The sequence below is a fragment of the Ixodes scapularis genome, unplaced genomic scaffold, assembly GCF_016920785.2.
Source record: "Ixodes scapularis isolate PalLabHiFi unplaced genomic scaffold, ASM1692078v2 PGA_scaffold0__279_contigs__length_252992795, whole genome shotgun sequence".
NCBI lineage: Eukaryota > Metazoa > Arthropoda > Arachnida > Ixodida > Ixodidae > Ixodes > Ixodes scapularis.
In genome coordinates, this window is record NW_024609835.1 from 242720246 (window position 1) to 242791632 (window position 71387).

Here is a 71387-nt window from a genome sequence, read left to right on the forward strand (position 1 = left end):
ATTTTAACTTGTATTAACAACTAATTGAACCCAATTCAAGTACTGAGCGTACAAGGCTACAGAACAGACACACTACAGATATTGGTGAAGTGAAAGAACTTGATAACCAAAGTGATCATTTCCAACTTCTTATCTCTAATCCAAGGATCTTAGAAACGTGTGCAGTGAATTTGTCAATATAGACGCCAAGGTCTCTTACTAGAGATACAGCATCTACCACATTTCCCTCAAGCACATAAGGGTAAAAGAAAACTTCCCACTTTCTCTATAAAGAAATCAATTTAGCTTTTAAGATTGAACGACAAGGCTTTTTTTCTACACCACTCTGAAATTGCACCAATATCAGTTTGCAATAAAGTACAATCAATATGGTCTTTAACATTTAAAAAGAGTTTCATGTCATCAGCAAAAAGAAGTACATTTGAGTGCTTGACGCATGATACTGTATTGTTTACAAACAAAATAAACAACAGTGGTCCCAGGTTTGAACCTTGGTGTACGCCAGAAGTTGATCTACAACACTTCCAAAAAGTTGCCAACATAAACAGTATTACTATGTAAACTCAGGTAGCTCCTGAACCATTCACAAAGCTTTGGGCACATGACATAAAAAGAAAGTTTGCAAAGGAGTAAAGTATGATCTACACAGTCAAAAGCCTTTGACATGTCAAAATATACAGCATCAATTTCGCCTCTGTGACTATCGGCACAAAGAAATCTAGAAAAGAGCACAAATCTCTTTCAACGGACTTTCCCTTTTAAAAACCATGCTGAAAAAGACTAAATTTTTTTACTGAGGTAATTTGAGATCCAGTTATGCATAACCATTTCGAAAACCTTCGGGAAACCACACAATAACAAAACGGGACGATAGTCACTAATAATGACAGATCACCAGCCTCGAATATGGGCACAACTATAGAAGACTTCCACAAATTAGAGAAAGTACCCCTCATGAGAGGTGCTTTGTATGTTTGAACAATGTTTGCTTCAATGATATAAAATGCCCTTCAAATTTGGAACAGAAATGCACTAGAAGGATATGTATGTTCTACCTAAGCTTCAAGAAAAGTACAAAAATGTTCTAACAAACCAAATACAGGGTTTAAAGGAAAGAAAAAATGAAAGCCAGTTTTTCGGCCCACATGATGAACAAACTGTGCATCGCAAAAAGCGGAAAGTCCACCAAAATGATGCTATCAGTAAGATAGGATGTGATGAGCACTTTCAACGTTAAAGGGATGCAGAAGCGAAATTTTGATTTCAGAAAACAATGCAGAAGCACTAGGCGGGAAGCTACAAACCCGAAAGCGTCACCCATAAATCATTATCTGCAATGGATGGTCGTATTTTTGCGAAAGAAGAGCTCGCTTGAACAAGGCCAAAAATGCCCACGACGTTGCGATTCTTGTTACCTCCTCTCTTCGGTTTGACTCCACGAGGACACAAAGAGGGAAGGAAGCGAGGCCGTTTCCCCTCCTCCTTAACTGTTCTGCAGGAAACAAGATGTCGCAATTCTCACTCAATCGCATCCTTATTTTACAAAAATATGGCCATCCGTTTCGGATATCTCTTTATGAGTGCTGTTTTGGGGTTTGCGGCGCCCCGTCGAACACTCCTGCTACATTATTTTGTGATATCCAAATTTCGCTTCAGCATCCCTTTAAAGGGATACTTCAACGAAATTTGAAATGTATCCGTCGTGTTCAAAAATAGGTTGAATATGATCCACAATATCCGTAAATGACAATCGCACGTTTGTATTTTGAGCCTGGTGGCTGTACTGCCCACTCTGGCAAGCGCTCGGAGAAGGCCCAGCGGAGACTAGTGACATCTAATGCAATCGTGACGTAGGTCGTCTCGGGACGAGCAAGGCTGATGTCGAGAGGATGGCCTAGTCGTTCCAGCAACCAAAGCAGCTGCTTTTGTATGAATTTTGAGTGACGGGTTAATCTTCTACAATCTTGTAGGGAGACAATAGCTACTTCTTGAACGTACAAAAGGGATTCTCGGGAAGAGGGGAGTTCCTCCGTACCCCCTTCTCTCATCGTGGCCGGAGGCGAGACACTGACCGTCACTAGCTGTCAAGGTTCCTAGACGTGCATTACAAACGAGGTGTTAGCGACTCCACCAGGTGCCTTTTGCTAATCATTTAATTTGTTTTAAAATTCCATTTCGTAACTTTTTTAACAAGATATTGGTGTGTTCGATGTGATACTGCTCCTTTGAACACATATAGACCTTAAAATAAGCACCGAAATTTCCTTGTAGTATCCCTTTAAAATCGTAGCACAGCTCCTTTAAATTTGAGCAGTCTTCACGACCACCAACAAAGAATTCGCACAGATTCCCAGCTTTCCGCATTGCCCAGCCCGTCTATGCAAAACACAAAAAAACTGGCATTCATTTTCTCTCACAGACCCTCTAGAGTCAAGGCTAATCACGCTCTATTGTGTTCGGCAAGTCGCAAATGAATGACTTGCTGTCTGTAGGAAAATCAACATAAACGCAACTGCTCTTGAGGTTAGCAGGTTCAATACAGCTCACAGTGTCAACTTCAGAAAGGAAACACTCCTTAATATGTTCTGGTAGATACTGTGATTGCCTCAGCACAACACTCCTGCAAAGAAGGATGCAGTGAGTGCCACTTGAGGACTTTAGTTCCAAGATTTTTAAAATCCTAAAGTAACTATGGTCGTACGTGCACACAAAAGTTGTGTCACTTTTAGTTGCCCTCGTGTAAGCAGTGCTGTGGTAAACTTGGTGGTTCACAACACACCTCTCATACTCCGTCATACAGTTAATCGAAGCTCTACAGTGCTGCTCCAGAGCAACCTTTTCGTCAGTGGTGACACTTGCTGCACGCCCACAGCCAAGCATGGTTGCTTCCTCCACGTGGGAGGCGTTCTGAATGGGCATATAGCCCAGAAAGCCGTGGCAGATTTTTTCTACCCTGTTGGGTAGATGATGGCTGGCAAGCAAGAGCTCCAGCTCCTGCGCCATCACGACCCGCTCCACGACCTGCTGGGGCAGTCCTTTAGCAGCAGATACCAGGTTCACCAGTGTGCCATTGCCACCCTCAAAAACGAAGGCCGAATGGGCCCAGAGTGGTCCAAGGTGGCGCACACAGCCGGCCAGATGGAGCAGCAGGTGCATATTGAAGGTCATGGCCCCTATCCCATAGAGGGCCTCGACGCGACACACGAACGCGTTTAGTAGTTCTTCTGTAAGAGCGGTTTAGACGAAAGGTCAGTGCCAAGCATACCTGGTTCAGATTGCCAATGTCATTTTAATAAGCTATAATGTGAATTCGCAGGTGGATTATCATACCTCTTCTACACATTCCATTAGAAGGCTGCACTAAACAAACACCTGCAGTTTACTGTTCGCAATTTTAAGTGCGCAACAAGGCAGTGGCGCTGCTGCGTGGCTCATAATGATATCTTCTTGCGTGATGCAGCAGCCGCCATCGTCGAGCCGAGCACACGTTGTAGGCAAAGTCCCAAATTATCAGGTCATCACCAGAGTGCCCACCATGAGTACTTCGCTGTGGTACTGCAGCCACAAAACCATGATGAAGCAGATTTGTTCAGTGAAAATTCAGAGAGTGCATGTTTAGAACAGCTGCACAATGCCGAGGGTACTCACTAAAGGCTCGTTCACATTCTTGCAACCGAGTACGACCGAGAGAGACCAGACCGGTTTTTAAGCCTCTTGAGACTTCTTAAGACCGGATGCACTGCAGCGGAGCTCGTCCTAAGAGATCGCAAGAGGCTTAAAAACCGGTCTGGTCTTTCTCGGTCGCAAGTGTGAATAGGCCTTAAGGCTCTCGTGCAGCTAGGAAAGAGGTCATTGTCGCTATGTACTCAGCAAAATACAGGCAAAAAATGGCAAGAAAATCTCAAGCTGAAGCAGTTCAAACCTTGCATGTGAATTTTTGATCCAGCTGTGCCGACCATTCAATTATACCACTTTTTCATCATGCATGTCTGACATTCAATTCACAACAATCAAAATTGGAATGTTATTTAAGCATACTAACAATCTGTATCAAGAGTCCTATAAAATTTGTGTTGCTCATGGCATGCTTGGAGATGGTGTGAGGAGGTTGTCTTACATAGTTTCAAATACTGTGAACGTAATAATTTTTGAGGAAACCTAATGTTCTGAAATCTCAAGATTTGAAAAGTATGACAAAAAAATTTATTGCATGTATACATACATCACCCCCCTCCCTTTCCCCATCAATACAAAATTTTCTGCCTGCACAATTTTTCCAGAAACCTACACTTTGCAAAATTTGTGAAACAAAGCCCTCGAAAATAAAGCTGTTTAGAAGTGTTGGCTAGATGGCAAGGCTTCAACTAAATGCTTGTTTTTGGGAGCTCACCTGCACGCTTGATGTCACGGAGCGTAAGGCTGTCATGCAGCAAAATGTGTACAGCCTCACAGAGCTTGGAGAGGTGCTTCCAGTAGAGTTGGGGAAGGACATCCAGCAAGCATGGCAGTGCATAAAAAAGGAGCCACTGCTTCCACTCTGACGCCTTCCAGAAGCCACGCTCCTCAATGGAACGAGGCAGCCTTGTTATACAGTGGGGAGGCTTGATGCTTCGTAGTCGCTTGTCTACCTTGACAACAGACGCACGTGTACCTGCAAACCACATTTAAACTCTTCAGTGATTAGAACACCTAGCTTCATAAAGGAGTTCTTAGAAAAATTGATTTCTTAGATCTAGACAGTAAATTTGAATAAAATATATTACGAAAGCACGTTTATGACAAATTTTGCAGCGTTCTATTGAAAATGAAATTCAGCATATCATTGTAGTGCAACAGGTACTGTAGTTCCTCCAGTATTTTATGCTGGGCAATCTAAGGAATTCTATGGTTTTTTACGGGCCTGAAAAAACCTCACAGGCAGCCACCGAACAAGGTAGGTTCTATGAGGAGCAAGTACGTCTGCTCCACAAACGGGGTACAGTGATGCCCTGGCGCCGAGCTCCGATTAAATGACAGGGGTACACATAAACGCTGCGTCGTCTCCTAATCGTACGAATGACTGTCATGTCCTTTTAGCAGCCGTCGAAACTCCATTGGTTCTTTGTGAACAAGGGCTCGTCCTTTGAAGGAGGGGGAGGAGATAGTTCGAAGGGTATACTCATTTTGTCGACTAAGAATGACCAGGTGCACCACAAGGACCACAAAACCCACGGATCAGATGTTTCTTTACCAACCAGATAGAATGCTGTCTAGTGGGCAGAGTTTCGTTGCAATTGTGATCACTCCCTCTTACTTTTTCGTGGCTTTGTAATGTTGAGAGAAGACTCCTTTAGGCTCGTTCACACACTTGTAACCAAGTATGACCGAGAGAGACGAGACCGGTTTTTAAGTCTCTTGCGACATCTTAGGACCGGATGCGCTGCTGCGGAGCTGGTCCAAAGACGTCAGAAAAGGCTTAGAAACCGGTCTGTCTTTCTCAGTCATACTCGGTTGCAAGTGTATGAACGATGTTTTACTATTCCATGCCTTCCCTCTCGCACGCAACGTGACACATTTTCGTTGAATTGCTTACTACACAGCAGATAAACACACTGGTGCTGCAGCAAAAATATTGGGTGAGATTGATGTTGCAACGATTCTCAAAGCCCTGTGTCGTTTAAAGGGATGCTGAACCGATATTTGAAATCTTATAATTAGTGCCCGAGCGGGCTTCACGGAATGGTACTGTACCTAAAAACGATATTGAATCCGACGGATGGGGCCCGAATTATTGTATTTCTTTGAATTAAGAGCGAATCCTCGGCCGGAAGCCGCCGGCGCGAGCGAGTCCTTCTGAGAGCAGGCGTAGCGGAACTGACGTGCGCATTCTCGGCGCCCCCAGCGCCCCTGGCGCCTCCGCGCATTCTCCTCGTTCGTTGGTGCTCGCCTTGATTCTTCGCTCGGCGGCTGTTCTCAAAGCGGCTGGGACTAGTACCACGCGGGCAGAGCAGACAGAGAGAGAGAGGAGGAGTTTGGAAAGGAAGAGATAGTCCTGTAGACTCACTCGAATGGGAGTCGTGCTAACTATCTTTGGGGGGAGGGGGAATGGGAGTGAAAGATGAGCAGAAAGAAATGAGATTAGATAGAGGTCGGGAAGCGGTCTTCCGGATGCGAGAGGGGGGGGGAGGGGGGGCCGAGGACACAGAATTCACGGGCACACGCGGGCGGGCACGCGGATGGGGCTCCGGCGCGGGGTGCGCGGCGGAGGCACGCGGTCACTGCAGAGTCGGGGCAGAGACATCCGAGTCATTCTCAGGCTCGGCGGACGTCAGGGAGGGCGGCGGAGGTACGCGATCATTCCGGGAGTGGGAAGAGTCAGCCGAGTCGCTCACAGGCACAGCGCATGTCAAGGGGGTGCGGCGGAGGCACATGATCACTCCAGGAGCCCGCGTGGTACTAACAATAACAAACGCCACCCGACTTAGCGCCTGGCTTGGCTTGGCTCAGTCTGTCTTTTGAGGCGAATGAGAATGCGCACGTCACGAAGCGAGTTTTCCACGACGCTCACCAGGGGTCGCGTAAAATTGTATTTTTCGTGTTTATTCAATTTTATACGCCTCCTCGCTCAAAACAACACCATTTAGAAGTAAAGGACATGCTATGTATGCCATTGCGACCAAGAATTTCCACCCAAAATTTCGGTTCAGCATCCCTTTAACAAAATTAAACATAAAAAAAAAAAGCCGCCTGGTAGCATTGTTTTCTCGGTTACCAAGCGGCGTCGGCAATGAGCAGTAGATCGACGGAAACCTTTCTTAAAGACCGCATTCATGTCTAGGGACACAAATGGACTGCTGATACTGCTAGATGACAGGTTAAATGGGAGTAAGCACGAATGACATTTGAGAAATCTTGAAATCAGCTCGCGATCCCAGTTTGGGGTGTCATGCTTGGCAGCGGCAGGCACTGGTTTGTCTATTATAAACTGTCATTCGGCACAATATTGCCGCGCTGAGGGCCGAGCAAACAACACTCTGTCACATAGTTCTAAAAGATTCCCGTGTATTCTACTCGAGGCGTAACTTTTACCGTTTCATCTTTGTTTCTCGTTCTAGAAAGTGCCTGTTCATTCTCGCCCTGAGCCCGCGACGCTCGAAGCGGCCCACAACCTTGTTGAATCAGTCTTACTTGGCATGTGAGTGGTACGAGGACCTCCACCAGAAATGCCACGAATGAAGGTGACGAGAGGACTAACAGAAACGTTCTCAGGGCAAAGAATGCTCTGCCGGGGTGCATCTACTGCTCAACTTTCTCTACAAGTGCGCTCGTTGCCGCGGACGTCATTGCTCAGAATTGAGCGATTGCTTCCAACTTTTCAAACACTCGGCGACCGTGCAAACTACACATCTCTACAAGTGCGCATTGCGCAGTTGCCGAGCGTTTGGAAAATTTCAAGCAATCACTCGATTCTCGGCAATGACGTCCGTGGCAACAAGCGCGCTTGGAGAGGAAGTTCGGCCATTCATTCATTGTGACAATATCATTTGGAATTCCCATGTGAATGAGCTAATAGATGAGGCAAGAATTAAATACCCGGGCATTAACAACCTTGCAAAAGGCTTGCACATCATCTATCAATTTTCCTAGCTGCCAGATGGTGACACATGATTGAATGCTGTTTGACAATGACAAACTCTAAGGTTTTTGTTTCGTGCATGCTATGGCATTGTAACAGACACGTTAAAACGGTTACCGATGTAGTATGCCTGTCGTGAGCTTGTCGATGAAAAGAGGAGCTCCGTGACTTGTCGCACCACCCCTTGCAGAACACAATGCATGTATTCCACGCTCATGCCAGCAACCAAGTCGAAACCTGAGCAAAAACGATGTCAGGTAGGTTTTGACATGACACATTCCACACACACAAATTACCTTCAAGGTTCATGAGAGGTGATGGACCCTTGATACCATTTACAGGGCTCCCCAGCCTCTGGGCGAGCTCCATGTCTCGAACAACAAGCTCCGATGTCCTCGGAATTGGGGCTTCATCGGCGACATAGCGCACGCATCCTGCAAAAAGAAAGCAAAGTATTTAACTGATCAACCATTGCGACCTGATCAATGATATCTTCCTTGATTAGCAGGCAAAAGTGTATATCTGCAAAAGAATGAAAATTATATGTACCTTCCTCGTGCTCGCCTTTCATCAAGCAATATGGGCAGCCGAAGAACCCATTGAAAGAGACCATGTTTTGCACGGCAGCACGGGCAGGGGTATCAACGCTGCAGCACAGTACAAAGGCTTTTGAAGTGAGCTGCTGATCTCCATGGATCCATGTCACAGGGGCCATAGTGTTGACTTCCTCCACAAACTTGGTCAGAAAAACCGACATGTCTGGATGGCGCTTCCCAAACCAGAGTCCAGCCAATGTAGGGTGGTGCAAGCGCACTGCAGGGGGTAGTTCATTTACTGTAAATTGAATCGGCCACACTGACGTCTTCGAGGATTTGAAGATGGGGCTCCCATCAGTGTTGAACGTGATTGTTAGGTCACTCGGACCTAAGGCAAGCTCTTGGCGCAAGTGCTTGCAAGCTTCGGCTGTTGTAATGTCCGTAATCAAATCAGAGTCATTGAGTGCTAGCATTGACAGCGAATGATGAAGCTCGACACTTGTTTTTCCAATTAGGTGCTTGAGCTGCTTGTGGAGGTCGAGCATCAAGAAATATGACCCACCATGTCTTAGCTTCTCAGTGGACTCCTCAAAATTGCACACATCGCATCGTGCAATCGAATCGCTTGAGTTGAGGACCGTGTCACAGCATGGGCACAGATAATGGTACTTCACCAAGTTTTCCTTTTTTTTCGTCCACAGCTTCCTCAGCTTGTAGATACTTGTCGGCAGAACTGCGCTGCCAAACAAGGCATTCACAAGTGTCAATAGCTTGCCGAGCCCGGCCCACGTCGATCTCTCCGAAACGGCATACGATATAACCATCGCGATGGCGCCAGCTTTCGACGTTGGTGAATGCGGCAGCATACTAGCACCAAACTCTTCCACGCACAGGGTCAAGAGATCTTCGATGGACCCAGGTCCCATCTCCTCGTCGTCGTCGTCTTCAGAGATCACGGCTTCTTCGAGAGACTTCTCTCTCGACACCTCGCCGTCAGGGTGTTCATCATCAGTGCTGTCCCCTCCGTCATCAGCTTGGTCTTGCGATGCATGCTCACTGTCGGTGGAGACATCTCCGACGTCGACTCCATGGCAGTCTTGGGCGTCATCTTCGTCAGTATCTACAGGGTCATCACGGTAGGCTCCGTGGCAGTCTTCGGCGTCATCTTCGTCAGTATCTACAGGGTCATCACGGTAGGCTCCGTGGCAGTCTTGGATGTCGTCTTCGTCAGTACCTAGAGGGTCACTACGGTAACCTCCGTTCTCTCTACCTTCGTCGCCGTCAAGCGGTTCCGTAACTACAGAGGTGCCAGCGTTAGCCCCCTGACCCACAAGCGTCTTCTGGAAACGTAAGGTTGATACCGGGATGAGGTAAGGCTGGTCTGCGTCTAGGTACCGCTTTCGTCGTTTGCCAGGAGTAGCCATGTCATAAATATTTCGGTCGCCAAACGTAGAATACGAAGGATATCAGTCAAGAAGTCTGCCGGACTTACACACAAGCCCACAAGCACAAGGATTGGCTAGATGTTTGATGACCGCTAAATAAAAAAAAATCCCTCCGCCGCAAAGAACGTCGCGACTCGCGAACACCCAATGATTTGAAGTAGTCTTCCGGAGTTCCGGATTTCAGAGAAAAGAGTCAACTACAGTCACCTCCTTCGTTCAAAAAACGCCACCAAAAGATTTCTGTGAGTGCTGACACGTTTAGGAGAAGGGTGACTGGAGGTTACGGTCACGTGCCTTCCCGAAGAGCGCATTGCATTTGTTTTCTTCCTTCGCGACTCGAATGCGTCCCGTTTATTGTTGTCTTGTTCCGCCTTTCTGAAGCACTACGGCCGTCATTAGTAGAAATAAATATTATTTATTGCTATTACTGTCACACTGCTAACAACTTTTTTTTCCTCATTGCTTTTTTTTTATTTTTTTTTTTTTATGTGGGTTGTTTGGCTTTTACACCTGACGTCAGATTCGATTCGTAGCCTCGTCGGCATGGCCGTGTGCCGTGTTCCAAAATTTACTCGACCTTACTCCAGGCCCCAGGATAAGTGCTTGGTACCTTGGCGTTCCCAAACTTACCCGCATTCAGCGCTTTACAATCTGTGTTGTCACGTGACACGACCCGCCTAAGTAATGCGGATCCAAGACATTGAACGCAGCCCATGTTGGCGCGTCGTCTGCTACGCCGTGTATGCGCGGAGGCAGTGTTTCTCGAGCTCATTCGATTTAGGGTGCCTACATGTGCCCGCCGCACCGGAAACATGTAGGCACCCTTGTGACCCTGAGTTGCAGCCTCATAGAGGATAAGAGCGCAAAAGAAGAACAGGACAGGACAGAGCCTGTCCTGTCCTGTTCTTCTACTTGTCCGTATCTTTTTGCGTTCTTGCAGCCCAGCAGTTAATTCTGTTGCAGCCTTCCTGGCTTCGATCTGCCAGCTTTCGGCCAAGGCAGCGGCTACACCCGAATAACACTTAGGCGTTGGGCTCCGTGTAGCAGCGTCCGAGCAACGCCCGAGTCCACGACCGCTCAAACTCCGGCGCTTTACCAAGACAACGCCGCCACACCAAAACGAAAGCCGCAGGCGCAAGGTGCGTTCGAAAAGTACGTAGCGATGGCGGAACGGCGCTGTGTTGTGACGTCGGTGCAGGGACCCCACCCACTCCGTTCGGATAATGCCAATATCTTTTGTGAGTGTGAGTGGCGGTGCGGGCGGGCGTGACTCAGGAGGGGGTGACTGAGAGTTGCTTTCACGTGCCCTTACTGAGAACGATTACATATGTCTTTCGGCACAAACCGAACGCATCACGTTCGCTGGTTCTGCTTCTGTGTCGTGTATCGATCTCTGCTGCTCTGCTTGCTCTTTCTTCAACGTGTTTCGGTGGTTTGTGTTCTTTTTCTAAGATAGGAGGCTGTAGAGTAGATGCACGCATATGTAAAATTTACGGACGGTTGGCAGCTGATATTGCCAACGTCTTTGATCAGAAGCTTCTCGCCCCGAAATGACGAAGACTTCGACGCCACCCGGATATACGAGGCCTACTGGGTGTCGGACTGCGGCGATGAAGAGGATTATTACGATGCTCACGTGCTCCTTCTGGGCGGTAAGTTTTTTTGTTGTTTTTTTTTCCTAGGGAATGGAGGCATCTTTTGGGGTGCGAGCTTGGTCAGATATGCTTGATCCGCACAACTAAGAGACCCGTTTCGTCACTCGGCTAAGCTACGCCTGTCGGGCCGCGACTGCCAAAAAGAGAAAAAAAAAAAAAAGGCTTACCAGAGTTAGAATTTTTATTGTTTTTTTTTGTCCACTCGTATGACAAGTAAAGTTCTCGCGCTCGGTCCTGCCGCGCTCACGCACAGATCATAGCTTTCCTGGTATTTTGCGACATGTCAACTAAACTGATATTTACAAAATTCGGTTCATATTTATTTTATCTTTTTGGAAAAAAGCATGTTTAAAAAATCAGATTTATGTTTAATATATGTATATATATTCCGCAGAGTCTGTGGATGGCCTCCTGAAGAAAATGCAGACAAAACGGTACCCCATTCCAAGGATTGTCGGTGGAACAGCAAAGCTCGTAGGACCAGTAGGAAAGGCAAGTTTTGCCTTGCTGTGCCACTTTTCCTTGAACCAATTGTAAAGATTCATTATCCGATAGAGATAATCCAACACATCCACTCGAAAAACAGTTCAAGCCTTAAAAAAAAGCAATCGCATTTTTAGAGTGCTGTTTTACGGCGCTCCAACCAAGTGTTCAAGTGCTGCCCGACAAGTACTGCTATGGAGCGTTCAAGTGCCTTCGTTTAGCGATTAACATCATATTTTAGTGTAGTTCAGCCGAAATTAGCACGCTTACATGATCTCTTTCTTTCCTGATAAACTAACCATAGTTATTTCGGATTTTATTTTCGTGCATTGAAAATGATATCAGAAACCCCCAAAAATGACATATTTAGCTCGCTGTGGCGGTGCAGTGGTTAGCAGGCTGAGCAAGCAATGTGTTTTACTTTATGGAAGTCCAGGTTCAATATTGCATATCACAAGTAGATTTTTATTTTCAAAAGGATTTTTTTATTTTTGTCTCCAACTTCTGCGGCCCTGCATCGCAATACAAAGAATAATATACCTCACTACCGCAACATTGCTTGATCTGCACCTAATGGTAAGATAAAGCAGTGGTAAGCCTCTGATAGGTCATATATTGCAATAGAAGTGTGGTTTGTGTTGGAAAGCGTTCTGACCTTGCCCCTAAATTTCCGCTCATCAGAGCTCTCCGACTGCTAGTGCTTGGAATGTTGACAAAATTTGAATCAGCGAAGTTCAGTCTACAGAGGCAGTGGCCTCTGCAATTCGCAGAATGTGACGGCGCACTGCCCCTGTAAAGACTTTGGGTGCCACTTGAACTATCCTGTGGAGAGCCGTTAGACGGCACTCTAGGCACTGCAAAGAAAGGGGTCAAACTTAACAATTTTATTTATGAATAATTACTATTACACTTTTTTTTAATATTTGCTCATAGTAGCTTGTTGTAGTCAGCATTTTTTTTAACAGTAAAAAACAAATGGCACCTTTTTAATGAAATCAGCTCGGTTTATTATTTTTTGAAGTGGATTATCCTGCGGTCTGCCGGCATAATAACTAGGGGGAAAAAAATACCGGCAGCTGCCCCCTATTGGGTCTCGTATAAAACAAATTATGAAGACTATTTGAAGCTGTAGAGTAGCTCACTGATAAGGTGTCTGTCTCGTACGCAGCAGGACCCTGAGTCAATTGTCAATGAGGGATTATATGATGCTTTTTTTTAGGCATTTGACGATATCTGCAGCATTTCTTTTTTACAATTAACACTGAAAAATCTAATGTTGTCGACGAAACTTCGCTGAGTTAAATGGAATGGGACTGCCTTTCCTGGGGTGAATGGAGGACAGCGATACTTGTACTGCCGGTGGACAGGTGGGCCAATAGTGTTAATATTTTTCTAATGAGCAGCTGCAGACTGTGATACATGCGCCGTTCGAGTGATAAACACGCCGTCCGCTCCCCAGTGATACACGCGCCGTCCGAAACTGGCGGCATTTTTTTTTCCCCGGGCTGTTTTTCATTTACCCCCGGGAAGGGTGCAGTGCTATACCATTTAATTCAGCGAAGTTTCATTTGCAACATTACATTTTTCCTGTGTTAATAAAAAGAAAAGAAAAAAAATGCGGTAAATATTGCAAAAGCCCCCCCCCCCCCACCAAAAAAAAAAAGTTTGAGAAAAAGAAAAAATAAGCCCACACTGCAATTGAACCAGGGTCCCAATATGTGTGAGATAGACACCTTACCAGTAAGCTACTCCACAGCTTCAAATAGCCGTTTTCTCAATTAGTTTTATATGAGACCCAATAGGGGACAACTGCCGGCATTCTTTTCCCAGGTTATTGTGTCCCCTGCCGGCAGAATATCCACTTCCTTTTTTTTTAGCGATTACAAACCTTACTTCCTTACTGAGCGAGCCTTGATATTTTGTCTGGGGCTGTTAGCGGTTGAGTTGTATAAATTTTAGATTCCTTCTCTTTGCATTCAGAAAGTCCAAGACCTCGGTCACAAGGAGAAGAGAAAACAAAAGGAAATCGGAAAGAAAACAAGGCTGCATGACATTGCCGCTGATTTCAGGAAAAAGCAGAAGGTATGAAATTGCGCCAATATAAGTTGGAAGTGTCTAGAGTTCCTTCCAGATGGAACAATAGTCGCCACTGAAGTTCTGTCTGCACTGAAGGAATGATAGCAAACAGTGTAGAGTTCCGTCGAAGCGGAACTATAAACTGAGCAACGGGGGTACTGCTGCCGCAAAGCGGCGTGTAAGGTGGGTCAGGGGAGTTACATTTTTGTAATGAGCCGCCACATACTGTTGCTGCGAAGCAGCGTAAAGAGGTGGACCGGTTAGGTTGACACGCACGTTTCATCGACACTGAATAAAAAGCCCTACGAAGATCACTTCGGAGACTGGACATTGGCAGTTTAGACGGAACTCTAGCGGTGACTATCGTTTTGTCTGGACGGAATTCTAGCCACAGCCATACAGGTTTCATTATTTAGGCAGTTGATTAAAGTCAGCAAACACACACGTTTTTGCCCAGATCAAGCAGACGGAGACACCCAGCCGCTACCAGAGTGACATGGTACCCATCACTGTCCTCAGGGAAAAAGAGGAAGTTATAAAAGAACTAAAAAAAGAACTGGCCAAAGAAAGGAGCCACAGTCGGCAGCTGGCTCAGGCCCTGGCCACAAAAATTGGTGTGTATGTTTCCCCCTCTCATAGTTAACGAAAACTTTGAAAGGAATATAGTTTTTACTGCTTGCCTTCTGGTTCAATTCAAACTTCATTTTTCAGTAGTTGCCGCAGGAGAGAGTAGAGACACAGCCACTACCTCCGATGAGGGGCTTCCCTTTTATGAGTCACCATTCCTTGAGTGGGGTGAGTTGCTTGGTAATGTTGATAGGCCACTCCATTTTTTCTTACATCCATCTGTGCATCTCCTTCTATTTAGAGAATGCACCCTATCCAATGAAGGATGTTCACTGCGGCCCAGTTTCAGTGCCTTCAACTTCTGGCACAGGCAAGTTTTAACTGCTTTTCTTTATTTTGTTTTTGTTTGCCTTGTTCATTGCTAGCCATGGATGGCTCTGAGGAGTGAGAGAAAGAAATGCTCTGCAAAATGTCAGTCTACTGTAGGATAAGTGAAACACATAGATTGCATTCACGGCAGTTTGCAGCCGTGACAAGCTTTTAGCAAGATCAGAAGACTGATGTTGCTACTCAAATTACACCATATAAGCATCTCTGGGAAACGGAGGCTCCCAGAAAGGCTCCTGCAATCGGCACAATTCTCCCCAAATAAAAAAATGGCAGTTGCGTTCGCCAAGCAGGGTGCCTTTCCAGCAGGTCTCTACTTGAGCATAACCCTCCAGTATGCTCAAAGAAAATATACCATGGTTATTCACATAATTATCATCTTTATTTTGCCCGAAAATGAAGCTGCTTCCTGGGGTGCGTGACAGCTATGTGTGGCAACTTTGAAAGATAAACACAGAAATTAGGTATGGTTTGTGAAAGTTCCTGTTACTACCCTTTATGGTAAGGAAAATGAAGCTAAGATTTTTCTTACTGTGCTGGGTTCCTAAGTAGCGTCAAATCATTAACAAAGAAGATGTGGACTGAAAATGCAACCGAAACTGCATAAATTTGAAGAACCCCTTGCCTGATGTCATGGCTGTTTGCCGAGATCTTGGGTGTATCCAGAATATTATTTCTTTCCCTTTCTGACTCTGCTGATCACGTATCTGTAACATGACAGCCTGCTTCAGCTACCCTAATCACTTGGGCCGGCTCTGTGAAGCACGTGATTAAAAAGTATGCAGAATGTCTAAATACGGAACACGCCCAGTCACTTTCACGGCTTGGTTGTTCCGCGAGGCATGCCATTGAAGCACATGCTCTCATAGTTGTGCATCTCGGCAACGAGCGAACCTTTGCTCTGTGCATGCTTTCCCCTTCACCCGTGCGTCCTCTGCCTTGCATTGTCTGCTTGTTGTCGGCGACTCTGGGCTTTTGCGTGCCGTGTTCTTGGTAATTTTGAGTCAACGTCTTCTTGCCCAAGCCGACTGGGCACTTTGTCTCGTACTGCTTTCTCTCTAACTTCTTGTTGCTTCCTTTGCATATTCCGGATGCAATAAATGCACAGGGAAACAAAAATCAATTCTTTTATATACTCAATTTGAGAGTGCATTCAATACTTCGGTGCATTATAAAAAGGAAGTATTTTACAATATTTGCCTGGCCAGATTATTTCTTTTCAATCTTCTAAATTGAAAAGTGGGTCTCACGTCTCTCAAATACTACCCTACAAGGCAGCGATTGATCATTGTGCTCGCCTGTAACACATCTTTCTTTTATGTCTCCAGGATGCCCATCTACACAGCGTGCGTTGCCTGCTAAAGTACTAGTGGATCAAGCTCTGGTACCGCCAGTTGACCAAGTACTGGGTGAGTGCCACAAATACAGAAAATAAACTGACTTGCAGGGTAGGAGAGGGGCAGTGAAGGATTCTACAGTAAGCATCATTGGATATTGATGAATGGCAGGGAGGTTAAGCCTTTTTATTTGGTGCTGGCATTCTAAAATATGGTGCCTTGTCCCACATACTGTCATTGCAAGTTCCTTGTTTTGTCCATTGCCAGCAAACCAAGTGCCAACATGTCCTGCTGAGAGAGTGCAGACTGTGCCGACTCCTCCCGCAGCTCTCTTGCCAGTGGCTGACGTCCCGCCAGTCGGTCAACAACAAGGTGAGTGCACAAATGAAGAAAGGATGACCTGACTTCTAGGGGGGGGGGGGGGAGGAGGGTAAAGGGTATATCAAAATGCATTTGTGAATACTATAGGAAGACAGTTAACCATTGCACCAAACTACTCCAAGGGGCTAACCTTGCTCCATCCCGCTACATTTTGCCAAAATATGGGTAATCTACACTATGCTTGTACCAAGAAACCAATTTCGGTTGCCTCTCAATACCGAAACTAAACCGAGTACTGTAATTGAGCATGCATGTGTTATATGGCGCAAGCAGATGCCCGACACAAAGCCCCCTGCATCAATTGTCCATCCGGTCTTGCATGGTTTTCCTGCCGTCTCGCGCTCTCGTGGTCTTGTTGGTCTCGTCTCGCCTCTTTTTTTTATAAATATTTTCACGATAGACGCAGGTGTATGCGGACGCTCTGACACTAGCGTGCGTGCTGGGTAGCAGCCATGCCACATGCTGTAAAACAAAACATTTTATTTTTTTGCGGCGGGAGTTATTTTGTGAGCTGGAGCACTCGTTTATCAAAGCAAGGGTCGTGGGAAAACTATATTTTTCTAACTGCCTTTCAGTCACCGCGGCCGTGCGACGTCGGGTGTTGCCGTCCCCACCTCGCTGCAGATATGACAGCTTCTAAAATGAAATTAAGTGCCGACACATGTTCATCAACATTCCTGTCCTTGTATAAATATCCGTTACTACTGCTGTGTCAAAGTATTGATTACCTAGGTTTCTGTCGGTGGGCTTTCTTTCGTATAAAATGTACCGCAAAAGAAAGTGGGTGAAGAGAAGTGAGCTAAAGCAAAGAAGGCAAAGTGTGCACGCTGAACCCTCATAGCGCGCTTGTTTGTCGCGAGTTCAGTCGTTGCACAAAACGCTCCGTCTTGACCCTGGCTTGCGAAGTATTGCATCTATGCGCTCAGGTTCTTTTTTTCTGTGTGTGTGTGTGCTTAGCTTGTATTTTGTTTGCAGGCCTGGCAAGCGCGTGGCACCTCATTTGCCGGCTCGGCAAGCACGGGCTGCTGGACTGTTCTTTGTCGTATGCTCGACAATTAGATTTTGCATGCAATTTTTGGAATCAGTTGGCGACGGAGTGGAGTGGCATGGTTTCGGTTTCGGATCTTGAGCTCCAGGTGTTGGCAGCTGCGCGGTTCCGTAAACTTTTTGTGGGTAAACTTTGTAGATGCACTTTGTGGGTAAACTTTGTAGATGCACTTTGTCTCGTACTGCTTTCTCTCTAACTTCTTGTTGCTTCCTTTGCATATTCCGGATGCAATAAATACACAGGGAAACAAAAATCAATTCTTTTATATACTCAATTTGAGAGTGCATTCAATACTTCGGTGCATTATAAAAAGGAAGTATTTTACAATATTTGCCTGGCCAGATTATTTCTTTTCAATCTTCTAAATTGAAAAGTGGGTCTCACGTCTCTCAAATACTACCCTACAAGGCAGCGATTGATCATTGTGCTCGCCTGTAACACATCTTTCTTTTATGTCTCCAGGATGCCCATCTACACAGCGTGCGTTGCCTGCTAAAGTACTAGTGGATCAAGCTCTGGTACCGCCAGTTGACCAAGTACTGGGTGAGTGCCACAAATACAGAAAATAAACTGACTTGCAGGGTAGGAGAGGGGCAGTGAAGGATTCTACAGTAAGCATCATTGGATATTGATGAATGGCAGGGAGGTTAAGCCTTTTTATTTGGTGCTGGCATTCTAAAATATGGTGCCTTGTCCCACATACTGTCATTGCAAGTTCCTTGTTTTGTCCATTGCCAGCAAACCAAGTGCCAACATGTCCTGCTGAGAGAGTGCAGACTGTGCCGACTCCTCCCGCAGCTCTCTTGCCAGTGGCTGACGTCCCGCCAGTCGGTCAACAACAAGGTGAGTGCACAAATGAAGAAAGGATGACCTGACTTCTAGGGGGGGGGGGGAGGAGGGTAAAGGGTATATCAAAATGCATTTGTGAATACTATAGGAAGACAGTTAACCATTGCACCAAACTACTCCAAGGGGCTAACCTTGCTCCATCCCGCTACATTTTGCCAAAATATGGGTAATCTACACTATGCTTGTACCAAGAAACCAATTTCGGTTGCCTCTCAATACCGAAACTAAACCGAGTACTGTAATTGAGCATGCATGTGTTATATGGCGCAAGCAGATGCCCGACACAAAGCCCCCTGCATCAATTGTCCATCCGGTCTTGCATGGTTTTCCTGCCGTCTCGCGCTCTCGTGGTCTTGTTGGTCTCGTCTCGCCTCTTTTTTTTATAAATATTTTCACGATAGACGCAGGTGTATGCGGACGCTCTGACACTAGCGTGCGTGCTGGGTAGCAGCCATGCCACATGCTGTAAAACAAAACATTTTATTTTTTTGCGGCGGGAGTTATTTTGTGAGCTGGAGCACTCGTTTATCAAAGCAAGGGTCGTGGGAAAACTATATTTTTCTAACTGCCTTTCAGTCACCGCGGCCGTGCGACGTCGGGTGTTGCCGTCCCCACCTCGCTGCAGATATGACAGCTTCTAAAATGAAATTAAGTGCCGACACATGTTCATCAACATTCCTGTCCTTGTTTAAATATCCGTTACTACTGCTGTGTCAAAGTATTGATTACCTAGGTTTCTGTCGGTGGGCTTTCTTTCGTATAAAATGTACCGCAAAAGAAAGTGGGTGAAGAGAAGTGAGCTAAAGCAAAGAAGGCAAAGTGTGCACGCTGAACCCTCATAGCGCGCTTGTTTGTCGCGAGTTCAGTCGTTGCACAAAACGCTCCGTCTTGACCCTGGCTTGCGAAGTATTGCATCTATGCGCTCAGGTTCTTTTTTTGTGTGTGTGTGTGTGCTTAGCTTGTATTTTGTTTGCAGGCCTGGCAAGCACGTGGCACCTCATTTGCCGGCTCGGCAAGCACGGGCTGCTGGACTGTTCTTTGTCGTATGCTCGACAATTAGATTTTGCATGCAATTTTTGGAATCAGTTGGCGACGGAGTGGAGTGGCATGGTTTCGGTTTCGGATCTTGAGCTCCAGGTGTTGGCAGCTGCGCGGTTCCGTAAACTTTTTGTGGGTCACGGCACTCTTGAAGATCAGATTCCACCCTCTCCTCCACCAAATCACACCTGCTCTGTCCAGTTTGAAGTGTTCAGCAGTGTCATGATTTCCACTATCCTCCGCATAAGAAATAACCGTTTGCTTCAACTTCATCGTGTATAAAATTCTCTTCACACTGATGGTGGAGGATTTCCGCAAACCACAAATGCGCAGTGAACAGAGTATGATTGCGAGACGAACGCCGACAAACACTGCCATCCATTAAGTGATGTTGAAACCAAGCGCTAGCGACCGTTCGCGACTCCGGCGCTCGAGCTTAATGGATAACAAGATGATACCGGCATCGCCGCTCTCAAATTTCTTGCATGGGATGGGGGTGCTTACATTCGCATACAAACTTTTTTTCAGGCGTCTCGTTTGGAAAAGGTGGGGGGGGGGTGGGGGGGGGGTGCTTAGAATCGCGAAAATATGGTATTTGGTAAATATGGTAAACCTTCAGTTGAGAGTGCTTCATCTATGTCAAATTCGTCCTTATTTATTTTGTGCTTTCCTACTAACAGTATAGTTCAACCCATTTTTTGTCAAAAAAGGAATGGGCATTTCCTTGGTATATTACGATACATATAAAAGTAAGCGCTTGTTAATTATATATCTTATTACTTGAATGGGTGCTCTAATGCAATTGGGGACAATACATAGTGTACTCGGTTATCAAGTGTATCCCACGGTAATGCTGTTCCGTCTTACTTAAGATAACATCTGTGTTACAGGACTTCAGCTGCCAGTGCCTGTTTTGGACAGGGAAGATCCCACACCACCGGCTTTTTCTGAGGAAGATGGCATGGTAGGCAACCACATTGTTCTATTGTTAGCATTTTGTGTTGCATCATTGTAAACTTTTTTATGCCTTTAGAAGCTTCTTGCTGTTACAAAGTACTAAGTTAATGCTATAAAATATTCTCATTCACAGTCACGTTTGAAAGTAAACTGAATGCTCATCAATTGGAGTCGCTGCAAGTGGGTTCACTAGTCACACTGGTCGAGAGTGTTAAGAGCCGTTCACACATTTGCAACCGAGTACGACCGAGAGAGACCAGACCGGTCTTTAATCCTCTTGCGACATCTTAGGACCAGCTCCGCTGTAGCGTATCCTGTTCTAAGACGTCTTACTGGGTCTTACTCGGTCGCAAGAGTGTGAACGGGCCTTTAGGAGTCTCGGGAGGACTAGTGGCATCCGAGAAGAGTGTGTTTACTACGAAATCTGGATTTCGGCTATTCGAACCTGCTGTTGTGTGTACAGTGAAGTCTAGCGGTCTGGTTTGGTGCATATGTGACGTCGGTACGCTCGACTGAATGAGCCTGTTGTGGACCGACAACTCTCCGAAGACAAGCTTCATGGGGATTCACTCCTGCCATTGGCGTACCACTGTCAACATTGAGAAGGAATTTTTTTTTTTTTTTTAATTTTAGTTTGCCAATATTTTTTTTAAATATTGTGATTTTCGGGAAAATTTTGGTTTATCTTGGTTCCTATGTTTTGTGAGGTCAGTTTTAGTGAAACTTCAATCTTGATCAAGATTTATTGCAAGGCTCCATTAATGCATTCACAATATATATGGAGGAAACAATGAGAAGCTGCAGTGGATAGGTTAAGCATGCCGAAAAAGCTTAAATATAAAAAATATGCTGTACGCGGCAAAGTGCTCAGGTGGCTAAGTTGTCATTATCCAGAATCCCAGAATGACCGAACCGAGCGTGAGCAGATGATGTGCGGGCAAGGAGGGAAGCACGCACAAAACCTTTGAAAGTCGTTAGACTTTCATGACTAAGCGAATGATTTTTCATTGCAGGTACACCTCGGTGGCAAGATAAAGCTTTCGAAGCTAAAGATTGATGATTTAGTAGACAGACTCCCTCCCAAACGATATGTGAAAGATTTGTGCAGGTGTATTTATACTCACGAAGAGATGTGCGCGAGAAGTGTGACCGGTGCCCCCTGCCGGAGTCAATTGAAGGATGGGGCAAAGGGGAAGCTGCCGGTAACCCCAATGAAACTGCTGGCCCTTGCAAGTAAGTGAGAAAGCTTGTCCTTGAACAGCTCATGCAAAGGCGACTGAAGATGCTCCGCAAGATTTGAAATTTGTTTAAAATATTTTTTTGAAATAATTAAGTACAAGCATGACACTGCTAATGCAAGCAACAGATTACCATATTTTAATTTTTTTTCCTAGGAATTGGGGCTTTGCCCATCATTCTGCTAACGCAAAAAAAGAAAAAAGGATTGCCATAATTTTTTTTAATGAATTTGTGATTTGTGATTGTCATACTGGCATGGTAAAAGGAGCTAATTTGGAGAACTAACCTAAGTGGTAAAGTTTTCTGCCCATCATTCTGCTTTTAACTTAATGGAAAAAGCTGCTGATTCGGTGTTCTCGCTAACAGGGTCATGCAATGTAGTGCATGCACGGTAGTAGATGATTTACAGAAATGGAAGGATTATTTCCATGTCTTGATTATTACGGTATCTCTACTTCCTGGAGATTTCTTATAATTTTAATTTTATACCATTTTTGGTATCCTTTTGAGTTACTTTGCAATTTAAGCGAGTTCAATGAAATACAGTAGAATTGGTTGACGAGATTTTTTAGGGAAAAGTGACAGCCAATTAAGCGTTGGGAGGCTTATAAATGAGAGGAAGCAATTATGACTGCAGCTGGTTTCAGATAGAATTTCACAGCCTTGGTGAAGTTTATGGTTATTGCAATATTTGCCGAGTGTTTGTTTTTCAGAAATGTTATTTAAAGTTAGCAATTAATTTTCAGTTGCAACTTACACATGGCAGCTTTTAATAGTGAGCAAAACTTTAGAGACCATTGAGCTGACCCAGATGTTGACCCCCGTCAAGTACTGCTCCTGGCACATGAGTGCAGAGTAGTGAAGCTCCACATGCATGCTAGTATGAGGGGAACTGTACACTGTGCTTCTGCTTGGTTAAAAAGTTGGGATCACAAGAAAAGTTAAACCAGTAATAGGATGGGAAAGCAAGCAAAACTGAGCGCAGCAGTAAAAAGCTTGCATCGAGCGTCATGGCATAGTCAGTGCAAAGAGGTGAGAAAAGGGGCAGCAGAGCAGAATAAGGGGCAGCAATGATCCAACACATCAAATCGACCGCATAATATTGTACATTTTACTTTAGGGAAAGCAAACAGATTAAATAGAAATTGATACACCTATCACTACGGGAGTTTGGGATCAGTGTTAATTAACATAAAACTGAAACAATGTGTCAATCACTTCCACTATTGCACTTGTGCGATAGGGGAGGGAAGCAGGTAGTGTTTTGACATTGGCCTTTTCACCGACCTCTCTGAAATTTTATTATGTTATGACCTCACCCACAGCTCACTGTCCTTGCCCTTTTGTTTGTATAAGTTATATTTCTGTCGCTCTTGGATCATACTTCCTGAAAAGTAAAACACAAAGTTCTTAATAATTTTGGTAGTTTGAAACACTTGTATGCAGAAAAACTGTACGGTGAACGTGACATACGCACTGTCTTCAGAAACGTTTGATGAGCCAACAAGAGGAAATCTTGGAGCTTACTTTATTTGACTAAAGCACCTCAAAAAGCAGGTGAAAGGGATGGACAGGACCAAGCGCTAACTTATAACAACACAAACATGTTCAATTGTAAGGTAGCACTCCGTGCTGTCCATCCTTCTCTTGTGTCCACGCTTTTTAGGCGCTTTTCCATTCAAATCATGCACTAATTAACTAGCCCACCTAGCCATTTTATTGCTTGTTTTATTGCCCATCTAACACACATCTATTTAAAATTTCCCCAGATGGTCTCATGTACTACGAGGGAGCCAAACCCACCGAAGCTCGGCACACGGGCCCCGAACTTCAGAAGATTGTGCGGGAGGTTTTAAAGGAGTTCCTGCCCGACAACGCAAGACAAGGCACAAGAAGGAGGGAACCACCGGCACCCAAAGAATAAATGTGCATGCTTGGGTGAAACAGCACACAAGATTTACACCCAAGCCTCCATCCTCTCAATAAATGTTCCTCGAGGCATTTAGGCATAACTTGTTTACCTGTGTATTTATTTCAGCTGGTTGAATGGCTAAACTGGTTTGTTCAGCCAATTCCCTCAGCATGACAAATCATTGCACCATCTGGTCATGCTAGGTGATCTACCCAGTGTGACCAGATCACCCACCATGACCAGATCAACCAGCATGACCAGCATGCCAAGCTGGGACCAGCTTGCCAAGCTGGGACCAGCTTGCCAAGCTGGGACCAGCTTGCCAAGCTGGTCCCAGCATGACCAGATTAACCACCATGCCAAGCTGGGCATGCTGGGGCAATAACCCAGCTTGAAGCTGGGACCAGCTTAACCAGCTTAAGCTGGTTTTTTCAATAGGGGGCCGCATTAACAAATTTGCGCCTCTCCACAAAAGAACAATACGTAGGAAGAGTCCGCGGATAAGTAGAGAAATACTGCAGTTAAAACGTCAAGTTAAGCGTACGTGTAAAAAAAAAAAAGCAAAAGTGCCTGTTTTATCGCTTAAAAGACGGCTGCGGTCGATGATACAAAATGCCAGATACCGCCTTTTCAATGTGATGATAATCAACTTTTTACGAAGTGACCCTCAGGAATTTTGGCGCTATCTATATCATGGGAAACGTACCGTAAAAAAATATAAAGATAAACGACAGGGAAATTTCTGATAATTACTCTATCTCGAAGGCATTAAATGATTATTTTAGTTCGGTATTTACCAAACACGATAGTAGTATCAATGCACTTCAACCTAACCAGCTGACCGTCCCTGATGTTGCCTTGTCTGAGGCAGGCTTACTTGAGGCGCTCCTATCGTTAAATGCCAAGAAAGCGGGCGGGTTAGACGGTATACGAGAAATCATTTTATATCGCTATGCGGAGTGGTGCACAAACTTTCTACTAATACTATACGACCGTAGCCTAAACCAAGGAAGACTTCCCCAGAATGGAAGACAGCGAAAGTTGTTCCAGTTTACAAGTCCGGAGACATACTAAGTGTTACAAACTATCGCCCAATCTCCCTACTTTGGTAAAGTGGGAAGATACTGGAACATTTCCTTTTTAAACACCTATCTTTGCACCTCGAGGACAATGTTTTTTTTTGTGCTTTTTTTTTGTGTGAAGAACAGCACGGCTTTCGTCGAGGCCTATCGACAGTGACTTAGCTGTTTCGTACTGTAAATGAATTTGCAACGCTTATGGATAGAGGGAGACAAACTGGCGTCCTTTTTTTAGACTTTGCAAAAGCAGTTGATTGTGTCTCGCATCCAAAGCTGCTTTACAAATTAAGACAGTTGCTTAAGAATGAAAAGCTTCTACGATGGTTGGACTCTTACTTATCTCAAAGTCAACAATTTGCTTACATCGACGATGTTCCGTCCCCCAAAGTTCCAGTTTTATCAGGAGTGCCGCAAGGATCTGTACTTGGCCCATTGCTACTTTTGGTATTCATAAATGACCTGACAACATGTCTGCCTATTCAGTGCTGACTTTTCGCTGACGACTGTGTCCTGTTTTCAGAGATCGGTAGTGTTGAAAACCAAGAAATACTTAACAACTCTCTTGCTTCTATTTATGACTGGTGTTGCAACTGGCAAATGCCACTGAAATGCAAAAAGGGTGCGCAGATCACTATTGCCGAAAAAAAAACCTAGGCTTTTTTATATTCCTTGAATGGTGTTCCCTTTGAAGTACTTAGAGAATGCAGGTACTTTGGTATTGTCATTGCGTCAGATCTAACCTGGAACGCGCACGCAAACTACATAGCTGCCAGAGCGTCGCAGAAACTCTGGTTTATTAAGAAGAAAACTAACCTACTGTACACCCAAAACAAAGTTAACAGCATACACAACTTTAATTAGGTCAATACTAGAATACGCTGACTTGGTATGGGACCCACACACAGTAAAAACATACAGCAACTAGAACGAATTCAGACCAAAGCATTGCGTTTTGTTTATTACCGTTACGACAGGCTGACTTCCGTCTCTCAACTGTATGCACCGTCAAGCATACCCGAACTCAAAACACGCAGGAAATTTAATCGCCTTAAGTTTCATTATAACATAGTCAATAGCAATGTTGAACTTCCATTCGAAATATACATGGAATACAATACATCCAGACAGATACACAAGAAACACGAGAAAACCATTATAGTGCCAGAATCTAAAAAGAACTTTTTTAAATACTCCTTCGTACAGCGCATTGTTCATGGGTCCAATAAATTATATTTAGCCGTTATTAATCGGCTCACATCTCCTTGTTTTGTCACGGCAGTTACTAATCAGTTATTGCCATAGAATAAGTGTGCTTTTTGTGTCTCGAATATCCTCGAGTGTTGCTGGGGTTTTTCTTCATTATTTGTAGGCTCGTGTCACTTTGCGTTATATTGCCGATTGTTGTTATGTTATTTTTTGTGTCTACATTGTACAGTGCACTACATTGTACAGTGCACTACATTGTACAGTGTTATGTTATTCTTTGTATGTCTGCATTGTACAATGCACTTTTGAAATCCTGTCTCCCGGACGGTGTTCCACGGACTGAGACCCAGTGGCCAGACAAATCCCTTAAGTAAGGCACGCCCCCTAGCGGCGGTCCCTACCCGACCCACGGGAAATTGTGCGGTTGAGTCGGGAGGGACCGTCTGCTGGGTTGCAGTCCGTCGAAATCCAGCAAATCCAGGATTCTGTACTACACAAAAGCAAGGTAGCCACAAGGGCTTCGACAATAGAAAAGGAGCGACCGCGGCCGCGCGTCAGAGCTCGAACAACTGCTTGGTTGTCGCATCTGAGCAGTGTCCGGGTTGGAGCAACTAAAAGGGCACATAGGACAGCCCACAACTCTGGGCAATAAATGCTCCTGGGAGTGCTTGTGAGGATCGTCATGTTGCCTGCCGGGAGGCAAAGTCCTAGTCCGGTGTTGCTTGCGTCTGCGAAGACCTCTTGACGCACCGACAGGGGGACAAACGGCATGGTCGTCGGAAGATGTAGCAAAACGAAAGAAAAAAGTTGAGTCCACTCCATCGAAACTGGGCAGCCCGTAGCTCCGGCAAGGTGAAGCGGGTGTAGTACATCATAGTGGCACCCAAATAAAGAAAAGTAAAAAGTCCACAAACCAGCAAGACGCTGCTAAGCTTTCACACTTTGAGGCTGGCGCAGAACCTGGAGGTTCTTCAAAAGGTCCCGATAACGGGACGGCGTGTGGGCGATGGTGTGATCGGCGCCGTTGAGCAAAATCCCCAAAAAACAATGGAGTGGGTAGGTGAAAACTGGGAGTCCGTAGGGTTCACACGGAAGCCACAGCGATCAAGATCATCCAGGAAGCGGCACGTTTGCTCTTCAAGAAAAGAGGGGGAGGAATGCGCGCAAAACAGGTTATCTAAGTGGGCCCAGGCCCAAAGGCCGCGGGCACGGGCTTCCCGAGCCAGCGCCGTAGCCAAACCCTGCATAAAAAACGGCGCAAGCCGTATGCCGGAAGGGAGGACTTTATAGCGAAAGTATTGTCCATCCAGGCGTATGATGGTAAGGGTTCTCGTCTTGGGATGGAGGCCGAAGTGATAAAAAGCATCCCTCAAGTCTACTTTAGTAAAGTAGGGCCGCCCGGGTAAGGGGCAGATCTGGAGGGCCTTCGGGAGGGGTGGTAGTAGGAACTTCGGGCTCGGCAGGTGGGGGGTCAAGTGAGAACAATCCAGAACGAATCTGGAGGCCTTAGAAGACTTCGGCACGAGCTGCACAGGTGAAAGGTAGGGTCCCCTTTTTGTGGTTTCTAGAATGTCCGCTTAGAGCATCGACTGCACTGCTGCTCGGAGGTGGGGCAACTGGGACGTCGCTGGGGCCCGTGCCTTACAGACGGAAGAGGTTCGCACAAAAAAGTTAAACGCGGCTGGGTTGAACGGTGGTGCGTAGCCAAAGAGAATTTGAGTTATATCCCAGTTGACCGTGGGCGGTTTTTTACTGGGTCGGACCGGCATGTGCGGAGGTTCGGGGAGGAAGGCTGCCGGACGTCGGCTGTCGGTCGACTCATCATCGTTCTCGGAGTCGTCCGGCGGTGGAAAAGGTTGGTAGACAGCTAGCCAACGAAGGATGCGGGGAGCCGTGTCCGCAAGGCTGTCCTTCCCGCCATTAGAGTCCGAGTCCACGCCGGAGTCGGGGGAAGCCCCCGGGACCGGCGCATCCGAGGAATCCTCCGCCTCCTCCCCAGAGTCTGAAGGAGTATCAAGGGAGGAGGGGGAGGGCCCACGAGCCTCGGCCCCGGCGGACGGCCCCGAAACCGGCGCGAAAGGGGACGAGAAAGCGGGAAGGCCGGCCTCCCGGACCGCCTGCGCCAGGAGATCGTCCGGAAGGAGGAGATCCTGGAGAAGCACTAGGGTTGCCACACCGTCCACCGCAGTGCAGACCGGCCGGCCGGGCGGATCCGAGAACGATGTCAAGAGCACGAGGGATGTCCACGGGGGCCTCCAACGCGTGCAAAAGGGCAAGGCACTCTGGTGGACAAACAAAGTCCTGGGGCAAAAAGGAGAGCTCGCGGGATGGGCTGGCGCGGGGAACGCCCGGGGCAGCCGAAACCAGGAGGTCCATTGGTAGTTCTGGCGGAGCAGGTCGGTGGGTGATGATGATTAGGCGTTTATTGGCGCAGCAGCAACGAGGGCCATAATGCGCTAAACTTAATGTATTTAGAGCATATTATAACAAAAGTTTACTTTGAGGCTACATATTTACAAATGGTATAAATATCCACTTTGTTTTAAAAAGTCTAAGACACGGCTGAATGGAACTAAAGGTTTATCACCAAGCAAAAAAGAGGGATGAAATGGGAGATGATCCCTAAAAAGTTCGAGAAAACAAGATTGACGGAGTGGTTGATGGGACGAACAATGCCACAAAATGTGCAACACGGTCAGAAGCTCTCCACAATGTTCACATAGTGCAACATCCTCACCACGAAGCAGATACTGATGTGTCACGTGGGAGTAACCAATTCTTAGACGGCACAGAAGAACCTCCACACGACGTTCCCTGTTGTAGGAGCTCTCCCAAACGCCCAGAACGGGCTTGATAATGTGAAATTTGTTGTTGCTCTCTGTATCCCATTCCAGCTGCCATTTGAGAAAAATAGATTTCCTCAGAAGTGGTTTCAAATCTTGGTAAGGTAAGCAATTGAACAGTATAGACGAGCCTCGGGCAGACGCGGCCAATTTATCCGCCTCTTCATTGCCCAAAATCCCAACGTGGCTTGGCACCCAGCAGAACTTAATGTCCCGACTGCGTCGCAGGGCACTATTGATCTTACTATGTAGATGTTGTGCAAGGTGGTTCTTTGTGGGCATCAGGGAGGACACGGACAATAAAGCACTTTGTGAGTCGACAAAAATTACAGCTTTCATTATGCTATTGTCAAGTATATGTTCGACCGCTAGTAAAATAGCATAAAGCTCTGCGGTGAAAATGCTTGCCCTACAGTCAACTTGTGTGGCTTTCCTGTAGGAGGCGGAATAGAAAGCACACCCTACAAAAGACGACGATTTGGACCCATCTGTATAAAACTCCAGGTAGTCTGCATATTTTTGTTGCAAAGAGAGGAACTCCTGCCGGAGGATTGGTGGTGAAATGACCCTCTTACTGTATTTTGCAAGTCACCAGTCACAGAAAATCGGCAGAACATCCCATGGAGCAACCCTATGAGTGTTTTTAAGCAAGGGAATCTCATGGAGGGGGATATTAAGGGATTGACAAGTACTTTGCAAACGGAGGCTTAATGGTCTAACAATGCTCGGCTTGTTTTCGAAAAGCTGTGAACTTCTGCAAGCATGAAGGGCACTGTAGGAGGGATGCTTTGGATTTGAAAATACTTTGTAAGCATAAGAGACGCTGAGGTACTGCCTCCGTTTCTCAAGGGACATCTGATGCGTATCAGCATACAAACTCTTCACAGGAGATGTGCGAAATGCACCTGTAGAAAGTCGTAGTCCAAGGTGGTGTACTGGGTCAAGCATCTTAAGAGCGGATGGCCGCGCTGACCCATATACTACTGCACCATAGTCGAGGCGGGATCGAACTAAGGAGTTATACAGTCGTAGAAGACAGCGCCTATCAGCACCCCACGACATATGCGATAGCACTTTTAGGATGCTTGATGACATCAAGCATTTCCGTTTCAAATTCTTCAGATGGGGTACAAAGGTAAGTTTCTTGTCAAAAATAACACCCAAAAATTTGTGTTCTTGTTGGACTGATATCTCAATGCTATTAAGATGCAAGGAAGGATCAAGAGACAATCCCCGGCGTAATGAAAAAGGTACACAGACTGTTTTTTCAGGAGAAAATTTGAAGCCGTTTTCGTCTGCCCACTTACACATTCTATTGATTGTAAGCTGCAATTGTCGTTCACAACTGGAGAGGTTACAGGAAGACACAGAAATTTGCACATCATCCACATATAGAGAGTAAGTTACTGATGATGGCATAACCTTAGCTAGACTGTTAATCTTTACCGCAAAGAGGGTAACGCTCAACACTCCTCCTTGAGGAACACCATTTTCTTGAGAAAAAACATCTGAAAGTGTGGAGCCCAATCGGACTTGAAAGGTTCTTTCGCTGAGAAAGCTCTGTATGCACTGAAGCATGCGGCCCCGTACACCACAGTTGTACAAGTCACGAAGTATTCTATACCTCCATGTGGTATCATATGCTTTGTGTAAATCAAAAAACACCGAGACACAATGCTGCCGGTGTACAAATGCCTCACGTATAGCGGTCTCTAGGCGAACCAAATGATCGGTGGTCGCTCGTCCCTCCCGAAAGCCGCACTGGTTTACATCAAAAAAATTCTCAGTCTCTAAGAAATGAACAAGACGACGATTCACAAGCCGCTCATAAGTCTTCCCTAAGCAACTTGTGAGTGCGATGGGACGATAGCTCGTAGGAATGGAAGGGTCTTTCCCAGGTTTCAAAAAAGGGATTATGCGGGCATGTTTCCAGCAACGAGGAAAGGCAGCAGCTTGCCATAGATGATTAAAGAAAGTTAACAGACCGTTCATAGATTCAGGGGACAGTTTCCTCAACATTTCATAGTGGAGTCTGTCTGGCCCTGGTGCAGACTGCTTCTTTGCACCAAGAGCGACTTTGAGTTCACACATTGTGAATGGTCTATTGTAAAAAAATGAACCACCCTCCGACATCGAGATGGGCTGCTTTTCAACAGTCGACTGGAACTTCTTGAATTTTTCGCTAAAATTAGAGGAGCTACTAATAAGATGGAAATGCTCCCCAAGAACATTTGCTTGATCTTTCAGCGATACAGAGGGGGAAGAAAACAGAGGAGTTCGAAAAGATTGGTAATCTCCTCGGACTTTCCGCAGGCGATCCCAAACTTCTTTAGCTGGGACAAAGCTATTTAGAGAAGATATATATTTTTCCCATGATGTCCTCTTTGCCTGTTTCCGTGTCCAACGTACCTTGGCCCTACATTTTTTTAATTCAATCAGGTTCAAAGCAGTGGGATAACGGCGAAATATACCCCATGCCTTGTTCTGTTTCCTGCGAGTGACTGTGCAGTCCTCATTCCACCAGGGTTTGCATCTCCGGGGTAGGACGCCGGATGTTTGCGGAATAGAAGATGCAGCAGCATTATTACACATTCAGTGACAAACACCGTCGCCTCCTCGGGGGACATACTGCGAAAAAGCGATGGATCCAGTACGGCATTGAAACCAAAAAGAGCCCAGTCAGCCTTCTCTAATTTCCACTTTGGAAGGCGGGTCGAAAGCAAAGGAAGGGGTATTGAACTTTCTAAAATTATGGGGAAATGATCGCTGCCAAATGGATTATCTAAAACCTTCCATGAAAAGCATGGAAGTAAAGCTGATGATGATATGGAAAGGTCTATTGAAGTAAAGGTGTTATGAGCAGCACTAAAAAACGTTGGCTCCTTTTTATTCAGAAGACAGAGCCCGGAGGATAATAATAGTCGTTCTAAAACTCCACCACGGGAATCCTGACGAACACTACCCCACAGTGGGTGGTGGGCGTTAAAATCACCTAGAATTAAAAAAGGCTTAGGCAGCTGATCTATGAGTCCTTGTAGCTCGTGGAGCTGCAGTGGAACGTTGGGTGGCAGGTAGAGAGAGACCAGGGTGACGAGTCGGTCAAGGAGAACGCGAACTGCTACTGCCTCGAGTGGTGTTTGTAGAGGAACCTGAGCACACACAACCCCGCTCTGCACCACAACTGCGACACCACCAGAAGGGCTAGGAGAAAGGCGATCCTTCCTAAAAACCTGGTGCCGGCGTAAGACCTGTGTGTGTTTGTCGGTCAGATGGGTTTCCTGTAAACAGAGTGCCACAGGACGAAGCTCATCGAGAAAAAAATTAACGTCATCAATATTACGAAGAAGGCCGCGACAGTTCCACTGCATGATACTTAATTGTTTACTCATAGCAGTGCTAAAATTAAAATAAACTTTAACTTATAAACTGCAAGAATGGGTAAAAACGGGTTACTAAGGTTTAAAATCGATTTTTATGCGCGGAGCGTTTTTCTTTTTCGCGCAGTCATTCTGCTTCCCACTAGAGGTAGTGGGAGCAGCGAGGGAGGACTCCGATCCCGAGAGGATAGCCTCGTCGTCGGATCTGAGCCCACACTCTTCCATGGGCTCTTCCGGTGGTGTCGTCGGTTGACCCTTAGGGGCCAACTGCTTCGACGTCTCACCGGGCTTCCTCTGGGGAGCAGAGGAGCGAGGGGGTAGGCCTCGGCCCTTAGGGGCCAAAGGGCCCGGTGGAGCAGGGGGGGTCAGCCCCTGCCCTGAGGTGGATGCAGAAGAGGCAGCATCCACCTTACGGTTCGAAAGCGGTGTCACTGGCACCGCTCCCGAGGACGGAGACCTCGACGGGAGGCGCAGACTGTCCGTAGACGTCTGCGTTCCCGTCGAAACCATTGGCCGTACCGGTCCCCTGCGTACGGCCTCGGCATAAGAGCCTTTGGATACAAAGGCGAAACGCTTCTTTGCATCAGCGTATGAAATATTTTCGGTAACCTTCAAGGTGAGGATTTCTTTTTCCTGTTTCCATAACGGGCAGGATCGGGAGTACGCTGGGTGCTTACCGCTACAGTTAGCACAGTGGGGCTCATTCTCGCACACATTAGCAACGTGCTCCTTGCTAGTACACTTGGCACAAGTGTCACTTCCTCGACAGTTCCGTGACCCATGGCCAAACCGTTGGCATTTAAAACACCGCTGAGGGTTTGGCACATAGGGACGGACGCGGCACTGGAGATATCCTGCCTTCACAACTTCAGGAAGTGTAGTTGATTCAAATGTGAGGATGATGTGTTTCGTCTTGCGTTCAACACCATCGCGGCGAAGGGTAATACGCCGAGCAGCGATTACCCCCTGTGTGGAAAGGCCCTCTACTACTTCAGTTTCTGTACACTCGAGCAGGTCGTCTTCTGAGATCACTCCTTGAATTGTGTTAAGTGTTCTATGAGGTGTGACAGTGACTTTGTAATCAGTCACACAGTTTAGTGCTAATAGTGAATCACTTTGTTGCTTACTGTGTATCTCCACTAGGAGATCACCAGATGCCATATTTTTGCATTGTAATTCTTCCCAATCACTCCTTCAAGAACTTTTGAAATGAGGAAAGGGGACAACTTGCCAAGCGGTTTTTCATCCTCAGAGTGCATGACAAGAAACTTGGGGAACTTTGAAAATGTGTATGTTGGTTTTTCTATCTGCAGTGCTTCGGTGCGGACCCTTTTCGGGGCCCGATCAGAAGGTTTTTTAGCTTGAGAACCCATATGAAGGGGGAGGGTTTTCGGAAACTGTGGTGCACCGCCCACCACCGAGCCCAACAAGGGAATAGGTAACGCTCCATAACAAGAATGGCTTGGCTGAAGACGTTACGCTATTAGTGCTGCCCAGTCTCTATAACCAAGAGTGGTTCTGGACAAGGTGTCTGTCGCCACCCAAGGTTAGCCCTTGCCGCCAAAGGAGTTGAAACGGAAAGAAGAGAAATGAGAAGAGTGAAAAGGAGGAGAAGACAAGGGTGAAAGCAGAGAGGGGATAGTAGAAGTGGCGACTAGACTGAATCATCCTGGCCGGGCCTTACCAGGACTCCCGTCTACGAGAAGCAGGGGCCGAAGTGGTGTATTGCCTCACCCGGGGGGCCCCGAAGGGTCCAAACCTACCCCGGGCTCGGCTCAACCACCAGGATGCCCTTTTCCCCGGACACGGGAAAGCCACGCACAGCCATACGTGGGCGGGCGAACCCGCATGGCTCGGGGTCCGTGGAGACGCCACTCTCCAAACACCTGCTTTCACAGGTGCCCCCTGCGGGGGCAGGTCGGTGGGGAACGCCCGGTGAACTGGTCGTTCGGAACGGGGAGGGCGCACTTCTTGGTTTTCTTGGGAGACTTGGGGGGTCGCTGGTTGCGTGTGTTGGCCCGGAGTCCTCGTGGGGGGCTGGCGGTGCGGTCAGGGGACGTCGTTCGGGTCATAGCTGGACGTCGGGCTGGGACAGGGGGCCCCAGAACTAAGAAGGCAGTGGGGTCGGCGTATCCCTCAAGGGTGGCTCCCCACCCGGACTGCGCCACGTGGTAGAGCAGTCTAACTCGGTCAAAGATGCGGAGTTTGTCACGGACGGGGAGACCTGTGTACCGGCAGTCCCACAGCTGCACAAAACACTCGAGGAGCTGCAGCTCGGTGATATCGCGTCGGCCGATGTGCTGCGAGTGCCGTGACACCAGTTGCACATAGACAAAAGCTTCTGCGATGTCTCGTTTAGCAGGCGGATCACTGACTGTGAAGACGCGCTGGCGGCCGCGACTGCGACTTGGGGGTTAAAAACGGTGTAGGGGTTGTATGCGACGTCTGGTGCAGTAAAAAAGCGCCCGGGGTCGGGGGCCGCGTAGGGGGCGAAGACCCGGGGCTCTGGTGGGGCGGTAGCTGCGGTCTGGGTAGCAGCGGAGGGCTGGAGCTCCAGCTGGCTTGCCAACGACCAGGGTCGGTAGACGGGGCGGCAACGGTTGGTTAGGGTTCAGCTCCAGGCTGGAGTCGGAGTCCGCCAAAGGCGGCGACAGGCGGTGGCTGGGACTGAGGGGTGGACTGGGCCGGCACCGCTCCGGTGGTGACATTGTGGGCCAAGACTCTTCCCACTGCTACTGCCAGAGCATCCGCCATGAATGTCTGTGACTCCGCAGTAATGCGTTGGTTTTCTTGTAGGAGGCGGTGAAATTGCTGATTTGCCGTCTCTCTGTCAGTCGCGACCACCTGCTCCATCCGAGCAGTGTACTGTTGTAACGCACGAATGAAGTCGCCAGGATCTCGGCTGTCATCGTCCGAAACATCGTCCTGTGGAACGGAGGCCACTTGCTTAGGAGGCATGGCCTCTGGGGAATGATCACCAAGGGAAGGCCCAGGAGAAGAAGGGCCACGAACACCGACGAAGCTGCCACACTGAGTGAAGGGGTCTATCGGTAACGTGAAACCCTGTCTCCCGGACGGTGTCGTTTCACGGACTGAGTCGGCGTCCATGGCAAGGTGCTCACCTTGCCTTGGACACCGTCTAGGTGTCTGGCAATATTTCCATATAAATAAATAAATAAATAAAAATGATTCCTTCTTCCGAAAAAGCGGAATTTGTATTGGTTCGAAAGTAGGGCCAGTTCTATCGGAAATCTATCTCAGAGTTACTGACATGGCAGCTGTCGAAGCAACTGAGGCATATTACAAGGAGTCTGTCCTAGTTCGCAGGTACGTAGATGACATTCTTGAGTGTAGTTTAGATAATGCGATAGGGGATCGGGTCAATGTTGGGTTTTCCGAGGCAGCTCGAGAGCTATTCTTTTCAGAATAAGGTAGTCAGGACGGATGGTTGGAGTTTCTGGGCATACGTTTAGTGGTTGAGAATGGCCTTTGTTCGGGATTTGGGAAGGTTGGATCGAAACCTTTGTTGTCTAGGTTGAGTGGTTTGGTCGAAAATTGTAAAGAGTGGTGTAGTCAAGTCTGTCTTAATGAATGCTCTAAACGTTTCTTGTACAAACCGGTTAGGTTTTGGCCAGGAGAAACAACTTTAAAGGATTAATTTGGCGGACTATAATAAGCAGTTTGTGTCTGCTGTGATCTTTCGGCTACTGAATAGTGCTACGGTGCGGGAGGTTGTGGGGGTAGACAAAAACAAGCTTGTCTGCTTGCCATATTTTCACAATAATTCGCATAATCTGAAGGCGATCGCGGGGAGATTCGAAGTGACGTGGTGTTCAAACCTGGCTTTTAATTGGATAACTGAAAGCCCTTTTTGTCAGATAGGTTGGGGTTTCAGAAGAAGTACAGGGAGGAGTCAGCGGCTTGGAATCTTCGAGTTGTGTACGAAGTTCCTGTGAGCGGGACAGACAGTGAGGTGTACTAAAGATCAAGTATATGAGCATAAAAGATCGGTTAAAAACAAGAATGAGCATTCAGAGTTAACTAAGCATGTTTCCCGGTGTATTGATTATAACATCCACTGGGAGGAGACAAAAGTCCAGGACAGGGAGCAAGACTGTTATAAACGTCTGGTAAAAGAGTCCCTAAGAATAGTTAGTAAAAATGGTTGCTTTAGCAATGTGTCTGATGCTTTGGGTGATCGGCTTCAAACGTTTCCAAATTATGAATTTTTTTTTTTACCTGTTTATGGGTGTTTTGAAGTTTCTGGTTGGTTTTGGGTCTTCAGTTTTGGAAGCGTAATTGGTCATCTCTTGCACCTTCCTTCCGATGGAGGTTCTTTGTTAGAAGTATGCCTGGTGATATCATATGTCGTCGTTCTGAGGTTCTTTGTTGTCAAATCTTTTCTTTCTGCGTCGCATGGTCATAGGCTTATTTAAGGACGTGACAGTGAAATATTTAGCTAAGTTTTCTGTTTGTCCTTCTTTTCCCCGGCTCCAGGGTTACCATGTCAGTATTGAACCAGCTCGCCTGCCCCCTTGGTTTAGTTACATTAATGATCTTCAAAGGTGCTAAGGTAGTAATACACAAGAGCCTTTGTCTAAACACGCTAAAGATGCTTCATGAAGGTCACTTGGGCAGCTACATGTGTAAAGCCAAAGCGCGGCTTTTGATGTTTTGGCCGGGCATGACATCCGAGATTCAGGACATGATTGGAAAGTGTTCCACACTAAAGCAGTTCGCGTATCAGCAGCCAGCAGAGGCCCCATTGATCAAGCAGACACCGCCTCAGCCATGGTCCCGTGTTGGTGCCGATTTGTGCGAGTATGCTGGGGAAACGTACCTTATTGCGTTTGACGCGTACTCCATTAACCCGAAGTGGCGCCTCTGGACAAAAGAATCCCAGCTGCGGTAGCCCATAAGCTCGCAGACATTTTCGCAAGACATGAATTTCTGCTAGAGTTGTGCAGCGACAATGGCCCGAGTTCTCCTCAAAAGAGGTCTGGGATTTTACTAGGCGGTACAATTTTCGGCATGTCACATCCAGTCCGTATTTTCCGGTAACCTGACAAAAGCTCATCCGTTTTTTCCACAGACCCGGACAAAAGCTCACCTTTCTCTTTTGATTGCTTGGACTAAAGCTCACCGGGAGAAACACGGGCTGGGCTATGGTGCGGTTGAGATGAATAATGCGCAGTTTTCGGAAAAACTGCTCATTCCTGAATTTGTTGAGGAGATAAGCCACATTAGGCACTAATGCAACGTTTTGGGAGAAAAGTCAAGGTTACCGCAACTTGGGTCTGACGTTTTTTTTTTGGTTTTGACTTAGTTGCCACGCGCAAACAAGTTCTCACCGAAAAGCCCCAGCGCCCTGCCCTTTGTGCTAAGCCATAAAAGGCATTGAGGCAACGTTTTCGGACAAAATATCTAGGTCACCGCAACTAAGGTCTGACGGCTTTTCTCTTTCGACTTATTTGCCCCGTCCAAGCAAGTTCAAACCGAAAAGCACCAGTGCTCTGCCCTTTGTGAACAAAATTGGCTGGCAGCCTGTGCCTATGCCATTGGGTGGATTGGTCACCAAGCTGCACCACAGCTTCGGCTAATTGGTTTTCAATCTTACTACTGCGCTGTGTGTATGTTCTTGTGTTTGTAATCGAGTAAGTGCCTGTTTTGTAAGACGCTTATGCGCTGTGAAGCAGTAACACCAAGCTACATTTCGCGGACTAAATTCCTTGACCTTGGTAACTTGGACGTCTTGCGCTTATGCCTTGGGGCGCTATATAAGGCAGTTACACGGCACTTCTAGTTACACTTCTTTTCCTACCATGGAGCTAACTCTGTCCAACAAGGGGAAGAAAAACGTTTTGCTTGATGGCTACGAGTACGTGCAAAACATCTCCAAAAATAACTGGACACGGTGGCAGTGTCGATACCAAAGGACTCTGGGGTGCAAAGGAGCTATTACTACAGACCTTGCAGTGAGTAATTTGATAAATATTCTTATTGGGCGCATTATTTACAGCGGTTGGCGCCTGCACGCATGGAGAAGTATTTTGCAGCTCAAATTGTTTCTTTACGGCATCAATATTGAGAAATGTTGATATGTCTTTTTATATTTTATTGCGTAGAATGGTGGGGGGGGGGGGGGGGGGGGGAAGGGGCAACACGTTTTCGCTTCCTTCTTTTCTACAACTATCGGTTTAAATTTAAAGCTAGTGAACTTGTTTTTGTCTTTCTTCTGCAGATCGCCCGTCACTGGTCTTTAGCCTAGCACGATCATGCGAATGATGGAAGAACGACCGAAACAACGAAGCTGAGGAGTCAACTGAAAAGAAAAGCCACCAAAACTTCCGAGCACCGGAGCCAACTTGTCGCCGAAGCTCTCACTGCAACGTCGGAACAAGTGCGTGCGAACGTTGGAGACCTGAAAACTGTTCGTCGAGACCTGCGTCGACAGCGAAGCAAGATGCGCCCAACAGAGCCGTCAAAAACAAGGGATCTGCATGTTCAAGACACCTGGCAACAACTGGACGAGCACAACCACAGTTGTTTCTACTTTATCACAACGGGCAAGAGCGCAAAGACCGGAACTGTTTTTTTCCACCCACGAGAAACGCAGCGTTAAAGAGACAATGAAGGAAATTTCAGAGATCTTTTTGGCGATTGAACTGGGTTCCAGGCACGTCTCAGGCCACGTTGCCCAAATTTCAGCCGAAACCGGGGCTTGTGTGCCGCGCAAATCAATTAAATAGTCGCGGTAATAATCGTACCGGGATAGACTGGGGCGACGCCCCAAGAGTTGCGGGAGAAGCCAGGAGAAGCGGAGCTCACGTGACCGATGCGGGGCCAAGGAGCGCGACGTCACAAGAGACGCGTCAGCGATTGGTCGAAACGAGAAACGTGCCCTCGGTCACGTTTTGGTTCGTGATTTTTAGAAATACTGTTCTAATTTCCACTTGAATAACCATCAAAAGTATAAATCGGATCGGAAATGATTACTAAACCGTAAATAAAGCAGCATCAGTGTTTTTTTCTTTGCTACGCTGGACGCAAAACTGGCAAACTATGGGCAACAAAATAAAATTAAAAAAGAACACGGTACTCGAAAGATTTTGCAAAATGGTAGCTGTAGATGGCTGTTCTAACGGTCGACTGAAGACCAGTACTCGTTCGGGCGACGCTAGTTTTCACGTGTGGGTTGCTGTTCGTGTTCTTTGACGACGAAAAGAGGAACTCCACGGAGGAACCGGATCCCGGAACGGCGGGATCGCTGCCGCTTTCCCTTCGGCATCTCCCCCGCGTCCGTCCTTCGGCATGCGGGCCGCACGTTGCCGGCCGGGCAATCTCCGTAAGGGTGATGGCAGAGGCCGCCACACACGTACTTCCGTTTCGTTGGTGTTCGGTCACTGAACGGAAGCTCGAACTCGCTCGCGAGAGCGGCATTCATCCATGTTGAGAGAGTCGGCGCAACGAACGCGCCACCGCGCTGCTACAACTCACCGCGGTAACCAGAGTCTCGATCTCCTAAATACTACCGATACCGACTATTCACACTTGACGTCACTCCCTACGTCACCTCCGTTTTCAGAGGCCCAGAAACGAGACTGGAGATGGTTCAGTTTCGGTTTCTTTACTTCTTTCGTAGGCACATAAATACGCGTCATAAATGTCTACAAAATATTGGGCGGCATGCTATGTTCCCAAGAAACATTAAAACACCATTTAAAAAAATTAAATAAAATCGTCTTCATTGTCCCTTTAAGCAGTAGCCGGACCTGGTATATGGATGGCACGTTCTTGGTGTGCCCGCGGATATTCAAGCAGCTCTACGTCCTGCGCTGCAAAGTAGAAGACAGTTCATTGGCCTGCGTGTAGGCACTTCTTTCAGGGAAGAGCTTGGCGACCTATGAGGATGTAGCGACACTCAAAGCCAGCCTACGCCATGAACGACGACGACGAGGTTCAGCTTCCTCTGCAGCGCGAGCGATTAAAACAGTTCGAATCCAAACGCTGTCCGAGCTGGTTCGTTTCGTCCCAGCTCCCAACAGATTTGGTGACCCGGAATCGAACTCGCTCCTTCAAGGTCTGCTGCTCCGATGGATGCCGGCGCGTCCAACGCTCCTGACGGTGACGCCCTTCATTCACCCTTGGCAGTGATCCAGAATTTTCGGCTGCCACCTTTTTGGCCGAAAAATCCGATCGTATGGCTCATGCAAGTTGAGGCCCAGTTCCGTCTCCGGCACATCACCAGCCAGGAGACGCGGTACCTTTACACCGTGCCCTCCTTGCCAGCCGACGTCGCCGAGGAGCTAGCCGACATTCTGGCCACTCCGGATCCGGTCAGCCCCTTCGACCAACTGAAGGCCGCCATTTTTGACCGAAAGACCGAGTCGGAGCGCAGCAGGCTTCAGCAACTCCTTAACACCGAGAAGCTCGGTGACAAACGACCGTCCCAGCTTCTCCACCGAATGCGTCAGCTGCTGGGAACCCAGAACCAAGACCCCAACAACCACCTCCTGCGTGAGTTGTTTTTACAACGGCTCCCATCGACCATGGTTCCGGTTCTGGCGGCCGCGGAAGACATGTCGCTCAACAAGCTCGCTGAGCTTGCCGACCTCGTCGCCGACTACTCGCGGGCCGCTGGCATCAGCGCTGTCGCCAATAGAACTCCCGCAACAACATCAGAAGACTCTAGACTGTCGCGCCTTGAGGACCGTATCGAGGCCCTGAGTCGGCAGCTTGCCACCCTCGCACCCTTATCCCGACGTCGCCAACAACGGTCCCACTCCCGCCGGCGCTCACACCCTCACTCACGTTCGGTAGAGCGCACCACCTCCTCCAACAGCGGTCAGGTCAACTCTGACTCGGGCAGGTGTTGGTACCACCCTACCTTCAGCAACGATGCCCGCAAGTGCAGCCAACCCTGCTCTTCGGCGGGAAACTATGAAGACCGGGCACTGACGGCGGCAAGTGACACCGGTAGACAGGAAAGCCACCTCTTTTATGTCATTGACAAGGTAGCTGGCCATCGCTTTCTTGTTGACACAGGAGCCGAGGTCAGCGTTCTACCGGCCTCTCTTTTGGACCGACAACGCAATCAAAAGACCTCCGCGCTCCAAGCGATCAACGACTCACCTATCGCCACCTACGGTCAGCGGTCCCTCACAATAAACCTTGGACTCCGCCGCACATTCCGGTGGCTGTTCATCGTCGCCGACATCAAGCAGGCTATCCTGGGAGTGGACTTTCTCAACTTCTACAAACTGGCTGTCGACATTCATTCACGACGCCTCATCGACCTGACGACACACCTCTCCGTGAATGGCGTGCTCTCTACGACCACGGCAACAGGACTTACAGCGTTTTCACCATCAACGGCCTATGAGAAAATTCTCGCGAATTTTCCGAACCTTACGAGGCCACACACAAGGGAGTCACCGGTGAAGCACACCATTACTCACCACATTGTCACCTCTGGGCCCCCTGTTTTCGCTCGTCCTCGACGGCTGTCTGGAGAACACCTGGCCATTGCTCGTCGTGAGTTTGAGCATATGCTGGAACTTGGCATTGTTCGTCCATCATCGAGCAACTGGGCCTCCCCACTGCACATGGTCCCCAAGAGAGACCCAGGCGACTGGAGACCATGTGGCGATTACCGCGCCCTCAATGCCAATACCCAGCCTGACCGCTACCCGCTACCCCACATACAGGACTTCACAACGAATCTGGCTGGTTGCCAGATATTCTCTAAGATCGACTTGGTGAAGGCATACCACCAGATTCCGGTTGAGCCTGCCGACATACCAAAGCACCACACCATTTGGCCTCTTTGAGTATGTGAGGATGCCGTTCGGTTTGCGGAATGCCGCCCAGACATTTCAACGTACCATCAACTAGGTCACCCGAGGTCTAGACTTCGTCTTTGCTTACCTCGACGATCTCTTGGTCGCCAGCACGTCAAAGGCCGAGCATGAGGAGCACCTGCGCGCTCTTTTCACCCGCCTCGATGACTACGGGTTGGTCATCAACCAGAACAAGTGCACCTTCGGCGTGACGACCATCAAATTTCTGGGGCATCAGGTAACACCTCAAGGCATCAAACCCTTAGATGCAAAAGTTACGGCCATTCGAGATTTTCCGCAGCCAACATCTCTGAAGAAACTGCGCGAATTTCTAGGTCTCCTAAATTTTCATCGCCGTTTCCAACCGATCAAGCCGTTGACGGATCTTCTCGCCACCAAGAAAGAACCCTCTGCGCCTCTTGAGTGGAACGAAGATGCAGCGTCTGCATTTTCTTCAGCGAAAAAGGCGTTCGCTGACGCTGCAATGCTCATTCACCCCGTTCCAAACGCAGAGCTACGACTCGCCACCGACGCATCAAGCGTAGCGGTCGGTGCGGTTCTTCAGCAGAATGTCACTGGCTGGCAGCCTCTCCGATTTTTTCTCCCAGAAGCTCAACAATCCAGAACAGAAATACAGTACTTTCGCACGCGAACTTCTGGCAGTGTACCTTTCTATCAAACACTTTCGCCACTTCCTCGAGGGCCGCCACTTCCATGTTCTTACAGATCATTGCCCTTGACGTTCGCATTCCAACGAAACCATAGCGACCACACAGCACGTGAGATCCGGCACCTGTGCTTCATATCAGAGTTCACCGTTGATCTCCGCCATGTCAGCGGCCATGAAAACACTGCTGCTGACGCACTCTCACGCGTCGGTGCTCTTTCTTCGGCCCATCCACTAGACTGGGAAGAGCTGGCAACCGCTCAAGGAAACGATCCTGAGCTCCAGCGCTTGCACGCCTCTCCAGGATCGCTGAAGTTTGCAGACGTGCCCCTCCCCTTTTCCCCGGTAATGGTAACCTGCGAAACATCAACTGGTGTGTCCCGCCCATTCATACCGCCAGCGTTTCGTCTCGCTCTTTTTCACTATTTACACAACAAGAGCCACCCCGGAATCCGCGCTTCACAGAAACACTTACAACTGCTCGTTTCTTCTGGACAAATATGAACGCGGAAGTACGTCGCTGGGCACGAACGTGCGTTCAATGCCAACGCGTCAAAATCACACGACACACAATCACCCCCCTCTCACCTTTTCGTCCAACGGACTCCAGGTTTGCCCACATCCACATCGACTTAGTGGGACCCTTTCCATCATCACAGGGAGCCCGCTATTTGCTGACATGCGTGGACAGATTCACGAGATGGCCCGAGGCATTCCCTGTCCCTGATATCACAGCGAAAACAGTCGCTACAGCCTTCGTCGACGGCTGGGTGTCCCGTTTCGGCTGCCCTGCTGTGGTCACTACTGACAGGGGACGGCAATTTCAGTCCTCGCTGTTTGCCGCCTTCACCACCGTCCTGGGCATCAGACACATCCACACCACCTCTTACCATCCGTCGGCTAACGGCATGGTAGAACGGCTGCACCGCCAGTTGAAGGCAGCTCTTGCCACATACGAGCCGCGAGAACGTTGGACCGACCACCTTCCTCTCGTTCTTGTGGGCCTTCACTCGGCGCTTAAGGCAGATCTTGGCTGTTCTGCAGCCGAGTTGGTCTACGGCACGCCACTGCGCCTACCCGGCGAGTTCTTCTCTCCACCCTCATCTGAGTCAAGACCCCAGTGGCTACATCGACGACCTTCGACAAACCTTTCGTCTCCTCCGGCCTGTGCTTCCAGCTCAACGGAGCCATCGAGACGTATTCGTGAGCCAAGGCCTTGAGACATGCTCGCATGTTTTCTTACGTCGCGACCAGCTCCGTCGACCATTGGAACCGGCCTACGACGGCCCGTTCAGAGTGCTGGATCGGCAAGCCAAAACCTTTACACTAGACATAAACGGCCGTCGTGACGTAGTCACGACCGACCGTGTCAAGCCGGCCTACCTAGAAGCCATATCTCCTGCATCCCCTGCAACCGCCCCTGCCCCGTCAGCACCTTCGTCGCTTGCAACAAGAACCAAGCATACCACATGGACCCTTCCAGGGCCCACGGCTCCACAGGGGGAAGCCTTGCAGCGACACTCAAAGCCAGCCTACGCCATGAACGACGACGACGAGGTTCAGCTGCCTCTGCAGCGCGAGCGATTAAAACAGTTCGAATCCAAACGCTGTCCGAGCTGGTTCGTTTCGTCCCAGCTCCCAACAAGGAACTCTTGCAAGCGATTGTGGAGAGCTGTGACTCCTCACAGCTCTCCACAATCGCTTGAAAGAGTTTCTCATAGGTCGCCGAGCTCTTTCCCGAACGAAGGTACAGTGCCCCTGAAACTTAACGCCGCCACTCGGTTACCCTTGGTTACGCAAATATTGATCTATTGCATGCTACCCAAAGATAAATTGGTCGCTGCAGCTGCTCGAGTACCTTCCCCTGGTTGGGTTCTTATCGGGGACGCGAATACTCACCAAGTAGTTCGACCACTAGGTTCAGGAATAGCTCAACAAGTGAATAAACCGGACGATCTAGTGGCGGCGTTAAGTTTGAGGGGCACTGTACCATCCGGAGCCTACTCTTGTTATAAGCGACTACGAGATCACCGCCATGAAAGCCGGGAAGGAGGTATTCGGGATCAGGTTACTACCAGAGGCTGCTTCTTCCACCTCTGCCAAAGCACTCCTAGAAAGGTAAGCGATATTTAGCAGCTATACGTTTTTGATATTGCAACCAAAATTCGCCTTGCCACTTTGAGCAGCTGTGTGGAACGCTATCGAGCTTCCGAGAAAATGTGCCGAAATATTTAATTAAACGAGCATAAAAATGGCTGGAACGTACGGTTCTTGATTGCTAATGAATGCATGTGCTCTCGCGGCGTTCAGTATGAGTGCATACTAAGACATTAGGATTGCTTTCGTTACGAATTAGCCATTCTTTATTGTGCGTTATTCCGAACATTTACCAGGTTCGGGAGTTGGGTCTCTTGGAGCAGTACAAGACCGACGACCAGCTCGGGAATCTGTGCAAGATGCTGGATGGCCTGGCGTTCCTCCCACCACAGCTTGTGCCCAAAGGACTCAGCTACATCATTGGGAAGGCTACCGGTGACATGGGGGACCTGCTCGACTACTTCGATTCAACGTACGTCAACGGTCCCTTCCGTATTAGTTCTGCCTCGACAAACGCCACAAGATCGATGCTCCCCTAACCGTGACCATGCGTCGACGACGACCGGAGTTTCACCCAGAAGCGTGGGACGTGCGCGAGGCTACACTTCAAGACGATGACCGGACCAACAGTGCCTGCGAAGGATGGAACAATGGTATCCGGAAACTTCTTGGGCACGCTCACCCAAGCGTCTGGAGGCTCATTGAATGCCTGCAACAACACCAAGCACTCGTTGCCACAGTTTTCATCAAAGAACGGAGAGGTGAGCCGCCGGTGAAGAGGGTTCGCAAGTCAACAAGGCGTCTCCACGATCGCTTAGAAACATCTGCGAGCACTTCAAACAGCACAGGAATCTTCCAAAGCTGCTGGAGGCAGTAGGGGAATGTATCCGTTTTTAATCCATAGGTAAATAAACGTGTTTTTAATCCTTAACTAACCATGAGCAAAGTCCCATTTCTGTTATCATTGTTTTCGGGGGTCTCACGGATGCATCGAAGCTGCTTGAGCTCATGTCAAGGACCACGTCAAACTTTCTGGAGAGCTCTTGTCGGGGTTCGTGAAGACAGTGGTGAGCTTTTGTCCAAGTTCGTGATAAAAGTGGTGAGGTTTTGTTTAAGTTCGTGATAAAAGTGGTGAGTTTTTGTCCGGTGAGCTTCTGTCCGGTGAGCTTTTGTCTGGGATTCGTATTTTCCGCAATCAAATTATCTCGAGGAGAAGGGCGTTTAGATAATTAGAAGCATTATAAAAATATCCTGTCACTCAAACCGAGATTTATACCTAGGTCGCCTCAACTATAAATCCCTTGGAGGATTGATGACCTCCCAGTGAGCTGCTAATGGGACGACATATTATGTCGCTGGTGCCAGACTTCACACTGGAGCCTTTCGACTACGTGAAGAAGCGTCAGCAGCTCCGATCAACGAGGCACCTAGCACCACTCCAGTCTGGGGACGTCGTCCGCATAAGAGACAGCAAGGCGTGGCCAACCAAGGCCAAGGTTCAAAACAAGGTGGCAGCAAGGTCCTACAGGGTCGTAACAAAGGACGGGAGAGAGCTGCGTCGCAAGCGGCAACACCTCGCCCCAGCCATCTAGGAACCTTTAGGGCACATCTTGCCCACAGAATCAACCCACAGAAACTAGCGCAGCCCCAGTCGCTCCACAGGTCATCGACGTCCCGGTACGAACGCGAGCCTTCAAACAGATGCGACGGCTTCCTCAGCGACTTCTCTATGATGCCAATTTCAATCAACCCTCCTGTGTGCTGTTTGTTAATTCATTCAACCTTCCTGTGTGTTAATACGCCGGCTTTGTTACTTCGAACTTACACATGTGTGTTAAAAAAGAAAAAGAAAAGAAGGAATACCGGGAGCGTGCTCTACCAGTGAATTAACCTTGTGTCTGACAACCCAATGCCAGCACAGATCTATACAAGGCGTCATAATAAAAGACGAGGTCGAGTTGGCCTTTCGGAACCCAGCTGTGCGAACCTTGCAGAAAGGTGAACTCCAATTATAAAGAAATGCAGGGATGCACCGAAAAACACCATGACCGATTTGTGAAATGTGTGGAGGGAGTAGTGTACTCCATTCCGCTACCGTGCGGTAGGAGATACGTCGGGAAAACGGGGCGCCGCCTTAATAATCGCTGGCAATAGCATAAGTACAATGTTTATAGGGTTGCGTCAGGTCATCGTTGCCTGCATTGCCGAGACTATCATCGCACTCCCATCTCCGACAAGTGTGAGGTGATTAGAAAGAACAAAAATAAACTCACTCGAGAAATTACTGGAGCGCGAGAAATTGGAAGATTGGGGGAAAACGGTCAGCGCTTTATCACCATCCGTGTCCGATAAAGAATGTTGGTTTTTAGGCGCACCGTAACAGCGCGTGACGATGGCTTAAGGATCACGTGACGTCCCTGTCATGTATGTTCTTTTGGCTTGTTTGTTTTGACGTTGCAGTATTTATACTCGATGTTACCACGAATAAACTTCAATTGTCAGTCAGCGCCTTGTTCGTCTACCTTCTCGTTCTTGACCATGGTTTTGCGTTGTTTTTAATTTTTAATCATCTACTTTCAGCAACGATTGTAGTTCTGGTGACGTCGCAGCGATCGAGTTCACTGCTGTCGACCAAGGTGGCTATCAACCAAGGTGCGCGAGATGTGTACAGGGACGTAGGTGATAAATAGTAACTGGTTGACAGCTCGCTTCAGTTATGTCAGTGAACTGAAAATGCCATCTGCACAGGTGGCGAAACGTCTAAACCTTTTCGTTGCCATTTTTGTTGTGTTAAGCCAGAGTAAACATTTTTTTAATCATAATCTCTATGAGTAAGCGTTCTTCCCTCTGTGGCGCTGCTCTTACTTGCATGTTGTCGTCACGACGTTCCATCGAAGTTTCACAGACATCAAAGAGGTGGTTATTAGTTATCGTTTTATTTAGTTTAAAATACGTCTTTCTGCGTTATCCTACAAAAAATTGGTAGTGTTGAAGACCTACTTGGATTGCCTTCGCTATATGGGTACGCAAATGCAATCGCGTAGGAAAATATTTTGGCGTCTGGCCAAGTCGAGAGCCTTTTTTGTTAGAGAGCTTCATGTTTAAGCAAAGGCGAGAGAGCTACAAAATTTGGTTTTCGTATCCTCTTCATGCCCTTGAAATGCATTCATCTAAATTCCAGATAATCAATAATTTCAAAGAGCTGTACGGACACCTTAATTATCTCACACACACCCCCGTTCGTGAAGCATATAATCTTGAGCTCTGTGTTATCGTGGTTTAGCTCACATCACGCAGCAACGAAGCCTCAACCAACCTCAGCCCGCGTTGATTGAGTGATTGATTGATTGATCTGAGTTTTATGGCGCGAGAGCTACCAGGGCTAAAATGCGCGAAGTGCATGCATAAACTATTGCTAAAACAAGAGTTGAAGAAACAGAGCTATAGTAGCTGATGACCTAATAAGACTATGAATATGAGTCGTGTATCACATAAACATGAGTTCTGGGTATAGAATATTACTTTGTCTATGAATTTTAAGATTACACACTGACCATAATCTACAACATTTTAAAATATGTACAATGGAAGTGATATTTTTTATGAATAAAAGTTACAACCGGTGTATGAAGCCAGCTACTTTAAGAAATTCTAAAACACACCGAAAAGGGACTAGAGGTTGATCACCAACAGGGAAGGCAGGGTGAAACGGGAGATGATATCTAAAACGTTCTGGAGAAGGAAAACATGCCCGTCGCTGTTCATGTAGGTGCCTGCAATTCCACAAGATGTGTAATACAGTCACTACCTTGCCACAGTGTTCACACTGTGGAGCATCTTCACCACAAAGCAAATGCAGATGTGTCAAGCGCGAGTGGCCAATCTTCAATCGGGACATCAAAACTTCATAGAAACGATTGTTGTGATGGCAACTCTCCCACACCTCCAAACAATGTTTGATAACGTGTAGTTTATCGTCAATTTCCCTATCCCATTCGGACTGCCATACCTTATTAATCGCTCTTCTGAAAGCTGGCTTAACATCTTCATATGGAAGTTTAAGGGATATTTTAATGTTATCCTAGATAGAGGCGGCTAGCTTATCTGCCCCTTCATTTCCGATAATTCCTACATGGCTCGGTACCCAGCAGAGTTTAATATCGAGTCCTAGTAGGAGAGCACGGTGCATCTTTACACGCACTTGTTGTGTAAGCCAGTTTTTTTGTGTCGGTAAGAGAACAAACTGAGAGCAGGGAACTCTGAGAGTCAACAAACAAAATAGCTTTCATCACATGATTCTCTAAGATATGTTCAAGGGCCATCATTATACCATAAAGCTGAGCAGCGAAAATTCTTGCAATGCCATCGATACGTCTTGCTTTCTTGTACTGTGGTGAAAACACAGCAGAACCTACCCAGGATGAGGTTTTGGCCCTATCGATATAAAATTGTAGAGTAATCTTGATATTTCTCCAGTAATGCTAAAAACTCCTGCTGAATCACAAGAGATTCGACTGATTTCTTATGAAATTTGGCCAGTGACCAGTCGCATGAAATTTTTACTGCACTCCAGGGAGGAATGCTCTCGACCCTTGTAATCATGCTATTCTCAGAGATTGTAAGCTGCAGGGAGGTTGAAATACTTTGAAGCTGAAAGCTTAATGGTCGCACAATGCTTGGCTTGTTTTCAAAAAGTTGTAAGAGTGTACACAGCTAAAGGTGGGATGTGCAGGGTCAGATTTAACTTTGTATCCATAACAGAGAGTAAGATATTGTCTCCTTTTTCCTAAAGAAATCTGATAAGCATCTGCATACAAGCTCATTATAGGCGAAGTGCGAAAAGCTCCTGTAGCAGGTCAAAGGCCAAGATGATGGACAGGATCTAGCATTTTTAAAACAGATTCCCGTGCTGATCCATACACAATTGCACCGTAGTCCAGACGGGAACGAACCAGGGCATTGTATAATCGGATGAGACATCGCCTGTCAGACCCCCAAGACATGTGGGGAAGTACTTTGAGGATATTAGACGCTTGCAGGCACTTCTTTAGTTCCTTGATATGGGACAAAAACTTAATTTTTTTTGCCAAAAACAACTCCTAAAAATTTATGCTCTTGCTTTACAGTTACAGATATACTATTGAGTTGTAAACTGGCTTCAAGTGAGATGCCACGCCGCAATGAAAAGGGCACGCATACTGTCTTTTCAGGAGAAAATCTAAACCCATTTCCATCGGCCTATTTACTCATTTTATTTATAGAGACCTTCAGTTGGCGCTCGCAACTCGAGATGTTGGAGGAAGAAAAAGAAATCTCCACATCGTCTACATATAACGAATAGGAGACAGATGGTGGTATCGCTGCGGCCAGGCTGTTTATCTTCACTGCAGAGTAACGCTCAATACACCCCATTGGGGGACCCCATTTCCTTGAAGAAAAACATCAGGAAGTGTGGAGCCAAACCGAACCTGAAAAGTTCGGTTAGTAAGAAAATCTTGTACGCAACGCAGTATTCGGCCACAGATGCCATACATGTGCAAGTCCTTGAGAATCCAATAACGCCAAGTAGTGTCGTAAGCCTTCTCTAGGTCGAAGAATACTGACACACAGTGATGTCGATGTACGAAAGCTTCAGGAATGGAAGTTTCCAAGCGAATAAGATGATCTAAGGTTGAGCGACCCATTCTAAATCCACATTGATTCATATCTGAAATTTTTTCAGCCTCTAATAAGTGCACTAGTCGCCTATTTATTAGCCTCTCGTACGTTTTCCCGAGACAACTGGTCAGCGCAATGGGACGATAATTCGCAGGTAGTGAAGAATCTTTACCGGGTTGCAGCAAGGGAATTATATGCGCACCTTTCCAGCCCTGAGGAAAAAGAGAAGCTCCCCACAAATGGCTAAAAAAAGTCAAAAGATGTCCTAGGGATTCACGAAACAAGTGCCGCAACATTTGGTATTTAATTCTGTCAGGTCCAGGTGCAGATTCCTTATTTGTTGCAAAGGCCACCTCAAGTTCAAACAGTGTGAAAGGCTGGTTATATTCTAGAGCATCTGATCCAGACAAACCAATTGGCTGCTTTTCTGCCATAGCCCTGAATTTCGGAAATTTGGCAGTGCAACTGGAAGAACTAGAAACTGCTTGGAAATGATTTGCAAGACAATTTTTCTGGCCCTTTAATGTGGGCACAGCTGAGGGTAAAAGAGGTATCCTAAAGGAAATATAATTGCCCCGAATTTTTCTCATTCGGTCCCACATCTCTTTTGTAGTAACAAAGCTGCTTACTTTTGAAACATACTTCATCCGCGAACTCCTCTTGGCTTGCCTCCTTGTCCAACGAGCCTTTGCTTTACTTTTTCTTTAAATTTCATCTTGTTCCTATTACTTGAGTAGCGACAAAAAGTGCCCCAGGCCTTGTTCTGAGACCTACGTGTGGCAGTACACTCCTTGGTCCACCAAGGCTTGCACCGCTTCGGAAGATTCCCCGATGGTTGTGAAATAGAAATAGATGCTGCATTAACGATTCGGTCAGTAATGTACAAGGCAACATAGATAAAAATTCGGTAGAGTCAAGTACCGCTTCCAACGCAAAAATAGCCCAGTCCGCCTCATCCGACTTCCACCTGGGGATGCTGGTTCGAAGAGAAGGGAGTGATGCCATACTTTCTAAAATCACAGGAAAATGGTCACTTCCAAAGGGATTGTCTGAAACCTTCCATGAAAAGCATGGAAGTAAGGATGGTGATGAAAGAGACAAATCTACAGAGGTGAAAGTATTATGAGATGCACTAAAAAAAGTTGGATCGCTTCCATTTAGAAGGCAAAGGCCAGATGATAACAAAAATCCTTCAATGACCCCACCACGGGACTGCGCATCCCATGCGGGCAGTGCCCGCATGGGATGCGCACCACCCCGTGCGGGCACTGCCCCACATGAGGTGGTGCGGATTAAAATCTCCTAAAATTAAAAAAAGGTTGGGGAAGCCGGCTAATGAGTCCTTGAAGATCCTGTAGATGCAGTGAAATATTTGGTGGTAGGTAGATTGAAACCAGTGTAATAAGGCGGTCAAGAAGAACACGGACTGCTACTTCCTCCAGCAAGGTCGTGAGAGGAACTGCAGCAGAGGCTAGACGGCTCTGGGCAACAACAGCCACTCCACCAGATGAGTTGCTAGATGGTGCACGGTCCTTTCTAAAAACTTGATGGCGCCGTAAAACTTTGGCATGCGTGCCCCTAAGATGTGTCTCCTGCAGACATATGGCCACAGGTCGAAGCTCATCGAGAAAAAGTTTGTCATCAATATTAGAAAAAAGGCCGCGACAATTCAACTGCTTGATGCTATATTTTGGCATCTAGAGAGCAAAAATGTATATATACAAAAAGAGATTTAAAAGGATATTTGAAGGTTTAAAAACTATCTTAACACGAGGCGTGCTCTGTTTCTTAGGAGGGCCTTTCTGCCTCCAAGTGGGCTCACTGGCGACAGAAAGGGAGGACTCTGATCCTGAGAGGGGAGCATCCTCCTCGGACCTGGGCCCACTTCCGTCCATGGGCTCGTATGTTGCCGCCGGCAGCTGAGCCTCAGAGGTCGACTGCTTCGGCTGCTCCCCGGGCTTCCTCTGGGGAGCAGAAGTGCGAGGGGGTAGGCCTCGGCCCTTAGGGACCAACGGGCCAGGTGGAGCAGGGGGGGTCAGCCCCTGCCCTGAGGTGGATGCTGAGGAGGCAGCATCCACCTTACGATTCGAAAGCGGTGTCACTGGCACTGCTCCCGATGACGCGGCAGATCTCGACGGGAGGCGCAGATCGTCCATAGACGTCTGTGTTCCAGTCGAAACCATTGGCCGTGCCGGTCCCCTATGTAGGACCTGGGCATACGAGCCTTTGGAAACAAAGGCGAAACGCTTTTTGGCATCAATGTAGGAAATGTTTTCATTAACCTTCAAGGTGAGAATTTTTTTCTTGCTTCCATAAAGGGCAAGATCGGGAGTATGCTGGATGCTTTCCATTACAGTTAGTGCACTGAGCTTCGTTCTCACACGTGCTCCTTACTAGAGCATTTGGCATAGTTCTCGCTGCCCCGACAGTTCCGCTGCCCCGACAGTTCAGCTACACCACTGGCATCACCGCCAGAAAGGGGAATAAAAAAAAGGCGCGATTACCAACACCCATAAAGTAGGGCGTAATAACCCAAAAGACTGCACGACAAAATGGCTGCAAATGCCTGGTTCACTTTTTTTTATTTTTAATCAAGGTTCTAACAAGTTCTACAAATTCTCTATGGACGATTGCAAGCAGGTCATCTGGCCGCAGCCATGTCTCTGCTTATGCGGGCAGGTGCGTGCAATTACAAGCGTGCCAAAGGGCAAAGCTACGTCCACGCGCACGTCATCAAACTTGGCGAAGGCAAGACTGAAAGAAATAGCTCTCTTTTATCCTCGCAATTCCACCACGACCAAGACGCTTCTAAACCAGTGGCGGTCCGTGCGGGTAAGGTCATGAATATTTTAACCGGATATTGTTTCATAACCCCTTCAAATTGTACAACCGAAGGCCCTAGTTGAATCTCCCACTGTACTTTTCTTGTGACGTTTATGCTTCTTTGCACTGGTGACGTGGACAAAACTGGCAGGCTTGCAAAGACGGTACGACCGGGAGTTGCTCGGGACGTAAGCGGCAGTTAATGTTTGTAAACCGTGAAATGGTCTATTGAAACGGAAGCAGGAAGGCTATGTTCGACAAATGTTTCCTTACTCCTAAAAATAAACAGAAGTGGCAGAAGTGACTATATCGGGTTAGAAGTTCAAATGACGAAAGTTACCTATTTTTGCCATGTGACCTTCTAACCAATCAAACGCGATATCGCCGCTTCCGTTTCTTTTTATGAGAAATGAAACATTTGTCGAACATTGCTCCCTTGGACTACTATCAGAAGCATGCTTGCAAAGTACTCACAAATAAAACAGCGATCTCATGTAATCCGTGATAGATGCTTAATCCGATTCGGGCAGCACAGAACTATCCACAAACAGAATGTCAAGGATGAAGACGGTCGCTCACATTCAGCGGAAGTTTCGCTGTCGCCGATGAGCACCTCTCTGTCGTGATAGATGCGTAATACGATTCGGGCAGCACAAAACAACGCAAACACAATGCCGAGGTTGAAGGCAGTCGATCATATTCAACGGAAGTCTCGCGGCCGCCGATGAGCAGCTCTTTGTCGAAACGCGTCCAACAAATACAGCACAATAATTCCATGGACTCCGACGAAATAAACGACCATTTCCGAAAAGTTGGCATGGATGTAATTCGGCCGTTCACGACGAAAAATCACGGCTGCGACTGAAACGCACGAAAAACAGGAATACACTGACGGGCGCCCCCCCTCCTTGTAAACCAGACCTACGTGGCCCCTACAACTCACCCTAACTTGGCATACGGCGAAGACTACGGCCCCAGTAGCCCATCAGCGCGTCAGAGCAAGTCACGTGACAAATTTTCGTCCAAGCGTCCTTGTCCTACGGAGAGCGGTCACGTGTTTCGCGCCACCTCTCTGATTTGCTAGAAGCGGCCTTCGCACTCGCTCACAGCAACACGAAGACACAAAAGAAGGTTTGGAGGCTTATCAGAAGACGAGGTCAAAGGCAGGGCCGGCCTGAGAGCACCAAGCGCCCTGGGCAAACTGCGGTCGTGGCGCCCCCCCCCCCCCCCCTCCCTTCCACCCTCCCCTATTTTCGCACCCGGCATCACGTTGTTAGTAAACATGCCAGAGTGGCCCAGCACGAATGGTCGCGATTTTGTCGTTGTCAGTCGAGAACCACACCCTAAAAACAAACGGCTCGGCTCTTTATATTCGCAGGCCCTAGCCTGACTGTGGCGTCCCGGATTTGTGGTGTCAGCTTAGGTCATAACGCATCAGACAGTTCGTCGCTGGCGGCCTTTATCTCATTCGATGTGTCGTCACCAACTTATTTAGTGTCACGGAATACTCTGGCAGTAGAGCCCTCGGCGTCGTCGGGATATTGCTGCGATGTCTTAATTTCCTTTGTTTGGGAATAATCTTCGCTTGTCGAGCTTTTTTCGTGCTATGTTTCTCCCTCTGCTGGTTCACCTGAACTTGAGGGGCCCTCATGTACTTTCACATACTTTTTCAGGGCGTCTGCGCTCTTCCAGGATTCGCCATCTTGTTCAAATTTTCGTTTTCCGTACTGCGCTCCTGATGGTTTCTTTCGAGGGAGTGGTGTATCACTGAAATTTTAAACAACGGACTAAATATAAATTTTACACCAGTGCGTATTGTAACAATACTTGACCCGTAACACGTATTGTAACAATACTTAAAAAAACAAGCTAAATGGTCGTGATTTATAGTATTAAAAACCCGAGACTCATGAACACAAAAACTATCGTCTAAAAGAAGCCGAAGGCGCTTCTTATGTGACCTCGGTAGATCCCACAATATGTTTGAGCAGCTCGTGGCACCTGTCTATGCAGTACCGAAGGCATAGCACCAGATTACCTAATACGGACCCCCAAGGTCAAAGTCAACGCAAAGAACAGTGGCCGAACCGATGAAACTTCACCCAGTTTACATCCAGCAACACGTGCACACTGAGCATTAACAATTAGACTCTAGAAACTAGCAGTAATTACGTAATCATATGTTCGTGTCACGACAATTGAGTTTCAGCTACTCAGGTGTGCACGCACAGTCATAGGGGTTACGCAGTGATCAATTCACTGGAAATGAAACAAATGCACTTCAAGATATCCGTGGAAATAACTCGAAATCAATTCTGCAATGTCTTACCGTGATCACTTTGCCTTTTTAACACTGGAGAACCGACCTATTTTAGCCCATCATCATTATCGTCCCCATGTCCATCGGTAGTGCATCCATCGTAGTGCATCCATTTTTACTTCTTTTACGTGGGCAGCAGTCACTAACCCATATGGAAGCGATCACTTTCCTATTTTCTTAAAGAACACCATTCCTCCAAAGTGCATGCCAACGCCAACTGTCCATTGGAAGTTTGAGAAAGCCAATTGGTCTCTTTTCACTGAAGCGACACAACTTGCATGCACGTCACTTGATGAACTTTCTGTCGACCAAGTTACAGAGTTGCTAAGTAATTTTATTCTTCAAGCTGCAGAGCTTGCTATTCCTAGGACTTCTACGCATTTCCCTGCGGCGACCCAAGCCGTGGTGGAATGAAGAGTGTATTGAGTCACGAAAAAAACAAAACAGAGCCTGGGGTATCTTTCGACGATACCCCACGCAAAGCAACCTCCGCTGCTTTAAGCAAAGGAAAGCTCAGGCGAGGTACATCCGACAACAGTCAAAGCGTAAAAACTTCCAGGGGTATGCGTCTTCCATTAATATTAGTGCAACAGTGAAAGAAGTCTGGGACAGAGTTCATCGCATTGAAGGGAGATATCATGCCTTCTCAGTCCCACTCCTCTCCTACAATGGCATTTGTCCGGAAAATCTAAAGGAGCAAGCGGATCTTCTCGGTAAGCATTTTGCTCTTGTATCGAGCTCCGAACATTATTCATCTGCATTTCTCGCATACAAAGCACGTGCAGAATCACATGCTGTGAAGACTGCAGGTGCCGCCCATGAAGACTACAATCTACCTCTTACGATGCGTGAACTCGAAATAGTCCATCACTTAACTAAGCCTTCAGCTGCAGGACCTGATGGCATACACTACCAGATGTTAACACATCTTCATCCTTCTACATTATATCTTATTCTGTACCTTTTTAATTGCATATGGTACGAGGGCAAATTTCCCTCGACATGGAACGTAGCCACGGTTGTTCGTCTTTTCAAACCTGGTAAGGATCCTTCTTCTGCGTCAAGCTATCGCCCTATCGCCCTTACTAGCTGTTTGAGCAAGACTCTTGAGCGTATTGTGAGCAAAAGACTTATGTACTATTTAAAAAAAGAGAACATCTTGGATAGGAATCAATGTGGGTTTCGTACCTATCGTTCTACAGTTGACCGTTTGGTTCGTCTTGAGACCGCAATTCGTGAAGCTTTCGTGAACAGACAGTTGTGCGTGTCAGTGTATTTTGATATGGAGAAGGCATATGACACAGCATGGCGCCATGGAATCCTCCGCGATTTGCATGAAGTTGGGGTACGAGGTAGGATGCTTGCTACCATCAATAGCTACCTTTCTAATAGAACCTCTTTGGTGAAGCTATGAGCATCTTTCTCTAAAAAAATTCATCCAGGAGAATGGGGTCCCCCAAGGGGGAGTCTTCAGTGTTACTCTCTTTTTGGAAAAGATGAACTCAATAGCCCGTTCCCTACCTTCCTCTGTGCAATACTCAATCTATATTGATGACCTTCAAATGTCTGTTTCATCGTGCAATCTTTCTATTTGTGAACGGAGGCTTCAAGTTGCCATCAACAATCTCCTAAAGTGGGCGGATAAAAACGACTTTAGTTTCTCTCCGGAAAAAACAGTTACTGTCTGTTACTCCCTGCGGTTCCTTCTCTATATATGCGACAGACCCCTATCCCGGTGAAAGTAGACCACAAGTTTCTGGGCCTCACTTTCGACCGTAAGCTTTCGTTTGTGCCTCATATAAAAAGTCTGAAGTTAAAATGCCAGAAATCACTGAACCTCCTTAAAGTCTTGTCCCACAAAACATGGGGCTCTGACCGTCTATGTCTTTTGCGAATCTATCGCTCGGTAATCCGCTCACGCCTGGACTATGGCAGCTTTGTGTACGGATCTGCTAGGCCATCAGCTCTTAAGGCACTTGATCCCATCCATCATCAGGGACTTCGCTTGGCAATAGGTGCCTTCAGAACGTCGCCTGTGCTCAGTCTCTATGCTGAGGGAAATGAGATGTCCCTCGACAGACGGCGATTCTCCTTGGGATTTATGTATTCATTAAGGATACGATCAGTAGCTCAGCATCCAGCTCGGGAGGCAGTGGAGGGCACGAAATATCAAAGGACATTCGAAAACAAGCCTAGCATTATCCCTCCATTCGCAATGAGAAATAGAATGTGGCAGAGTCAGTTGGGTTAGACAGTAAGCTTCCAGTTGCCACAGTTCCAAAGACGGTGGCACCGTGGGATTTCAGCTGCATACGTTGCGATTTGTCACTAACAAAGTTTAATAAAAAAGATACCCCATCCGAGGTCATGCGACAAGAATTTTACGAACTCCAGAAGCAGCATGATTCTCATTCACACTATTGCACAGACGGCACTTAAAACGGAATCATTTGTTGGCTGTGCCATGATCGGCCCATCAGTAAGAAGTGTTCGTAGGCTAAATTCGTACGCGAGTTTTCACTGCTGAACTCTGCGGCCTTCTGCTTGCAATAGATCACATCATCCAAGCACGTAACTCCCGGTCAGTTGTATATACAGATTCGTTGAGTGCGTTACGGGCTCTGATTTCACTTGAAACCCCAAAGAATGCACTCATTGTTTTATTACAAAGCAAAATAGTAGCAGCGACCAGGAAGGGATGTAATATTCTATTCTGCTGGGTGCCGAGCCATGTCGGAATCCCAAGGAATGAAGAGGTAGATCGTGCTGCGGGCACTTGTGGCACCCGTACTGTGGACATTAGTGGTATCTCATTTAGAGATTACTGTGCCCTAGACAAATGTCATCTTAAAGCTCAGTGACAAACAGAATGGAGCCTACAGGTGTCCAACAAACTGCACATGATTAAGCCTTTTCTTAGTGAATGGGAGAGTGATAGACACAGAGACAGGTTTTATGAGGTAGTCCTCTGTCGCCTACGCATTGGACACAGGCGGCTTTTGGACATGGACACCTTTTGCGTGGGGAGGACCCTCCGGAATGTGACCATTGCCAGCAACCTTTGAGTGTCTTGCATATCCTTCTCGAATGCCCTTCGCATGATGATAAACGCCGCCATTACTTCTCCCAGCTCTACAAAGAGCATATTCCTCTACACCTCTGTGTGCTGCTTGGAAATGAGCCACTACTCCCACCCACCCAGGTTTTTAAGTTTTTAAAAAGTATTGATATTTTACACAAATTGTAGCATTTTGTATAATATAAGGTCCTAGTCCTATTTTCTGCATTTTTGAAATCACCAGCTACTAAAGCTCTTTCTTCTTCAAAACACTCTTCTGCAATAGTATCATTTCTTGGCGCATCATAGCCTTAGTTGCGTTTGCGCCACAAAACCCCAATCTACTACTACTACTACTGCCTCCTAACGTGGCGTTACTAAAGTCGTTACAATCGACACTGCTGCCGGGCTGCCCCTAGATGGCGCAAGTTGTACAGTGGCGTTCCGGGCGCCTGGTTCGCCGCCGCTCGCTTCGCCATCCTCCTCTCTCCCCCCCCCCCCCCCCCCCTTCCCCGACCCCACCCCATTTCTCCTCTCCCGCTCGTTCGGTTTTTATTTCTCTTCCTCCAACACGTCATGCCGCTTTAATTTCTCTGCGATTTCCTCCGCATCTCCCGAAACTTTTTTTTTTTAATTATTGTAGGGCAACTTCAGGGAAGCTGCTTTTCAGGTGGGTAGGAGGCAAGGATCACACATTTACTTTTCATACATTTTATTATTTACACAAATCCCGTACATAAAATAGAAGATTAATAATCCAATTTATGCACTTCAGGAAACGATGAAATGGATAACACGTGAAACTGTAATATAGTGATCATTGTTGCATGATACAACAATACCGTGGTTGCATGACCGGCAGGCGTGACCGGCGCGTGAACTCTGAGGTGCGCGATCTGAGCCCGTGCTCCTGTGGTTCGATCATCGGCAACCAGCCATGGTCGTTGAAGAACGCCTGTCTCCATTAAAGATGTAAGTTGCCGTATGACTCTGCTTGCATAAGCTATAACAAAAACACAAGAGCACAATTAGAGAAACATACATTTATAAAAGTATCACAGTACCACAGTTGTGGTCAGCAAAATGTGTTTTCTGCACTGGAAAAAAAACGATTTTTTTTCACTTAAGTGAAAGAGGCCTGTTTCACAGTTTCTCAGCTTTTCTAGCAGCTGCAAACCTTTTCAAACTAGGTTTCTGCATGTCTCTGTTCAAAAGGCGTAAATGCCACAGTAGCCGTTCATAGCAGAACATTCGGATGAATTCCTCCTTGCAGATTGCAGAACAGAGAAGGCCTTCCAAATTTTTCATTTCAAACACTTTTCATTACATCATCCTTGTGCACCACACTCAGAATGTACAAAAAGCACTCTTCAAGCTTTCCCACGAAGGCTAGGCAAGGGCCTGTGGGCACAGAAAGCGCACCAAAAATGCCTGTGTCGTCTTCTGCAGTTAGCAGGCAGAAACTGCCCAGTTAAAAATAACGATTGGGTCCAATTAGTTATTGACAATTAGAACCAATGGGGAATCCTATCTGTGATTTCGGACTCCTAGTTAGAAAAAGTCAATTGGTTCCAATTACTTGTCGACAATTAGAACCAATGGGAAATCCTATCTGTGATTTCGGACTCCTAGTTAGAAAAAGTCAATTGGTTCTAATTAGTTATCGACAATTAGAACCAATGGGGAATCCTATCTGTGATTTCGAACTCCTAGTTAGAAAAAGTCGATTGGTTTCAATTGTCGAAATCTAATTGAACATCACCAATTCGAACCAGTTCGGCATTGTCAATAGGATGCAACCAATTGGAAAAAAATATTTCTGTTTTCGGACTCCCAATAGGAAAAAAGCAATTCGTCCAACTGTTCAAATCATACTGACAGATACGAATTGGGACAACTGTTAGTGTTTGGATATCCCAAACAAGAAAAAGTTGCAACTAGATCTAAAGGTAGATAATCACACAGTCTTTATTTAACTTATTAGAAATGATTTCTTGCTTCTAGGCATCGTCGTTTTCTTCCAAGGTAGCAGCTGCAGCTTGCCTAAAATAAAGGATAAATATGCATTAAATGACCTTATGGGATTATAAAAGTTTTTAATCAAGCTTTGAAACATACTAAACTTTTTTTTTTCGCTGCAAAGAAATTAGTTGCAGTGGTATTAATGCAGTGGCATTAAAAGGTAAACATCCCTGGGTGACTGAAACACTCTGGTCAAAATTAGGAGATGAAGGTTTTGCCGAGACTGGGCTAAATTTGCATCTGGGATGGTTTAAGACTACTATGCTTCCTACGAGCCTGTGAGACATAATCTCTGCTATAAGGAGAAAAAACAGTCAATTCAAAGGCATCTCTGTAAAGCTGGCCAGTGCACCTGAAATATGCTTAAAGTGTGCATGGGTGAAAAAATAAGTGTCTCATATCTCGAAAAGAAATCGTGCATTGCAGGCTGTGTTCCGAATCTTACTCGAATGGATCAGAGGCAACGCAAGACGCGGGTAGGTTTTTGAACTTACCCTGAGTGGAGACAGAGTAAATTTTGAAACATAGCTGCAAATAGTTCGCCGGATGAGATGCAAAATTTTCGGCACCTACTGTTATTTTATTAGAAGTCATCAACTTCCGGAAGTAATGACCCGACATCACCGACCGACCGACCCCCCCCCCCCCCCCACCCCACTCCCCATTTCCCCGAAATCGCTTAATTTTGAATCCCAAAGCTTCAATTTTTGAAACTGTGCCCAGTCAGTGTTTTCAGCAATTCATAGTTTAGTTTTGAGATGCTTAAAACGCACTTAACTTTCCTCGCGGATACCCAACAACTTCCGAACCGATAGCTTCCCGGAAAATTTTCTTCTCTAAAGCTATATATTCACGCTCGCATCGTTCACTGAAGATCAAACAACGAGTGTCTCAGCAGATCTAACAATCCGAAATCCCCAAACTGCAGCGCAGCAAGGACAAAGAAAATTTCTTACCTTGCTCCCATAAACGTTTGTTGCCACTCATTCGCGCTCTAACAAGCTGGCAGGTCAAATGAAGTAATTATCACCGCACCATTGAGCACTCTGCAGCAGTAAAACACAAAAAAACTTTCTTGAATTATTGCCATAACCATGCTACGAATGCCGTACACGCCATCGGCACCATGCGCTTCATGCTTCCTCCGTCCTCGCGGCGCCATCTTTGCCGCCCAGTGTACACCGACGCTGCTGACGCTGCCGGCAATTCCGACTAATTCTAGAAACAGATTTTTTTTTTCGTTTTTATTTTTTTTTATTAAATAGTGTACGAATTTTTTCCCCCTTTCAAATTGCGATGTTGAAAAATTTTTTTGCAACGCAATACTGAAAAAAAAATTGCGATCTTTGGAAACTTTGTGGTGAGGAAAGAGATAATGGCAAGTTCTGTCCCAGTGCCAATTGAATTTTATTGATCCCAATCGGAGGTCAATAAAATTCAATTGGAAACATTGAAAACATAAAGTTGGAAACATTGAATCCAATTAGTGACCAATTAGGTGACCCAGTGACAAATGAATTTTATTGATCCTAATTGGGATAACCAGTTGGAAACATTGAATCCAATTGAGTAACCAATTAGGTGGCCCAGTGCCAACTGAATTTTATTGATCCCAATTGGGATGACCAGTTGGAAACATTGAATCCAATAAGAATGACCAATTAGGTGGCTCAGTGCCAATTGAATTTTATTGGTCCTAATTGGGGTAACCAGTTGGGCACATTGAATCCAATTAAAGTGACCAATTAGGTGGCCCAGTGCCAATTGAATTTTGTTGTTCGTAGTTGGTGTAACCAATTGGAAACATTAAAACTAATTAGAATGACCAGTTGGATGACCCAGAACCAATTGAATTCCATTGACTCCAGTTGGTTCCAATTGAATATCCTAATTGGAGCCAATGGTTATTTTTAACTGGGTGCTGTTTCGAGTAGATGCACTCATCACCTGCTTCAAAAACTGAGAGCAGGTGGCACAGGGGTGCTTGTGTAAGAACTGATGCACAGGGCACCCGGCAACATGGTACTTGACGTTTGCTTGAATGACGTGCTGGTCGTCAGTCAGGCAATCACGGAACTCCCACCCTCCTCCAAATCCTTAACGTCCTGGCGAGGTCCAGGTGAGGAAGCAACTGACGCGACAGGTAGCTGTCTGAGCTCGGTCAAGATAGCAGCTCTGTCTGCCTGACAGTTCGACTGGCCAGAAAGCTTGAACAGCCTCCCCACTAAGATATGCTTGAGGCCAGCCACAAACAGAAAAGCATTTGGCGTTTGGTTGCACCCATGCTGTTGACGGCAAATCCCCAAAAAGATTCTCTAGGGGGTCCTGATTGAGACGCCTTGTAAGAAGATGATCGCAATCATAGTTTTCACGGAGGTCCTCCCACAGTAAAACACAGCAGATATCGTGATCTGCCATCCTTTTACTGAGAGAGGCTGTCTGCTTGCGTCAAATCACCACTCTGAAATTACAGAGAGCATGAATTTGATGAAGTGCACCTGCTCCCTGCACTTCTCAGCTCTCAACGGGTTCTCACTAGATGAGAGAGCAAACCGTGATTTCTTTGGGTGCTCAATCACTGTGGTAGAACTGTTCAGAGTGTCGAAAAATCTATCCATCTCCTCACAAAACGTTGCGGCGTGTACAGCCCCATCGTCTAACAACTTTAACAAGATGACTGTCAGCAGAGCCACTGAAACAGAGTTGCTGAGAACTTGAGAGGCAAACTTCACCTTCATGTTCCCGAAAGGTGTCTGATAAATGTGGCGGTCTGTCAATTTCGGTAGCAATCTCTGCTTTAGTGGAAGTGCCAGTTCATACACGTCCTTGATGTATGACCATTTGACCACATGACCTTGTTTTTAGCAGGGAACCATTTCTGAGGTTATTCCTCGTGCATTTTAGCGGATGTGGCGTATCGAAACGAAAGTAGACTTTCTCGCTCTACACTCCAAAAACCGGTTGTTGGGGTGTTACCCACCGCTCTCCTGAAATTACGCAGTTGCTGCCTCCCTGGTCGCAAACCACTGCCTTCACATGAATTCCCCCAGATCTTAAGTCTGCAATTAGCTTCAGTATCACTTTCTTCAGGAGAGCTGCGTCTACCTTCGTTTTTGCCAACATGAATGCGACAGGCTGGATCTATTGTTTTGAAATTCGTGAGAGGGCAACTACGAGAGCTCTCCCTGTTACTTCAGGAGATTTCTCCTCCCCAGTGTCTGAGAAGCCGTGCACTCGATCCTTTTTGGGATCGTAGTACAAATTGCTCTTCAAAGATATTTCGTCGAAGAGCAACGTGCACGTCCGATCTTTGGATGACCAGTTTTTCATTTTTTTTTCTATGTTTCCAACACAGTGGTCATAATTCCTGGTTCAAGAACTATGTCCTGCAGCCAGCTCTGCAGAGACTTCACGGAGGGAAGGAGGAGCACTTCTGACAAGTAAATGTATGCTTTGGGGTTATGAAAATACAAGCTCATGGCAAAAGCTTTCATATCGGCAGGCCATCTCCTCCCGTACTTACTTAGGGGCTGAAGGAATATCTGAGCTCGAAAAATCTCCAACGCTTGTTGGGACAGAAACCGTGATGCGTGCTTCACAAGGTCTTCCCTAGTAACAGTGGCAGTATCCTTGTGTGCCCGGGATCTAAAAAGAATCACGCGCATTCTGGGGTTCGATAGTCTCAGCCGTTTAAGGACACGACCTGTTGTTGGTGTGTACTCCCTTCGTTTGCTACGTGATAGCCTTGGTGCTGTACTGGTGGCTTGAATATCGCCTGGAAAAAATTGAAAAAAAGAAGTTTCAATTCAAAATTGAATTACGAAGCTACAATTTTCACACAGAAACGATAATAAAACGTGAGTGAAGGAAGTACCCTGCTGGTTTTTGTCAATAAATATGAGCAGAGACTAGCAGGTAGACATATTTTACTGGATACCAGACGTGTTCCATGTATGACGCATCTGCCCAAAAACTATTATGGCTTATTTGCACTTAGTTAAACTGAAGAAACCATGTCAATGAATACTCAAAAACAGCATACTTGATGTTTCCTTTTGGCTGGGCCCTGCATCAGGTGCATTCACTGTGCCTTCAACATGCTCTGAAATAAATTGTTTTATATTGATCACAAGGGACAAAGAGAATAACGTTACACACCTAGATTGTGAAAATTGGGTTGGAGCTCTATCTCATTTAAAATAAAAATATTTCAACTGTACAGATGTGAAACAGACATGAGAGGCTGTTTTTTCCAAATAACTGCTCCTAAGATATACAGTAAGGAGTAACTAGGGAACAAGTTGTTCTGTTCTCAAACATACACTAGAGCTATCAATGCTGCAAGTCCAACAAAGGGAGGTGGCCTCACCAGGAATCTCTTCATGGACTGTGGGCATTGTAGTAGCAGGGACTTGAGAGAAAGGCTTTGGAGGGGTATTAGGCATTGGAGGGTACCCTCTGTATGCTCTGAAATGAGGACCAAAGCCATTAATAGGCTACAATAAAAAGAGACAAAAAGAAAGTTCTCACCAAGGACTTCCTCCTCCTGTGCCACAATGGTGGGAGTCAGGGGGGCAGCCTCTGTGAACTCTGAAATGAGGACTGAAGCCATACACCACAGTAAAAAGAAACAAAAAGACGGGTCTCACCAAGAACCTCTTCCTCATAAGCCACAATGGTGCGAGACGGAGAGGCAACCTCTGTGTGCGCTGAAAGAAGAACTGAAGCCATTAATGCTACAGAAAGAAGAGACAAAGAAAGAAGTCTCACCAAGGACCTCCTCCTCATGGGCCACAATGCTGGAAGACGGAGGGGCAGCCTCTATGGGCGCTGAAAGGAGATCTGACGCCGTTAATGCTACAATAAAAAGAAACAAAAAGACAGGTCTCACCAAGGACCTCCTACTCATGAGCCACAATGGTGGGAGACAGAGAGGGCAGCCTCTGTGGGCGCTGAAAGGAGAACTGAAGCCGTTAATGCTATAATAAAAAAGACAAAAAGAGAGGTCTCGCCAAGGACCTCCTCCTCATGTGCCACAATGGTGGGAGATAGAGAGGCAACCTCTGTGGGAGCTGAAATGAGGACTGAAGCCGTTAATGTTACAGTAAAAAGAAAAACAAAAAGACAGGTCTCACCAAGGACCTCCTCCTCATGGCCCACAATAATGGGAGACGGAGGGACAACCTCTGTGGGCGCTGAAAGGAGGACTGAAGCCGTTAATGCCACAGTAAAAAGAAACAAAAAGACAGGTCTCACCAAGGATCTCCTCCTCATGTGCCACAATGGTGGGAGACAAAGGGGCAGCGTCTGTGGGCGCTGAAAGGAGAACTGAAGCCGTTAATGCTATAGTAAAAAGAAACAAAAAGAGAGGTCTCACCAAGGACCTCCTCCTCATGGGCCACAATGGTGGAGGCAGAGGAGCAGCCTCTGTAGGCGCTGAAATGAGGACTGAAGCCGTTAATGGTACAGTAAAAATAAAAAAAGAGGTCTCACCAAGGACCTCTTCCTCATGGGCCGCAATGGTGGGAGACGGAGGGGCAACCTCTGTGGGCGCTGAAATGAGGACTGAAGCCATTACTGCTACAGTAAAAAGAAACAAAAAGACAGTCTCACCAAAGGACCTCGTCCTCATGTGCCACATTGGTGGGAGGCAGAGGAGCAGCCTCTGTGGGCGCTGAAATGAGGATTGAAGCCGTTAATGGTACAGTAAAAAGAAACAAAAAGAGAGGTCTCAAAAAAGTCAAATTTGGGGGTTTTACGTGCCAAACCAACAACGGGCATCTGGCACGCCCCAGCGGAGGACTGAGGATTAATTTCGACCACCTGGGGATCTTTTGACGTGCAACCGAAAGCTCGGTTACACGGCGTCTTCTCCGCAATAAGCCTCCGTCATATTGCGGGCACCTCGGCCGGGATTCGAACCCGCCACATGGGGATCCGTAGGCCGACGCTCTCGCCTCGGAGCCACCGAGGTGGGGGTCTCACCAAGGACCTCCTCCTCAAGGGCCGCAATGGTGGGAGACAGAGGGGCAGCCTCTGTGGGCGCTGAAGTGAGGACTGAAGCCGTTAATGCTACAGTAAAAAGAAACAAAAAGACAGGTCTCACCAAGGAGCTCCTCCTCACGGGTCACAATGGTGGGAGACGGAGGGGCAGTCTCTGTGGGCGCTGAAATGAAGACTGAAGCTGTTAATGCTACAGTAAAAATCGACAAAAGGGAGGTTTCACCAGACTTCTTCATCATGTGCCGCAATGATGGGAGGCAGAGTAGCCTCTGTTCGCTCTGAAAATAAGATTGACGCTGTTTTGGTCACAGAACATGTAAGTTGTCAAAAGAAGCTAACAAGCTCTGATAATATGTAACATTACCTCCTCATGGAATATATGGGCGAAAGCAAAAACCTATCCACCTTATGCTTTTTTGAGAATAAAGCAAAATATATATGGTTTCGAAATTGGAGACTTGGATTCATCATATGGTGAATTCGCCCGTGGTGCGGTGGAGGTAGATGCTTCACTTGTTGTTGTTAGAACGTTCTTTATTGCCCTGTTATATATAATATATGTATACACACACATATACACATATATATATATATATACATACACATACACATATACACACACATATACCATACACACATATAATGCACCATTGTCGTCTGCATCGGTGCGGGCCTAAGGATCTGTGCTTCACTTTGCAAGTCTTGGATTGCCGCAGCGGGCGATGGTGAGCCAAAGTATTCTGTTGAAAGCAATGTTTTATGTGAACATACATATGTTTTGTCTTTTCTTGGAAGTTATTACGTCAGAAATCCGAAATAACTTAATATTAATACAAGTCCAGACATTTCGAACATTTGCACTTTTTCTTTTATTTAAGGGACTTAAGAAACTGTCCGCGCTATCATAAACCATTATTTTCAGAGACCAAATTTTCAAAAGTACGCTATACATGTCACTTGCGTGGTGGTCCTAAAGGCTGCAGCTCTGGGTCCGTTACGCAAACAGAAGGCACGGCGTCCCTTTTCAGACAATTTCTTTTGCTTGCGTCGAGATTTGAGAAGGAGGGGATTGCGAAATGATTCGTGCAGAGATACCGCTTCCCGGGGGCATAGTCGTGCTCTAAGTTGGTATAAAAAGCAAACTTTTTCTACCTGAAAGAGACTAACAAAATAGTTTCATTTTCGGATAGGTTTCGACCGAAAAACGAAACTGATGAAACCACTTTCACTCGGAACGATTCAATCTGCGTGCGCATTTCAGGTACAACGTCGCTCCCAGAAAAAAAAACAAAAAAAAAACGAAAGCAACAAACGTGGCCGGTAGCTTAATAAGTGCTGTTTCCACGGACTTTCTACCGCACGAGACTGAAAATTGCAACCAGGAACGGACTGTAAACGAAACCGACGATAAACGAAACAACTTACCTGTCGCTCTGGAACTCCTTTGGGAATAGAAAGAACGGCAAATCTTTCAATTTGCTGGAGTTCCCACACCATTTCGCAGCGCAGTAGCGCCAAGGCATCAGAGTAGCGATGTGGGCGAGTTGGTTCATGCTTCCTCTTCCGAGAGCACCAGAAATTTGTCAAATTAACGCGAACCGAGCGAACAACACTTTTTCAGCAGGACACTCGGAGCAGACGATCACCCCAATCGGGCGTCGGCGACCGTTGCCCTCAGTTGCCCCCGTGGCGCTGGCGACCGTTGCCCCCGTTGCCACAGCCTGCGGCCCGGTGCAGTAGCGCAGTGCAGTCTCGATTGTAACGCCATGCTTTTGAGGCGGCGAAAACAAGGACCCTACGCTTGGGCGCAGAAAGAGCGCCCGATGTATGTACCATGGATGTTAACGGCAGTACCCATCCTAGTGGCCGGAGCGGGTTGTCAACATATTTGACGTCATCGTGACGTCCCTAACGTCACCCTGACTCTTGGCGGCCTCTACCAAGGCTTCCTTCAACGCCGCTGGCTGCGCCGGCCTGATTGAACGTCAACGTGAAGTCCGTGTCTCACATACGCAGATCTCGTCGCTTCTCCCGGTACAGTGCACCGTCGGTTATGTCAGTCATGGGGTCCTGCACTCTAAGAAAAAAGGGAGCGCGACTTAGTCCCTCGGGGGACTAAATGCGCTGCCACCACCATTAGTCCCCTAGGGGAGCAACTGTAACGGGAGCAACTGTTGCGCCCCGTCAGTTAGTCCCTCGCACTAGCACCGTTGGGACTAACTGTTGCACCCTTTCAGTTACACCTCGAGGACCAACTGTTAGGCCCTTGCACTTGGTCCTTTGGGACCAACTGTTACACCGTTTCAATTGAACCTCGAAGACGAACTGTTAGACCCTTGCGCTTGGACCCCTGGGACTAACTGCTACACCGGTTCAAATGAACCCCGAGGACTAACTGTTAGGCCCTTGCACTTGGACCCCTGGGTCTAAACGTTGCGCCCTTGGATTTAGGCTTCTGGGACTAAAGGCTTATTTTTTTCATTTGGTCCCGTGCCACAAATTTCCCGAAACGAAATTGTGGAGTTCAGGTTAAAAGTAGCTTTATTGCCTCGTAGATACACATCGCATTCAAGGATGACTGAAGTCAAAGTTCCAGGGCGGTAGAATCCACGATAAGGCCAGATTCCGAAGAGCGCACTTGCGTCGACGATGGCTTGGACACTGGGACGTCTGCCCAAGTCGGTCGTGGTCCCAGCACCGCTTATTGGGGCTCCGCCAGCTTCTTTCCTGTTTGCGAGGAATTTGGATTATTAGTAACAGGGCAGCATTAATACCGAATCGCTTGACAAATATATGAGATATAAGTTATAACACACGCATAATAAATTAACAAATAGGCTGCATAAGTGATACAATGGTTCACATCCAACACGCAGTCTGTTGACAGCAGACCAGCGCAATATTGATTTTAGTAGACCGTTCGCTGCGAATTACAGACCCAGCGCGTTCGTGCTCAAACTATGCTTCAAAGTGACGGCATGATCTCCCGCCATCAACGCGAAAGTCTAGTGTACAATCGAATAAATGTCTCCATTTATGCCGGTTCTCACACGCAGCGAAGCGCTGATGTAGCGCTGCTCACGTGTCATGAGCTACTTTTCGTCTGCCGTGAGCATGAGTTTTGTCGGTGCGATACAAAGCTTTTGACCGATCCCGTCAGCACGCGCTTAGCGCAAGGTCAGCGTTATGCCTGTAGCGCTCCGCTGCATGTGGACAGGCGTTTATGGTCAAGCGATCCTGCCAGGGTCTGCGAAACACACACACACACAAAAATAAGCCATCGGTAGAACTGGCGTTTCGCTCGATACGATAGAATATGAGGTCTCTGTGCCGCATAACAAAATCAGCAACCGGGGTGCCAAAAAGAATAGAGCATGGCGCGCGCTTTGCAAGCTAGAGAACGCGCTCAAAAGAAAACACTTTCTGAAGCCACAGTTAATAAATACACCATAAACAGAAGCACTTCGACATACCTTAATCGAGTTCCCTTGGCTTGCGACGTCAGAACAGATCAAGTGCAGTGCTTCAGTACCGCGAATCCAAACCCGATCCCGGCATGATCGGAGACGACACAAGGCGACCAGCCTCCGACGAAGGCTGTATTTCGACTTTCAACTTACTAAAAACAGGTTCTTTTCAAACAAAGACACTTCCCGTTTTCCCGATGGACCCCATCTGACCAACGCCCAACCCTCCGCGTGTACAAGGAGCAAAGAATGCGGGGTAGGGGTTTGGGGGGAGGGGGCAGTGCGCGCAGAAGATAATCTCTTTTCCCACTCCCACTGCACACGACACAAGGACACCGAAGAGCTCCAAGGACGGGAGACGGTCGCCACTTTCAACACGCCGGTCGAGTGACCTCAAGCAGACACTTTTTTTTCTTTCTTTTCTCTTTCTCTCTTAAGCATTTTCAACTTTCTCAAGTGGCTTTTTTTTTTGTTTTTTTTAGTTTGCATTTGTTTTGTATTAGTAGGGTGCTGCCAGGTGTGACGTTCCGGGCGTGGTTCGTTCTTCGTAGTTCATCTGGATTGTTTTGGAAACAGCGACGACGATGGCATGAAGGCGTCTGGATACTGCCCCTGAATGTGCTCTTTAAGTGGAACGTGCCGTGCATCAAGTGTGTCGTTGCGGATTTTAGTTCGACATTGGACTACCCAGAAAGGTTTGTCACACAGAGACGGAGGCGCGTTCCCACCGGCGATGCGATCTAGCCGCGCGATAACTTCCATCGCAAAAGCGACCATCGCGGGCAAAAAGCGACGCGATTGGAGCAGTCGCTTCTCGACTCAACTTTTTTGCGATGCGATCTAGTCGCGGAGCGGCTGAGCAAATCAACGGCGTTCGGAGCGAGAGTTTTCGACAAACGACTCGCCAACGAAGGCGTTGGACTCGCTTATCGCACACGCCGGTGTGACCATCTAATTTTTTTTGCGATGCGATCTAGTGGCATCGCGCGACTGCTTATATCGCCGGTGGGAATGCTCAGTTTTAGGGATTGAAATGACCATTTATTCTGACTGCGAGACTCCGGTGTTAAAAGCGTGGCTTCTACAAACTGTTAAGTTTCATTTTTAAAAGAAAAAAAGTGTTAGTATTTGGAGGTGTTGCGTTTGGATGAATGCACATTTTTTGCGCGAAGGCAAATTACGTAAATGGGACTTCTGGAATGTCAACAGATCGTATTTGAGGAGATAGTTGGAAGAAGTCGAGTCAACACATTCGTTCACTCGCTTTCACACAACGCGTGAAGCTCTACCATGCAATGTCTTAACGTTCCTGGCACATTAAACAAATTCGCCAGTTTCGTCCGAGTTTCGTCAACACTTTCAGCCGTGCTGGGCTGAGTCTCGCCGATCCCCAAGACAAGCGA

The 71387-nt window shown here is 47.1% G+C and overlaps 2 protein-coding genes across 6 annotated transcripts; one reads left to right on the forward strand and one right to left on the reverse strand.

Annotated features, from left to right (window-relative positions):
* Nucleotides 1-1886: 1886 nt before the first annotated feature.
* Nucleotides 1887-10342, reverse strand: LOC121047837. The gene is made up of 5 exons (XM_040503447.2): nucleotides 8165-10342; nucleotides 7912-8049; nucleotides 7733-7852; nucleotides 4391-4651; nucleotides 1887-3224 (listed from the first exon to the last, which is right to left on the reverse strand). Exons 1-5 carry the CDS (start codon nucleotides 9573-9575, stop codon nucleotides 2437-2439), a joined length of 2718 nt encoding a protein of 905 aa, XP_040359381.1. The 5' UTR covers nucleotides 9576-10342; the 3' UTR covers nucleotides 1887-2436.
* Nucleotides 10343-10717: 375 nt separating this feature from the next.
* On the forward strand, nucleotides 10718-23625 carry LOC115314260. Of its 5 annotated transcripts, none has more exons than XM_040503449.2 (14): nucleotides 10718-11248; nucleotides 11646-11743; nucleotides 13715-13816; nucleotides 14268-14424; nucleotides 14525-14605; nucleotides 14679-14747; nucleotides 16093-16173; nucleotides 16369-16473; nucleotides 17993-18073; nucleotides 18269-18373; nucleotides 19356-19430; nucleotides 20308-20381; nucleotides 21388-21607; nucleotides 23383-23625. In XM_040503449.2, exons 1-14 carry the CDS (start codon nucleotides 11068-11070, stop codon nucleotides 23535-23537), a joined length of 1584 nt encoding a protein of 527 aa, XP_040359383.1. In that variant the 5' UTR covers nucleotides 10718-11067; the 3' UTR covers nucleotides 23538-23625. The 5 variants fall into 5 exon arrangements, with proteins under 5 accessions (XP_040359383.1, XP_040359382.1, XP_040073093.1 ...); XM_040503448.2 differs by having other exon boundaries at nucleotides 10720-11248; nucleotides 14522-14605; XM_040217159.3 differs by lacking the exon at nucleotides 19356-19430 and having other exon boundaries at nucleotides 10842-11248.
* The last annotated feature ends 47762 nt before the right edge of the window (nucleotides 23626-71387 follow it).

Coding starts and splice junctions, on each gene's coding strand:
- LOC121047837 (XM_040503447.2), bottom strand. CDS start 9,575: ATGGCTACTCCTGGCAAACGACGAAAGCGGTACCTAGACGCAGACCAG. Junction 8,050..8,164: donor GAAAGGCGAGCACGAGGAAG/GTACATATAATT, acceptor TTCTTTTTGCAG/GATGCGTGCGCTATGTCGCC. Junction 3,225..4,390: donor CCGTGACATCAAGCGTGCAG/GTGAGCTCCCAA, acceptor CCGCTCTTACAG/AAGAACTACTAAACGCGTTC.
- LOC115314260 (XM_040503448.2), top strand. CDS start 11,068: ATGCACGCATATGTAAAATTTACGGACGGTTGGCAGCTGATATTGCCA. Junction 13,817..14,267: donor ATTTCAGGAAAAAGCAGAAG/GTATGAAATTGC, acceptor GTTTTTGCCCAG/ATCAAGCAGACGGAGACACC. Junction 14,748..16,092: donor GCCTTCAACTTCTGGCACAG/GCAAGTTTTAAC, acceptor TTATGTCTCCAG/GATGCCCATCTACACAGCGT.